Raw genomic sequence first — 72,089 nt, forward strand, 5'->3', positions numbered from 1 at the left:
AGATTCTACCTTTTCCAGTCTGAAATGCAACCCTGTTTGATTTTTTTTATTTGAACTATTGGCTTTGCCAAAAGAAAGAAAAGCAAAAAACATGTAATGGAGTGTGTGCATGAGTGCTGTGTGGGTCATAACACTGCAGGTGACTGCATCATTCTGCAGGTAATTAAATATGCACGCACAACCATCACCACAAATGCCCCTACTGAATGATGTGGGCAACATTTTTTTTTTAGTACCCAAAGTTGCCAGATGTCATTTAGAGTGCAGTAAATACAAAAAAATCACTTGTGCAAAAGTGCTTTTGGAGTTGAAGTGGCCAGGCAGTGAATGAGAGCTACCAGACCTTCTAAAAATTATTTTAAACTAGATATTTTAAAGACCGAAAGGGGTGAGGAGTGTGTAAGAGGAGCAATGGATGCTTTTTAGGCCATGGGGGAACAAATAAAAACAAACTAAAAACATTTGGGATGAGAGGAGAGAGCAATACTGAGAAGGTTTTGTTGAACGTGAAAAGCAGCACATGAGAGACAGAGCAAGTCGGAGAAGGAGTGACCAACACAAAGGACACAGGGCAGTTATGGGAGCAACACACAATAGAGAGCAAGAAAACACATGCACTCTCATTGAGTGCCTAAGTAAAAAGAAAATAGTTCCCTAAATGTGAGTGGTGGGAGGATACAAATCATGCAATCAAAAGGATGGACAAGCATAGAAAGAACATGAAGTAAGCAAATGTGAGTGGGAAGAAAACCAACCAATGGTAAGCAGTGCATGGGATTTTGGTATGGTCCCCAAGAGGTCTTAAAAAACAAACAACTAAAAGCTGTCTGTAGGCGAGGCCGAAAACAACACAAATAAAACCACAAAAGGACAGAGACAAACTGAAGAATCAACACATTCAACTGAAAAATTAGACGTGGTGTGTTGTGATATGTGATGTCACCAGTGATGTAATTTGTGATATCATCCATGATGACTTATGAGATCATGAGCAGGGTATGGCAAAGATATAAGTTAAAGATCAATACCTATGCCAGTGTAATTTAAATTGTTAGGTTCTGGGTAGAAATAGTGTGGTAGCAACTTGGTTTTTGTTTGGGTATGCAATCAGGCTGCTTCCAACACAACCTTAACTGAACCTTAAAAACTGTTATTTCAGTCAAAATGAAAGTTTTAAAACATACAACATGTTCCATGCCCACAGAACTAATTGTGCATGTCCTTTGGCTGTATATAGCAGGTCCTAGCTCAAACACGTAGGCTACAGTAACACTAGGGCCACTGGAACCATGCAGCAAGAGAGGACCAAATTATGTGACATGATTTACTAAATTGTGCAACAAGAAAATGCAAATTAAGCAGCATAATGTGCCACATTTTGCGATAGTATCAGTTCATTATTTTTTAATTTTTACACGTTACCACTGTCAGGACAAAGGTTACATTTTATTAGTACTAGTTTAACAGCCAAATACTGCAATATGCAACTGAAAGATGAACAGTCAACGTTTGATAAGTGCCTTCCGCTGCATAGCAACACGTCTCACCACATTTTTAGTAACTGGTGATCTGTTTGGGATGGAATTACTTTTTTTGTTAAAATCTGCAAATTATGTAGCAGATGATGGATTATGTGGCAAAAGCAGCAAATCCATAACACTGCAGATGCAGATTCACATAATTAGAGTGGCCCCGAGTAAAACCACGTGCCAAGTACTAACGCTCCGAACCCTACTGCGCACAGCTCTACAATTTGGTCAATATGCCGAGTGAGTGGCCTTCTGCCACTTCCTGTGGCCATTCCTCAAGACCCCCTAACCAGAACATGTGGCCTTGTGGTGTGCGCAGGACCCAGTGGGTGAAATTACATGGCCATGAACCATGCACTACAGCCAATACTTGTGCAACTAGAAACACTACACAGTGTTATTCTTATGCAGCGTCCACTCGGTACAGGTTATGAAACATGTGTCAGTGGACTGGGTATGGACTTTGCCCGTATACACCAGCCACTGAGCACAGAGTGCGGCCTTCGTCCACGCCCCCTGCTCAATCATTATTTCCTGACCTGACGGCATTGTACATGGTCTAGAGCAGTATGCTTTGGACATAAGGAACACTGGACAGCCTTCACCCAATGCATTTTCTTTGCACTGGGTAGAAGTCATGGTCTTGGGGCCAGTTCTTGCCCCAATGGTGCACTGTGCATGCCCTTAATAAGTAGTTTGAGTTCAAGAATTGCTGATATTTTAAGATGGATGTGAACATCTTAAAATGGTGCAATTCTCAAAGTATATTACAGTAGAAAACCCCCATACCAGCGGTGCCAGTTTGGCATGTTTTCTATTTATTCTTTTTTAACTCCTTGTTATGTTTGCAACTCTACAGTTTTTTATAGCTAATGACATTGGTGCCATTTGACAAATCTTTATCAAATTTGGTATATGATTGACCTCTATACCTCAAGTACTTTATTCAAATTTTGTGCAGATCATCAGGGGCAAATGTTATATGGGGTTATCACGCAGTAGTATTTCCAACAAAAAAGAAATTATGTGCACTACAGCAAAGAATGATGAATGGTATTATGCCAGTATTAGCATAAAGACAGGACTTGATTCACATTTAGTCATTCTTTTTTTGCGGGTTTGTGAAAATCCTTTCAACAGAAATCCATCCAACAGCTTTCAAGAAATGTGTGTTAGAAAAACATGCTAGGGAGCTTATGGATTCCAGGTGGATCTTGCTGGTTGTAACTGGGAAGTTTGTTGCAGTCACCATTAAGTAATGCAAAGGAACGATGAATACTCACGGATCCTGCACTGCAAAAAAAAGAAAATTATGGCGTTTTATGGGGCTGGAATCTCTGAACACAGGAAAATGTGATGGGTTTACAGAAGGGAAAACACAGCTCTTAAAATGTAATAGAAACATTTGTTTTGGGTTGTGGTACCCGTGGGTTGAACCTGGGAACCTCGCATTTTAATTGTTGTACTGATTGTCATTACACCATGTTGGACCAAATAATACTTGTGTATCCTGCATCACAGTAAAATAAATTGGAGGTACTACAAGGTGATTGTGGCAGTGTCCTCTGGCCTAGTGATGTCTGCTGCTCAGAGAATGGCAGAACTTGCTGTAAAAGTAAAAAATAGAAATTTGGAGTTGTGGGATCTTCAGCTCCAAATGGTGATTTGTGAATTCAAAAAATCTGTACTATGGCTTCAGGTCTGAAGAAGTATAGTGGATGGTATCTGGGATCTGCAGAGCTCATTCGAGATCTGTGGACACTGAGGGCAGTGAGACGATGCAAAGCCTAGCTGAAGGCCCATTTTGACCACAAACAGCGCCCCCCCCCCCCATAAAAAAAATACAGGCATCTTTCCATTAGAGTTCAGAAGTCGGTGTCTTATGGTTCACCTGGTGACCATAATAAGACACCTCTGATACCCGATTCGGGTCTAGTTCGCTAAAACTCTGTTATTAATAATAATAATAATAACTGTAGAGGATGTTTGCTTTTATCTGTTAACCATGAGGTTATTTAAAGTGTGATTTTTTTCGGTGTATTTTTAAGGTTGTATAATAATATGTTTTTGATCCTTAAATGTGAGTGTTGCCCTAAATGGGGCATTGGGGTTTTGGCCCATTCAAACCAGATCATGAAATGATTCTTGAACTGGGAGATCGGATTTCCCTGTCCCAATAGCAGAAGCACAGCATGGAATTATGTCTTCTAATATAATTAAGACTGTTTTCATGGGAATAAGGAACTTTTTGGGGGTCCATCCTAATCATCCCTGGGATCATGATAAATCCTGGACAAAATTGCATATTTTTTCCACGCATAATATTCATAATTTTAACAAACATTATGTGTGTTACATGAAGGATACTTGTACGGACCTATGTGTAGAAACTTTATATATGCCCTTTCAAACAATAGTCACACAGGATACCTGTTCAATGTAGTTTCCAAACAGGTACTACAGGCATGTGATAAACACTGCAAGCGCCATGCATGTGATTGCGGCACACACAGTTCCTATAAGAGATTTTCTGCTTAAGCTAGTCTCTCACCAGCGAAAATCACCTGAAATGCAAAAGCGAAGAAAAAAAAATCTGTTTTATAGAAGAAACAGAATAAGCAGGATTTGTACAAAATTCCACTCACATTAAAAGCAATGTATATGCCTAGTTGTGATATTCTCTCTTTTATTCACATGGCCACAACATGTTTTCAGAGTGAGATGGCATAGCTGGGTCTTGGACCTGGCAATACCTATAGCAGGAATTCTGATCTCTCTTCTCAGGCAGCAATGCCATTCAGTAGGGTCTCAAACTCAATGGTTTTTCAAACTGGTGTTCAAAACAGAAACCATGTAGCCCCCACCAATAATCACACCTGCCTGACACTAGCATATCACAAAGTAACTGGAGTGAATGCATGCAGTTTCTCTTGAGAGATCAAGACTCATCACAATAACCAACAATAGCCACCTGATTAACGACAAACCTTGGGTTCCAAAGTGGCGTGCTACTTGCTGTAAAGTGCTTCAACGCCTGGTCAATGGTAGTAAGCGCTATATAAATGCAATTACAATATTACAAAATGTACACCAGACCACAAAAGGATTTCAGTTTGTACCAATCCCTTCCCTTGGTACGTGTATGGCGTAAATCTGTAAAGCAGGTTATTGTTCTGCACTTGAGAAAAAAATCATATGCGAAGTTCTGGGAGCCCCACTACAACTCTGAACCCCCCCCCCCCTGCTACTTGATCTGTCTGTGTGCAAAGCAGCAACAACTTCAGACGTGGCCAGTAGTGTTTTGCAAAGTATCATTAAGATTGTTGAAACAAGGCTAAAGTCACAGACATTGTAAAGAATGGATTCTCCATATATGGAAGTTCAATTCAACCATAACTACTGAGGTGCTTTGGCCTGTTTGTTCATAATCATTAGGAGTCTGTTACGTTTCTATTACTTATGGAAAGTCTTACATAGATCTTGATTATTGGCCTACTACTCGGTAAGAGTTTGCCAATTTTTTCGACGCCTGCACCCCAGCATTAGTTTTCCATCCCAATGTCAGTCGTACTTGCCGCTCAAAATGAGGGTTCCATGTTCTCACAAGTTCACTTTAAAAAAAATTCCATAGATAGATAGATAGATAGATAGATAGATAGATAGATAGATAGATAGATAGATAGATAGATAGATAGATAGATAGATAGATAGATAGATAGATAGATAGATAGATAGATAGATAGATGGATGTGAGGAGGAGTAAGTGGGGCAGGCTAGATTAAATATGGAACAATTTGGGAAACCCCACCTTTCACCCACGCATAAGTACACCCAGATCTGTGGAAAGTACAGAGCACCAGGCCTTGCTCTTAGAAATACCTGCTGGCGCCGGTGCCTTCTTGTGCTGGGTTTAGCGCTCCTGGTGCTGAGAATCTGATTCCGTTGGTTGCTCGCTGGAAATGTTCTTTTTTCTTGGGAAGAATTAGTCTACAGGTAACGCTCGTTTGCACGGGTGTGCTGCTTTGACCTCAGAGGTCCCCCTCTTTCGGCCCTTGGGCCCTGGCTCAGCCTGCCCTGAGCCCGCCTTTGGGGAACTGCCGGGCAGTGTTGGAGGGGAGAGCTGGGGGGCAGCAGATGACTTGCTGCACTTGACTGCCACGACTTTCTTCAAAGCCGGTTTGTTTTTTGTTGTTTATCAAAGAAAAAAAACCTCCCCTTGTTTCCCAGTGTAATCCCTTTAAAATGTCTCGCACTTGTAATTGGCAAGTTAGCATCTCGCTGTCCCAATACACAAAAAAAGTGCATTTTAGGCGGGCTCCGTGCGGCGCGGGGTTTGTGTATCTCTGCTTCTTGTGTGCCTGTCTGACTATCTACCCAGCAGCTATCTACCTAGGAAAAGGCGCCGATAATGCTAATTGCTCGGCCCCTCGTTTGGCAGTTTCACCTTTACGAGAGGTCCTTCCGTGGCCGCCTGACGCTTGGCCCGGCTCCATAGACCACGGCTACGGTCATTCACTTGGAACGATGACCGGTGCCTGTTTCCAGGGATTCAGAAACCGGGTGAAAATGTACGGCTGAATAAACATCGGAGCAATCTTTAGGGAAACAAACTGTCTCAATGCTGCGAATATGGCTGCGTATGAGGCGACGTTGTGTGTGTTCCATTTCCAAGGACGCGAGATAGCTATCATATGAACAGAATTGTGGCTCTTAGGGATAAGCGTTTTATATAGAGCGCCTTATGCATCATCGCTCCTGCTTCCGAGCGCTCCAACGACAGATGACGCTGTTACCGTATATTCAGAGCAGAAAAACCTCAGTGAAAGCCCAGGAGGGGCATTGAGTGAGGGGTATTATCAGTGGCGGAGAGGGTGTACAAATATCTACATCTCTAGCTCAACTGGGCGGGGGTGGGTGGGGGCTAATAACACTAATTACTACAGTGTCAAAAGGCAAAGTACTTGACGTCATGTGCTGGATAAACAGCCACTCTCCGTACTATCACCCGCTTGGCGTTGCTTCCTGGCCGTGATTATGTAGTTAAAGGTGCAGTGTAGTCGCTGGCTGGAGTTGCGTCTCTGGTTTTTGAGTGCCTGCTCCTGTAATCTCAGATGACCCGCGCAGGTAGCCACCGATTTAACCCCTTAATGAGATTACTGCCTGGGGTAGCCTCAACATTTGCCAGCTAGGTGCCCCCCTCCATTACGGGTCTGTGTTTGGGGTCGCTGCTGCATTTTATATGCACGTGTGGCTGTAATGACCGGGTTTGCCTCCGTTTATCTGTCGATTATTATCAATCAGTCTCACTGGAGCTACGAGTGTGGGGGCTGTCGGTAATGAGCCCCCGCGTCCACCTCTCAGTGCCCCCAATAATGGACGTCTCATTACACATCTTGCGGAAAGGGGGCTGGCCGGTCGCGAACCCCCTCCCATATTTAACGCCGGACAGATGAGGAGGGGGGCTGACACTGGAGGGGAGGGGGAGAGCGCGGAGAGACAAGAGGAGGGGACGAGGAGGGCTGGCCGTCAGCACTGGCTCGCATCCACTTAGCGCTGAGAGAGGCAGAGAGCAGCCAGGGTAGGCCACCGGCAGGAGCACCCGCCAGCAGCACAGCAGCAACCCCCAGCAAGAGACCCTCCTGCGACGCAGCCAGAGCACCGCAGGGCCTGTCCCTGAGCCGACCAGCACCAGGGCGCCGCCTCCAGCCCCAGGGCCAGCACCTCCTGACAGACCTCTGTCCGGCCACCCCGGGCTTCTGAGCCCCAGATACTCTCGGAAAGGGGAGTTCTGGGCACCAGCGCAACCTGCGCCGCGCCTTCCTTTCCTGCTACAGAGGAGACAGCGCACCAGCTCCTCCGCGCAGCACTCCCTGGGTCACGGATTCTGGGGAAACGCAGAGGTTTATCTTGTACGGAACCATTCTAGACTGTCAGTCACAGAACCCAGTCCATGCGGGGAACCGCAAGTCTGCCAGGGTTAAAGAGTTTGTGAAAAAAAACATCTTTTTGACTAGAGCGAACTTTGCGTCCAAGTCATACCCACCTCAGAGTTTCTACCTCATCTCACCTTCAGGACAGGAGGCCCGGAGCAGCTTTCGGGGGTTAGCCCGCGGCTCTCAAAGTTGGCTACCCCCGGAGCGCATCAGGGCGAGCTGGGTCTGTGGGGCGTCCCTGCACTTCACAGTACCTGGTTTATTCAAGGCAGCTGTGCCCATAGAGGGCTTGGCCCACTAACCACATGGCACCGGTGGATGCGGTTTGCACCTAACTTGTGTTTCTGGATTCGATCTGTGGACGGCGCCGCGTTTCTTGGAGCGTTTCATCCAGGACTGCACACCTACAGGCATTAAAAAAGGACCTCGACTTTGCAAGAGTTTATTTAATAAAGGACAGCGTATCGGTAAAAGACTTGCCGTCTGCAAGCCTCAGCATCTCGGACGTTTGTGTTTTCACGAAGCGCTTTATCGGGGACACCCCAGAGAGTAAACCCCCACAAGAAGTGCACGTCCGCTGCCAGGCGCATCCGCCCAAGGGCTCCGGATGGCTCACACCACCACCTCCACGGTGGGTTGTCTGTAAGTACCTGGAGATTGCTTTAAACAGACTGCATTTTTCGCACAAATTCAGAATATTCCCCTTCCGACTTCCGTAAATTAATGGTTGTTTTTTGCTTTCATTGTAGGGTTCTGCACCTGTTTGCCCTGTGTTTGCAAGCTAAGGTACGTTACGTGTTTTTTAATCACCCTAATTGCATGAAATGACTAGATCTGAAAATGTTTTATTTCTAAGATACAGTGGTGATTCGCGGCCACGCATGCTTAAAGTGTTGTATCAGGGGGTTCAGTGCCGTCTAAGGGCTATACAATTAGGCTGTCAAACAAAAATAAAAATAGACTAAAGATCGCAATAAAAATAATAATGCATTCGGCACATTTCTAGGGACATTCGCACAAATTACCTGACTCGAAAGAAGGTATTCTTTTAAACCGCTTAAAGGATAAAAATAACTCCCCGTCATGCGGATGATGTTGCTTACTTGGAAAACTTATTTAAAACTTTTTACACGTGTCACTGACGGTTTCCCTTGGAAAATGCAGCTCCTGCTCCCGAAATAGAATTTTTCATTTAGAGAAGAAAAGCAATAGGTGGCCATATTGGGGTTTAGGGGACACTGTACTGCACACTGCTGAAAAGACAGACGTGATTTGGGTTGGTTTAATAATTCCCGGAATTGTATGATTCCGTGTCATTTAAAAAAGCGTTGATGTGCGGGGGTTGGAGGTGAGTCAATGCGCATTTGTATTTCCAAGCCCTCAGAGGTGTTCTTCTTTGATAATGTGGCTAACATTAAAATCAGAAAGGCTACCAGGTTATGTGGAACCAAGAGGCTCCTATAGTAATTCCGACTTCACCACTGGGACAAGCGGAACGTTCATTCCTTTTATCTGTCGGGGCTTTTAGCGCCTATAAACTAGGCACACCGCCATAAGGCGCTGTGTGGAAAGGATCAAATAGTTGCATTCGTTATCAAAGTAGCATTAATATGTTTTCTCACAGTGCGTCACTGTGATTGACACGTGGGCCTTAAAATATTGTCGTCTGCCCATCGCGAGGAAAGGGAAGAGGATGGCAGCCCCGGGGATTAACCTGTCAATAGTTGTGCGCTGAACTTGTCCCATCGTGCGCCTGTCCCTCGCCAGAGTCTGGGCGCCCGAGCTCCTGCCCACCCACTCTCCAGAGCCGAGGGCCGGGCAACCTGCCCCCACGCACCCACTCACCACCTAACATTTGTTCCAAATACATCTTTATAAATGTCATGGGTCGGTGATAAAGCGCCCGACTTTAAAGAGCGCCTCGGCAGAGGAGGGGTGCACGGGGCAGAATAACAAAAGCTGCCCTACTGCAAGGGCTGGGGGAGATTTATGGGTGCATATGCGTTAGTGCACAGTTTGTAGCATGTAGCTCTTGTGACGAGGCTTGGCAGGGAACACGGGCAGGGCCCATGTGCCGTCCCTGGGAGTGAGCATCCATAATCGAAAATAAATCGAGACAGCGGCGTTTACAGACATGCCTATGCATTATTAAGATATACATATATACACGTGGAAGTATGTATGCAAAACATGTATGCATGCATATATGTGTATACTATATATATATACACACATATATACATACATATATAATATATATATGTATATTACACAGAGACATGCAAGAGTAGACGTGCTAATACACCGTGCGTGCCTAAGTTTTGTAGTGCTTTATGTTCCCAGTGACCCCTTCAGGGCGCCCCATTGTGCAGCGTTGCACTTTAAAAACAAACAAGTGTGAAACCCCAAGAGCTGCCCTCGTTATTTGAGTGAAAAGAAGATACTTAGGTCAGAGGCTGGTTGGTCTGTAACGGGATTCCCAGCGGCGCCTGCCAGGGCACCCCCCGGTTCTTGAAGTCGGTTTGCCTCTGGGGGTAGAGAACGCAATACATTGCTGGTATAGCGAATAAAACGCATGTCCCACCTGCATGTGTAGGCCCGTGTCGCAAGCATAGAGGGGTGTGTGTAGATCTGTGCTGCATGCGTGGAACCGAAATGCCAGCCACGTTTATTAGCATTGCATTGTGGCTGGTCTTTGAATAATTCAATTAAATCCTCCCTGGGGAGAGAAAAATAACCTGTTTGTTGATTGTGATGTAGTAAAGTAGCAGCGTCACGTAGAGCTCGTCTTAAGTATAATTATAATAGCGTGTTGTATATTTTTAATTTCCTAAAGGTAACTGTTCAGTCCCCACCTAATTTTACACAGCATGTGAGGGAGCAGAGCCTGGTGACAGACCAGCTGAGCCGGCGGCTCATCCGCACCTACCAGCTCTACAGCCGGACCAGCGGGAAGCACGTGCAGGTGCTGGACAACAAGAAAATCAACGCCATGGCGGAAGACGGCGACTCGCACGGTAAGGACCCCGGGGCCGCCCCGGCCGCCTGCCGCTCTGCTGCCTTCTCCCCTCTCCCTTCCGGCGCGGGGGCTTTTACTCTTCCTTGCCCCGCTGCTTGCCTGTCTGATAATATGTTGTTTATTAAATTCCACCGTGGTTCCATTGGGGGCACGCTGGCTGAATCACACTGACGTCAGATGTTGGTTGGTGTGAGGAAATGTGGCTCTTCTCCATGCCAGTGGAATTCGAATTATTTCAGTGAGAGCATACTTTGATACTTACACCAAGAAATAGGAAACAGCGTTGAAGGTTGAACAGTGAGGAAGAGAGAAACTACTGTGAAACAGGGTTGTTCTTAAAATCTTATAGTTATCTAATTTTAATATTTATATATGTTCCCTTTTATGAATGCCTTCTTTTATGCTTTTAGACGCGAATAGATAGATAGATAGATAGATAGTTAGATAGATAGATAGATAGATAGATAGATAGATAGATAGATAGATAGATAGATAGATAGATAGATAGATAGATAGATAGATAGATAGATAGATAGATAGATAGATAGATAAGCACAGTTTAAGTTAGTTTAGCTGGATTGGCTCAGCGTTTCATCCTTTGTGGCTGCTAAAAGGAGGACATGTTTCGGTTTAGCAGTATAGACGCAGCTTCACACTTGTCGGGTGATGACGCGTGATAATAATGCATCAGACAGCACACGTGAAGTGTTAGGCGCATTTCAATACCCCATGGCAGTAACACATATTCCGAAAGATGACTGACAGAACGCATGAGTGCAGATGCACTGAATGAACTGGAAAGGGCGCCAGCCCGCACAGAGTGGCATGTTGTGTTTGTGCCCCTTGAGTCATGTATCATAAGTGCCAGGTGTTGCCAGACTGGCACGGACTGGAATGTGTCGGGGGAGACAAAGCAGAGGCTTGACTGAAAGGCAGTGCAGGGGGGTCCCCACTGTAACAGATGAGTGATGCATTCGAATGAGAACGAGGCATGTCACCCATCTGAATAGTCCGTGTCAAGAACCACCACAGCGGGATTTGTGCATAAACCCTTTTAGTTTCCTGGCTGGTGGCGTCGGCTGCTGCCGTGGGGTGACCTGGGACTCTGTGGGTATGTGGTACCGACCTCACGTGCCTTCCAGATGCCAGAGGATGCGGGCGCGTCTTACACAGTCACCGTGCACTGCTGTCCCATGGGAGTCCCGACTGCATCAAGGGGACAAGAGTGTGCAAAGGATAGCGTAGCGCTATGTGAGGGCATGGTGGTCATAAATCCGGCCACTGCATGCATTGACGCGGTGACTTTTAGACCATGAGCGCACTTACCTGAAAGGATCCAGGATTTGGACACATTTAAAAAAAAAAAAAAAAAGGTTCCGCTGTTACTGCTGTTAGTGCGGGAGATAGCAAGGTGGGGGTAGCAGTTTATTCTTGTATATGCAGAACGGCACCATACAAGAGAATGGGAGAGTTGTTTTATTCTTAAATTAAAGGTATATGTCACCGGAGACGCCCTCCTCCACGCGCGCGTCGGTACACATGCGCAGAAGCGCGCACGTGCCCACATGGAGGCCCACGAGCGCAGGCACCCACGCGCGCACACACATAGAGCTCAATGCAGTGTAGACCTTGCAAGGTCTACTATTCTATTTAAACATGAACCTTGCAAGAGCAGAATAGCGCATAAGACACTGCAATTAAGACTAACTCCTGCACACCGAGGACACATCTGGATAAAGTGAAGCACGCCGTGGAAAGGGGGGAAAGCGAACAAACAAATGGATGAAAGATGTAGGGGAAAGGCTCGGGTTTTCCTTGCTGCGAGGGCAAGTGGATGATATAAAACAGAAAAAGAACAAGCCGTTTTTCAGCTGCAATGCTCTGAAAGAGTTGTAGTCTGTAAATGTTGAGAAAGCCAGGTTCACGCGCGCTCTGTGTGAATCTCCAGAGAGCGCCCGTGTCTGGAAGAGCCATTACAACTCCTCTGACTTTCACCTTTTTTAACATTTCCTGAATAGTTTCTCCTCGTCTCAGTCCGGGTTTGGGATCAAATGCGTCTCGCTGCATTTTTGCTGCCTCTACGTAGCTACTTTCCATCAAAGTTCCAGCACGAGGCATAATTTTACAGGGATAAAGCTGTCATAGAAAGAGAAGAATAGAGCTGGACATGCTAAGCGCCCCCCCAAACAAGAATCTAGTAAACCTTAAGCGCTATTACACAGCCCTTAACAAGGCCGTAAATGCAGGGTTAGAAGGGAGCGCGCGCGGCATTCCTCACAGCCGCGCGCACTGGGGCCGGGTTCTACCACTTCATTCACTTTTGTGTTTTCGAAAGATAACCACCGTACTTGATTTAAGGCCAACTTACAACCAAACCTCCTCCACTGGCTAAATCTTGTTAAAAATAAACTGATCTAGGAACGGCGCTTCTGTGATGCGAGTGTGTGGTGGAAGGAGGGTGGGGGTGAAGGGTCAGAGAGCTGGGGGGGGGGGGGGTCGTTATTTAATTCATTTGTGAAAGAGACGAGGTAGCACTCGTGTCCAATATCAAGAAAAAGGGCTTCCACTTAATTTATTTTCGGAAACAATAAAGCCACTGCAGGTGCCTGGAGAGGTCAGTAGGTCTGCATTGGGGTGATACCTCTGTGACGTTGTTACCCCTTCAGAGCCACTGCAAGGCGCGAGATTGTCTTTTCGGGGGCACAGGCACGCGCCATCTTTCAAACCGCGCAGCATTTGTGGTAGAACTGCTAGGTAAAAAACCCTGCAGCAGCCAGGTTTCTGGACAAAACGGGGTTTAATGTGGGATTGAGCTTTGAACTTCACCTAGCAAACTGTAGAATTAGACCGAGGTAACAGAGTACCATGTATCAATTTAGAAATAAAAATGCACTAATTTATATTAGGAGTCCTTGGGGTGAGCTGATGTAAATTCGCATAGGCGCCTTGAAGATACTCCTCATCTTTCTAACAGTTATTTTTTTGACCTAACTATAATGTTTATAGTAAGAGAATAGAATGATTTTCTAAAGCTTCGGCTAGTGTTTAGGTGGTTGTACTCTTTGTTGCATAGCTTATGTCTCTGTAATACACGCTGACACATGCGATGTGTGAACAATATGTATTACATATACAACTAAAAGCATGCATACATCAATTCAAACAGTCAATCAATTCACTCTTTATTTGATCATTTAGAAATTATAAAAGAACAGTAATTCACAACATCAAATTACAATCAATCTATACACAACCAATTCATACTTATTTCAGTGTTAAAAAACTACACAAATAATATCGTTTCATAAAACCGTAATAACATTAAACCAATGAGAACACAAACGTTATAGGAAGTAAAACCTCAAAGTTAGGTCATAGCTACACTTTGTAAATAAAGTAAACCTCCGTAACTCAAAAAATAAAGGTATTTCGATGCTGTAAAGCAAATTCTAAAGAGACCTGCTCTCAGGCAGATCTCAGGGCAATTGAGCATTTGCATAAAAAATAACAATGGTCTGAATTTCTTAAATTGCGGAATTTAAAAATTTGCATGAGAAGGACTGATAGAATTTGCAAAAGAACCAAAAATGTGACAGGGTCTGTACAGATGATTCGATACATGGGCAAAGGGAAACAGATTTGGAACCTGAGGGAGCCCAATCTGAACCTAGACAGAAGGCGCTTTTTCATGAATGAGGTACCAGACCCAGGCAAGGCTCCAGACTTGCAGAAGTTTGGATCGCAACATATTCTTGTAAAGAAAATGTCATTGACTCCACCTTTCCCCTTTTAATAGCCCCTGCATCCAAAAAACTTGTTATGAGCCAGCCATTCTCCTTTTTCCTCAGCTCAGGTGGGTTATTGAAAATAGACTGTCTACCTAAGTGAGAGGAGGTGGCCCTAATATAGCGGAGCCAGAGGATCTTGTTCCTCAGCTCACAAGATAAACAATCTCCAGTTAAATCCTTGTTAAAAGATGCACTGTCGTTACACCAGATTGAAGACCAAAGAAACAATGGCACTAGTTTTGTACGATACTCTAACTAAGCCAAGCCCAACTCTTGATGTACAGCATAGTGCGAGCTGCACATAAGAATGCACAAAATGCACCAGTACACCCTATTGTCCTTCCCCTAGTGACTGCTAACATCACTATACCCCCAAATGCCTTCTCTATAGGTCAAAATTGGTATGCAATTCCTGTTATAGATTTCCGAAAAGTAACCAAGAGGCTTTCTACCTATATTTGAGGCCAGATTGAAAAGTGACCCTAAAGCTTGTACAAGAAACACATTTCCTTGGTAGGAAGACAGAACAGTCGCTCATTGTAAAAAGGTTTCCATACATCCAAAAGCGTGTGTGTTCATAGCTGTCTTGTTGTATATAGCTGCACGTAGGATTCTCTCACATGCATTTTAAGGCAGCATCAGAGGAGCCAATGTCTCAGGTGTTGTGAGGATTTCTACTGAATCATATAAATACCCTGCAAGTTAACACTCCCATTGTGCAGTAGTCAGACTGAATATACAGTTTCTTTGATCTTAAGCCCAGATGTATGCAGCCTGCATTTATCTCAACATGGCAACCATTGCCTCCAGTGGGAAGATTTTAAAGCTGGACAATGTGAGAGTCAGTTTTCACTGTCAAATATATGGGACTGATGGTGAGTCTCAATCAGGGAGATAGAGGCTTTGCACACTAGGCTTGGAGATTTCAGTTTGATTGGTTTTGTGCATTCAAACTGAAAATTGGTGTGTCTAGTTTCTTACAAAAGGCATTGAACACAGCAGACACTGCTTATACATTGTAAATAACACTTTAAACGTAATTCTGCTCTGCTCATTGTAAACATTTCGACCTAAAACACACACATCGCTTGGCTCAGTGTGTAAGTGTGAATTTCAATTCCTATGTATTTGCACAAGATGGCTGCCTCCATGTACCTCTTCTGCATGCACATTGACAAAGAGTAGGTGACAAGGGCGAGGGAAATATATCTAAATCTTACTTGCTGGAATAGTTACACAGGCAAAGGCAAACTAGTTTCAAGCCAGAGATCCTGGGCACCGTGTATTTTAATGGCTGCATCAACCTATAATTTGTAGCTTATTTAAAACTCAATCAATGTCTCCATGAAAAGCTGAGACTAAATCAATATGCCTTCTCATCTAACACAAAGGTGAAACACATTAAAGTGCCTTTGCCTTCTGAACGTCGCAAAGGCACTGCAGTGATGGAACATGCCAAGGATCACAGCTTCCTTCATTCCCTTGTCACATGCAGCATAAATTCCGCACATAAGCAACTCTGTGTCCTGTTCCTTGAGATACAGTGGAGGTTGAAGGGCGAGGGCAGGTGCTGATGGGAAAGGGTGAGTGGCAGCTTTTTCTTTGTCCCAGTTTAGTCAAAATATGTTCTTTATTAAGTCTTCCTGTGGATGCGAGCACCCAGGATTTGCAAGACTGTTATCCAAAGTGCCAAAGGCTATTGCTGATACAAGTCACGCATCAAGGAAATCTTAATTAGGCTTCTAGTTCATAATACAAAACCTTCAGCAAGTGCAGTGAGCACTTAAATATGATTCAAGAAAACTGGAAATACAAATTGGTGGTTGCTTATCTCTGGCCATAAAAAAGCATAGAGTTCACTGTACATTTTGTATATAGAAATTCATCCCAACAGACAACGTGTCTCAATAGTGCCCGCTTTTGACAGAATAGGAAATGAGTTCCAGAGACATAAAGTCATTTGATGAGGATCACAACATTTGATCATGTGTGTGTGTGTGTGGTTAGAACACAGGTCTCTTTGTTCGCCATCTAATAACATAATCAATAGCCCACAGATCCTCCTATATATGAGACATCTATTCAGTGCTTGCTTCCTGTTTCAACACAAATGAAGCACTAGGCCAATGTGCTGCACTGTATTTGAGTCAAATATTGCTCCAAGCTGGTGATGCCAACAGAGAGAACTAAATCATAAAAGATAACCTGCCACTAATTCAGAAGCATATTCAGCAAATTAAAGAGGGTTTTAGGCCATGATGGTAAATAAATTACAAATTGGGGAGTTCAGTATATTGTTTTGAGAAATGGTGGCCATTGGTTATGTATATTTTCAGTCCAGGAGCCTGAAAGGGTTTATTTGCTGATTCACAGATATATGATCATCTGTCGAATGGCCCATATGAAGATGTCATCCATGTGAATGTCATGCATATCTCAATGCCAACAGCAGCATACAACTTGTTGCCAGATGATCCATGGCCGCACTTTGTCTATGAAGGCACTTTAGCCCATCTGTTGAGTGCCTCTAGTGTGGAATTGAAGAACGAGTTGCATACCACATGTCATGAAAAACACCCACTCTGCTCAGCCAATTCTATTCGAGGATCTCTGTAGATTAATCCATTAGCAAAATCAGCAGCGCACAGCTTACTTCAGAAGTTTGCAACGTAAGGAAAACAGCAATAGGATTGGTGTCACTGAAGGTTTGCCATGCATTTCTAGTCTTATCTAAAGTATAAATGATGGAGTTGGTCTAAGTTAAAGTCACTGCCACTAACTAGTTTGTCCATAGATAGTCCTAGACATAAAGGCCACACAGATGAATTTGCATTAATTCATTAACTTTGCTTTCATCAAACAAATATTTGTAATCTGTACTAATATATTAAGAGGTTATGTGACAACTCTCCCCTTTTTCAACAGCCAAATTAATTGTGGAAACAGACACCTTTGGAAGCCGTGTTCGCATTAAAGGCGCGGAGACGGGCTATTACATCTGCATGAACAAAAAAGGAAAGCTGATCGGCAAGGTAAGGCAAATCATAGCTCTGAGCGACCATGTCATGTTCAGTTTTGTAGCTCAGGCACAAAAAAAATAGTCTTGACCTAAAAACAAACGGGAAGGGCAAAAGCTGCCATCTAAATTCTAATCAGGGGTGGGAGCTGTGTGCTGTTAAGGGGAGCATACCAAACACAACCGCAAGGCCATGTTAAAAAAAATGTCCTTGTTATCAAAAGGGACGTAAGTAGTGGGAAAGGAAAAAAGTAACAAAGAGAAGAGAACATAATCAAAAAGCTGAAAGGAGGAAGGGGGTGTTTCGAATTCCATATATCTTTTTAACAAATAGCCAAATTGCTTTGCTATTATGTTCAATTACATGGTACACGTATCTGGAATGTTAAGACACCGAGTTCAGCCTGCCTCATCAGTAAGCCCTGAAATTTCCACATTAGTCATGCTTACTCTCAAACACCCAGAGGTTTCTCCGAGGAGCCTTCTTTTTTGTAAACTTCACTTTCAAGCCATTATTACTTCTAAAGATGTGTGCTTCGGCGCGAACACTCATTCCTCGTGTTCATTGTGCTGGGTGGGGTGAGGGTCCCAGGGTGATGAAAGTGAATGCGCCCTGCCCGCACATACCTGCTATAGAATTCTTTTTTCACCTCTGAGATCTGCGGCCCCAGCCCCCTATCACAACGTGCACAGCTGAAGCTGTGCTGGCTGGCTGCTTCTCTCATTCCTATCCGACGTGTCACGTTTTTCCAATCCCACCTCCCAAAACCCTTTATTTTTTTCCTGCTCGGCTACCTTTGGGAATGGCTATAAATTGTTCACGTTGCACATTGCCCGTTGGGGTTTTGATGCAGACGAGAGGAAGCGAGGACAGCTGTAGCCAAACATGATTTCTCCCCCTCACCGTGCACAGTGCATGTTAGGGTTGTCAAAAGGCTTTGAAGCAAATGTACATGGTAGTCCTTCATAAAAGAAGCAATCTATGTTAGGCAATAACGCCAGCTGCTTTTGTTACAAATACTCAAGCTATCACAGTGTATACCGGACAACATATATGTGTATTCGAACTTTGATAAGATGTGAGACTATCTGAAAGAGCTTCAGTCACTTAGCCTGGAATGCCTATTTTTTCAAGTACACTGTGAACAAAATATATACATGATGGGAACTGCAATATAGTCCTTCGCACAGTTAACCTATGAGTATAATTATTTAAAGATTACCAGTAGCAATATTATGGTGGCAAGAGATAGCTAAAATGGTCAGCGGATTTGCAACCTCAAATCATTGGTCCAAATTTCATACTGGTATGTTTGGTCGATTGAAGTTGTCTATATACTGGGCTGTCATATAGTGTAGTGAAGGACCTGCTGAGAGTATAGATGGCTCCTGGAGGCGTGCTGTGTAATGTTTCCTCTTTTGACATATGACTCTCTTGTGCCTCGTGGTGTGCACTGGCTTTCATTGGGGTTCTCCATTTAAATCAAGATGGCCGCTATGGCTGGCAAAGCTCTCCATCGCTTAGGCCACGCTACCTGCTAACAGAGATGTCTGTTCCCTTTGCTTTTGCACATTCATCTCATTACTTTGAATCACTTCCGTCTCACCTCAGCTAGAATGTTTTGCTCTATATTGTGGATAGGGAGGGCTATATATGCTGTTGTTACAATCTCCGTTTCTAACTTACCATTGTTTTTATATTTTGTGTGACGCTTGCAGATTTTACTTGGCTTTCTCTTGAGCATTTCTGGTTTACCATGCCCCCTTTTTTGTACATCATTACATACAAGGCATTCTATTTATTTCACCACATTTTGTTAAACTTATACAGGAAAGGTAATAATAATTAGTATAGCAGAGAACCAATTGAGCATCTAATCGTACCACAAAAGTATAAAAAGAGAAACCATCTAACAAATACAAAATCACAGTAAACTCCCTAAAGTGGAAGTACTCTGGTTTAAATAAAATATAATTGACTGCTCACCAGTCTTTTTGGGTTACAGTACTATTTGTAATGATTAGAAACATATGTCACAGTGGTTTCAGTGAAGGCACACATTTATATTGACTTGAGTGGTTTTCTATTTTCATAAAACTGTGCCAAACATATATTGTGTGAATTGCTGTTTAAGTGGCAAATATTCTTAAGAGTAGGCACATGGTAAAACAAGTTAGTGGTCCCATATGATGAATAACAAGGGAGAGGCTCATTAATATGCAATTATCTTTGTAGAATTTTGAAACTTAGGGCTAAACCAAAAGACAAATAGCACTTTGCCTTTAAAAAAAAGTATACCACCTTTTAATACCTGTTCCATTTATGTGGTAGTTGAAAAAAATAATATTCACTTAATTGGGGAGAACCTGAAGAGTGACTGTGAATAAAATAGATGATCCTCAGAGCTCATGTAACTCATATGCTTAATACAGAAAAAGAGGTAAACCCCATAAACTCATTCAACGCAAATCAAAAAAAGGAGATGTTCGCAACTTGTAAAGGAAGCTGATTTGAATGTAAAGATATCCACATTTGGCACAGGTTGCAGAGATAGATTTGATGGCGTGATGAGATAAATGTTACAGCAAAGAAAAGATGGACGGAATGCTGACAATGCACACATTCTCCCCCAGTCAAAAGATCTGAGTTAAATCCATCGTTCTTTTGCCCACTACGCCACCCCAGTTTGGACCCAGCCATATGCAAATCAGTCTTGACCCTGTGCCCCATGGGAACAGTCCAGACCAAACTGCCAGGCCAGGTCCTCCCTGGACCGGAAACAAGCATCCTGGGACCGGTTTCAGGGTATGTCACCCTTCTTCAGCCAGGCTAGCTTGAATCCAGTGGCGCAGTGAGCAAGGGGCCCACGTCTGGGCATACCCATCCCACTTAGGGCGAAAAGTATTACAGCAAACAAATGATGGACGGAATGCTGACAATGCAAACATTCTTCCCCTGTCAAAAGATCTGGGTTAAATCCATCGTTCTTTGTTCAGAGGCATGGTAACAACACTGAGGTCCTGTCACTTAGTTTGTGCAAATGAATATTTACACAGTTGGGTAAAGCACATCAACTACACAACTTGCGTATACATTTTGCTTCCCTTGTAGTACACTTTTGACGATGATGCTTTCGTGGCTGATATGCTATCCACTTGGATGTGCACTGGCCAAGTCAATTGTGATGGCTCATGCTGACAGGGAGGTGCTCATCTGAACTTATTTTCAGTGGCGTGGGACCTTTCATTGGCTCTTCTGGCAGGCCAGGGACTCTCTACATGAGATGCAAAGAACCTTACGCCACCCTTCCAACCTCTCTTGCCTTCCACCAAAGACCTCACAGCTAATGTGTATCTTTTGGGTGGTCTTAAAATGTTCCCATTTTATAGTGGCCATGACACATGGAACAGGGTATGGGATTCCCAGAAGACTACTAACTGCCACTGCAGTGGTGGGACTTTGTGCCCCATTCTAATGAGCATTGCTGTAGAATATGTTCCAAAACAAAAAGCACTATACTACAGAAAGTGTTCTGGAGGAAGAATTCCTAGAAATGAGTGCATTTAACCAGGTTAAGTCAAGAAGTGCACAACCTTTCGAAATGGGAACCAACATGTAAATCTTCAGTTATTTAAAAGAGCATTGCTTGTTTTACATCCACTGATGATGTGACATGTAAGACCCAACAATAGCCCATCAGTGGCATTTATGATGCTATTGGATATAATGTTACTTTTTGTTCATTGCATTCTGACTCCCCCATCGTCACCGAATAATTCAGTAGCATAAACTCCCAAAGTGAGAAAACTCAAAAGAGTGCCCTGCAACTGCATAATGTCTCAAACTTTCCCTCCTTCATGTATATGATTGACAGATTTACTGTGTTTTTATGTACATTACTTAGTACTTCTGTCTGCCTCCTTTGGTAGGGGCCCAATGGAAGGCTTCTCAGCAGTAGGTTATGGCAGTAATATGATGATAGATGCAGCCTCTTCATTTAGAGACAGAGCAGGCTGCCAATATTTTACTGGCACCGGTGGACACTCTGCTAGATGATTTAAACCTCCCAAGTTAAGGGGGTGTTTGCCAAGTGTAGTACTCGGATGGCGTCATGGCCTTGCTTTGGAATGGCGGACTGCTGAACCAAAGATCTTTCCTCCCACGTTCCTTTTACTCCCATTAAGTAGCAGAACCACTTTTGGTTAGTAATCTTATGCTTCGTTAAACTTAATGTAAGATATCAAATCCGGGCTTTCCCGCATCATCAGGGACCACAAGAATGATGCTCTAATGGTTTAGAACTTTTTATGGAAAGCACAACTCTAAGTTTTACCTTCTAGTATTCGTAAGCTGTATTCTCTGCCACTGTGAAGCTGGCTAGTCTATCCTACCACTATATGAAGCAACAGGACCCTGTTTCATGGAAAACATTCAATCAACAATACTACCCCCTCATAAGACGCGTTTCTTGACTTCTGTGCACATACCCACCAAACGCCCATTTTTTTAAAATTGGGAGGTGAACTACAAAGAATTTATAACTGTCGCTATGTCACATGATAACATATACACCGTTAGAAAAACTAGACATTAGTGAACTAATGAAACTATTAGTAAACCATCAGTGAACAAGATATTCAGCACATCTCTATTACTTAAACTCAACAATTTGACATGACCAATTGAAGGAAACCTTTGCACCGAACTAAAAGAGAATCCAGATCAAGAAAGAGCTGAGATGCTGCGCTAGTGGTAGACTATGCTATATCAATGTAGATTACTTAGCATAATAAACATCCTTAAAGGCATTACAAAATCATCAATATGGAACAAAGTTAAGGGGAAAACCTGCTTATTCAGGGAAAAGCGAAAGCTATAAAAAGCTTCTTCTTTGTCCCTAGGAGAAAGTATTCCTATGTCCATTGTGCTGAGATGGAAGTGGTGGCTAAGATGTTAAGAGAGAGTCATGTTTATATGAAGAATTGGGTGATCCAGAGATTCCAGTGATGCACACACCATAGTGGTCGTTCTGGTCACTTAACATTCTAGCACCAACTTGCTGCTATATAGGTATTTCAGATTCATTTGGAAACATCCACCAGGCTAAAATAAAAACTAAAAACCAGCAGCGCTTACTGTGTGCTTTCAATACTAAAACAAATGCGAGATCTCTGTTTTAACGATGAAATAAACTATTTAGAGGCCTACAGAGATATATGCTTTGAAAGCACAGCCCCTACTAGAACAAGAACATTCTTGAAATGCAATTCAGCTACTGAAAAATTGTGTGCGGGTAAGGAAAAAAAGTTGTATAGCCGCACATATATGAATGCAATTACAATTAAATATGCTTAGGTTTTGTTGAGTATTCGTATCAAAGTCCCTAGTCTCTGAGTTGCAACTAAACACTTGCATCACCGTGTAATAATAGCTGAGAGGTTGCTGATTCAAACATCAGCGATACCTGTGTCACATGACTGTGTTCATTTAAGCCAAGCATAAGGTGGAATTCAACTATCCTATTGATATGATTTTCACTCTTTTAGAAATAAGCACAAATACAAATATTGTACTCACGGAAGGTAGAGTACACCAGGGGTCTATTGTCAAGGAAGACTCAGTTGGTAGGGCTTTCTAGGTAATACACTTTTACTGATTTCCTTTAGGGGAAGTGGGGGCTGTGAAGGTACAAATATTAGTAAAACACCTTCCCTTCGTTATTTAAAGGGCCTGGCAGGTTGCCAATGCCTCTGTATGGCTGTCTGTGGTCCTTTTGAAAACAATTCCTTTGCGGATGTCTACTTTGAAAATTGTTGGAGGCAAATTGTTTCACAAAAATGTAAAAGCCACTTATCTAATAAGTCCTACATTACATCACAATTTTTACTTGTAAGCTGCGCTTTGTTTTAAATACTTTTAATACTCTAGCTGATGCATAATACCATTTTTAGTTGTCTGTTTATTCATCATTACACATTTATTTGTTTGGATTCTTGGTGATGGATGTGACCAGTCTGCAGAAACACCCAGATTCTCATATTTTTCACATTTTGCTGGCTGGTTTAACTCATCTTTGTTGCCATTACTAATTGGGTTTCGAATATTTCAGTTCAACGGAGACATGGTAATATTAATAACGAATTTACTATGTATCAAAATGAGACAGCCAGGCCCCTACAACTGGTGTCAAGTAATACAAATCAGGGATGTGCAAGAAGTGAGATCAGTCATCATTCGAACCCTAGGGAGCACATGGGATGCACCATCATAAACTTTTAATTCAATGACATGGCAGGAAGTATCATCTTATGATCTGTGGTGCCAGTAAGATGACAGACGCTATGTAATTGACAATGATAAAAAATCATTCAATTAACACTCCTAAGATTAGCTTAATAACGTCCATATCTAGGTGAAAATAACACAAACAAATCACAGCTACTAGAAGCAACAAACTCCTGGTGCCCAATTTACTTTATTGGATCAGTAGTAAGACTCCCTAAAGTAAGATGTTTGGATGTATGTTTTAATATTTTCAGATTTTCACATGGGTATATTGATCTCTCATGTTTTGCTGAATATTGGTCTTTGATCACTAAACAAGTTTTATTTTCTCATTAACAGAGCAATGGTAGAGGCAAAGACTGTGTTTTCTCAGAGATAGTGCTGGAGAACAACTACACCGCATTACAAAACGCCAAGTATGAAGGGTGGTACATGGCCTTCACCAGGAAAGGCCGCCCGAGGAAAGGCTCCAAAACCAGACAACACCAGCGGGAAGTCCATTTCATGAAGCGGTTGCCGAAGGGCCACCAGACAGCAGAGCCTCATAGACGCTTCGAGTTCGTTAACTACCCTTTCAACAGGAGGAGCAAAAGAACTCGACATTCAATCCCACGATGAGAACCAAAATACTCCTCAACATCAACCTCCTTTTCTACTCCAGTGGAGTTTTAGAAGAACAATTTATATAAAAAAGAAAAAGAAAAAAAGAAGAAAACATTCACTAGTTGTTTATAATTTTTTTCTACAAAAAAGATGCTTTATTTTTGTATTCCAATGTGACTTTTTTTTATACAAAACAAGGATAAAATGTACAAAAACTTTGTAGCTATGCTTTTGCCAACGGCGGAACATAGACATCATTTTTTGAACGGTAGCAAAGAATATAAAGAAATCCTCGGACCAAAAGTGCTACTTAAGAAACCACTTAACCAAAAAGCAAACAAAATAAAGAATTAAGAGGTACTTCAAAACTGGGAAACGATGTGATCTTTGGTTCTTTTCCTTCTGTAAATAAGTCTGTTACTGACTTAAAGGATGTTACAAGTTTGCTTGAGTGTTGATCCATTTTGAAAAGCTGCTTTTTTCATCATCTTCACAGTTTCCAACTTGGAAATATGGTGTTTGCCTGTTTTACAGGCACTTATGCGAAGTATGAGAGTGCAGAATGTCTGACCTTAGTTCCCAAAGATTGTTTTTGGGAATGAAGGGGAGCATGAAAAGCTACGACTTCCAACTGAAAACCCAATGTGCCCCTAGCCTGTACTAGGATTTTGTTTTTGTAAAAGATAGTTTAAAAAAGTAATAATATTGTTATTATTAAAACACTGTATAAAAGCCAGGTGTCTGGCATGGCTTTTTACTCAACTTTTCTGAGGATATCTGTACAAATTAATATTAATGACTGAAATATTTATTTAATTTGTGTATTAAAATTTGTATTAGTATAAATACCATTTCTCTGTGTCTCATTTGTAAGATGATTTGTGGTTAAAGAAACAACAGTATTCTCGAGACAATGTTAATAGACTAAGCCAATGATATGAATAAGCAAAACTCAGCACAGAGACAATCAAAGTTTAGGCTGAAATACAGTTTTCTGTTCTAATGATATGACTGGAAATGCTAATTGAAAATTAATTTCCCCTTATGAGAAAATGACCTTGGAAATTGAATTGTGTATCAAGACATTAATAATATGTTTCTTTTCTGTTGGCTGTCTTGGGAATGTTGAATCACAGTAAGCAGCATTTACTTTCTGGTCCATACTATTTAAACATGCCCCCCTTTAGTTCCCGCTTGTCCATTGTAACAGGATTATGAATTCACTAAGACTTCCAGACATAGTTTAGGAAGAGGTTCCTGAATTATGCTACTTTCGAGCACTTTTCTCATTGGTTCTATTTCAGCCTTTCACAAGATTACTTTGTGTTTCAAATGCATCCTTGGAGTCGCTTTTGAGTCTGCCCTACAACGAAAGCCCTAAATTGATGCCATCACAAAAATGTGAGCAAGCCCAGATTCATTATTTAAGTTAAATGTGTTGTGCACAATGTATAAATAAGAGCTGTATTTCCAGGTAAATCTGATGATTGTAATACCTTCAAAATTGCCTTCTCTGAAAAACAAAGTAAATTACAATCAATCGTAGGTCTCAGAAGCCATTGGGCATTCTAATCCACTCAGTGAGCGCATCACTAACTCACCGAGCAACAATCTCAAAGCATTTTGAATATCTCACACCAACCACCTCTTCAAAGGATTCTTGGTTTTTACAGCACAGTGTGAGCATAGGCCGGCACTCCCCAACATGTATAATGACAAACAGCAGATACAAAAACCTAGTGTCAGGAGGGTGAGATCAAAACGCTTTTTAAACAGGTGCAACACTTCTCCACTACCATCCTCTCCTTCACACCGACCCCCAATTACATGGATTCCTCAGCACATTTTGGGCAGGTACAAAACCATTACTGGGTGCAAATCGGTGGATAGGAAGGGAATGCATCATTGAAAGCTCCTTACCCATATACTCAAGATGAGAGTGGTGAACGAAGTGACCAACGACGTCCAAAACAAGCCAGTGTAGGATCTACCTTGAGACCATAGCCATTGAAAGTGTTTTTTTTACAAAAAAATCCGCTGACCCCAGTCTTCCTTAAATTGCCCGTAGCCGAACCTGGTAAAGTCATGAATTGAGGTGGTGAAATGGGAAAAATAGCTCGGGTTTGTACCTTACATAGAAACACTTTGTGGCTAGTGTGCACATTTGTGAGCGGCGAGATCAAAAAGTAATCGGATGTACTCTTTCTTATAAGCAGATTCCCGTCTCAAGAATAAACGCAAAATATGCATTTTTTTCATGTGTCATAAATCTACATGCACGTGTGTTTGCTATGCAATATCTGTGCACATTGCACAAGGAAATTAATGTAAATACCAAAAACTTGTTGAAAATTGTGACTGGCCAATCTTTTCTTTCGGAACTAGACCTTTAATATTAACAAAGGTTGTACTTACCAGTAAATGCACCTTAGGTCCTGTTAGAAACATATTCCAAAACATTTCCCTTTAATTCAGGTAATACTCCCGACGGCCACTTAACCAGTTGCAAAATACATCATGGAGGTTTAGCTGTAAAAACAGAACGTTCTGCTTGACTGATGGTGATCTCGTAAATTGTAATAGGATGGCGATGCTAGAAAAGCACGACAGACCATATGCAATATGAGGCATCATACATAACATGAACCCTCATCTGTCTTCCTCTTCGCTGTCCTTACTTATGAGGTAAGTTCTCAAACAAGATACAGGCAACTTACTCATTGCCCCACTTAAAAAATACACTGCCCCAAATCCAGCTCAGTAAAAAGACCAAGTTCTTCTTTTTCCATTTCCAATAAGAACCCACAAGGATCCCCAGACATTCTGCTTTGTCTTCTTGGCTTGACACATGTCTTACATTCCCGTTTTCCAGTGTGAGTGTAAGGAATTAATTTCGGCGCCCTTTTTGTGCAATGAAATGATGTTAAACAGGTATGCGTTTATTTTTCGAGTTCTTCCATGAGTCCTGATGTAAATGGATGTGGAGTTGGCAAGCATTTTCTTTGTGCGTCTGGAGTTTCCTCACAGATGTACAAAACAGGTCTAGGGAGTAGTACACAGTCGTTTACCCCGGGATCAGGCGGCAGGCTTTGCCACAGCAAAACACCTCTGTCGAGGCCCCCCCCCCCATAGTTCTACCGGATTGCGAGCATGTGGGCAGGGGTAACTTGACAGAGATGGTGTCAGGCCAGCCACTCATTAGGAACACCTAGCAGTAGCATGGGCAAACGATGAAAGTCATTGCATGTTTGTATTCCAACATGGACTTGTTGTCTCCCTCCGAGGGTATTAACGAACTACCGAGATCCCGAGCTATTTTAAAGCACAGCAGCCCCTCTCAGACAACGCTGAGGCAGCAATATCGCATATGCATCTTACATGGAAGGATATTGCTTAGGTGGTCAGGCGGTAAGTCGTTGTGGCGGTAGCCATGAAGCAGGGATATTGCTGGTTTTTCCTTAACCTCGGAAAACAACAAAATGCAAAAGCCAGTGGTCTCGCTTGAGATGGCTGAAGTAGACAGCCTCAGTTTTGTAGACACAGAAAGAGGCAACTCAGTGCTAGAAGAGCAGGTGCTTCGGCAGCGTGCCTGGCTGTGGAACCATAGTGGGACCGAGGAAGTAGTCTGTACTTCACATTCAAATCGGTCATAGCACAATCATGAAACTATATGTCAAGGATGGACATCCTGAAGCCAGACCAACTAATTATGTCAGGCGGAGTCAGTATTATGTGAAGAATGTCCAGAATACGTTGGGCACCATTATGCCTTGGAAAGTCATAATTATGCAAAGAATTTCAACAATATGCCATGTATGGGCATCTTTAAGCCAGTGTCACTATTATCCCACAGACAGACACCGTGCCAACTACTGTTCACAGGGATGAACCTTATGCAGGACCACCAATATGCCAGGGTACCCCAAACACACACAGATATTTCAGACTTGCTCACACGAACCTATCGTAAAACAGACATACTTGTATATACTAAATGATACACACATAAACAGTCTCTTTGTCCCCTCCCCTCAATTTACCTTCAAACACATTGCATAAAGTACTGCCCAGCTCCAAGTTCAGGCCCTGGAGCATCAGGAAAAGTGCAACAAGAGTGCGGGTTTAACCACTTCTGCTTGTTGTGTAATGGTACCTGCCTCCTCTTCTCAGGAATCATACTGACATGCAGTCTTAGCCAATAAGCAGAGAAGGAAGGGACTGGATGAGGATTTTTGCCACCATGCATACGCTGCCCTTCGTGGAGGTAAATCGGCTTGCTCTATTTTAAATATACTCAGCATGTGGTTGGAGGGTTACTGCTCACACTCCCTCAAGCCATGTGGAGTGCACATGCAAGAGACAACAATTACTAGACATAGAGTATTATCACAGTTGGATTACTTGTAAAAAGGTACCTATGCATCCTTTGAACATGAGTGATATTTTCAACGTTTCCAAATTATTCAGATTTGTTATATGTTGCTTTTTAAAATCTATTCTGAGACAGAAAATTGAGCCCTAATGAGCGAAGTTATTTTACCGATATTTGGCTTTTTAGCATGCAGCGGTACTTCAATATGGTGAATGTGTTGTGCCATCTCTCTTAGGGACTAGTTTTTGATCCAAAAGAGTTTATGGCGCCAGTTTCTCAAACTCTTAAACATTATCAATTAGAGGTTGAAGGAGTCCGGGGTGGGGGAGTAGAAGGTTTGAACTGACATTTTCGATGGTGCTGTCCTGTGCAGCACAATTTACTGTTTGTTATTTTTGGGTTTTCTTTGCTCTTTTTGAATTCAGATTAATAGCAGCAGTATAACTCGTATGTAAAACCTTGCATCTGCAACTTACTGTGCCCGCATAAATATGAAATTGAATGGGTGTTATGCATATGAAACCTTTGGTGGTACACAGAAACCCTTTGGTTGTACATAGGATCCCTCTGGTTGTATACAAAAACCGTTTGGTTGTACACATGAACCCTTTGGTTGTACACAGGAATGGCGGAGAGCAGCCATTTTTGCATGCGAAATCAATGAAGTCACTAAAGTCAATTCATTTAGGCAAAAAATTATAGCAAGACTACTGCATAAATGGCGAATAGAATGGAGTTGCAAGACACGTCAATAATTCACTGGGCAGGGTGTTACTGTCATACCCAACTGTTGAAAAACTTGTGATCTGGCCCGTACAAAGACTTCGGTCAAAGTTGTAAGGAATCCTGAGAGGGGTGAATGCAACCCTTCGCTTTGAATTGGGGGATATGTTGAAACATATATAAACAGAAGGCATAATGGAGTCCTAAATCAGCAGCCCTTTAAATCAGAACCTCAGCTGTCCTGAGTGCCAAGAGCTGAATGCACATATCGACAGTCCTTAAAATGTGCCTGCTCCTGCCATTGTTTCCTAAGGAGCTCGGGGCTGCAGGGGCCATTGCTCTTATCATCTCACTCCTCGACTGCTGTAATGCCCTGTATCTAAACATGAAGCAACTTTCTCTAAACAAGCTCCAAGTCATCCAGAATGCGGCTGCAGGTTTAGTCCCAGGAATACCTAAACACACTTCGGTCAGAGAAGGTGTGAGATCACTTCACTGGTTGCTGATAAAGAAACTGGCGTCCTTTAAAGTACTATGCTTGACACATAGAGCTCTATAATAGAGGGGCTCAAGTTATCTTAAGACAACCATGAAGGGGTATGATCCCAGGAGAGTGCTGAGATCTGATGGACTCTACAAGGTAGAGGTTCCAAGATGCAAGAAGATCAGGTGGGGGGAACACACCTTCATGACAGCAACTGACAGGCTATGGAACTCCCTGCCTGAGCGTATTAGGAGTCAGATCTCCTATTTAAAGTTCCGCAGGTGAATCAAAACTTGGCTATTTGCAGATTAGGCTGGTAAGAGATTTTCTCTAGGGCTGGTAATCTGTTACAAGCCCCTAATTTTTCTGTCTGTTTCTTCCTCCGGTTTAGCACTTTGATGCCTTCTGGTCTAATGCACTTTAGGAATGCAGTAAATACCAAGTGAGTTCAATAAAACCGTAACAGCTGTGTTCCCTCTGTTTCAATCTCATGAAGGCACACAAAAGGATGTGTGAAAAATCAGACAATATAATTTTTTCCGGTTGGGTTTATTATCAATGCCAGCGACTGAGATTATGACACCATCACACCCACCATCAATATTTATGGAAGACCTGATACTGCACTTGGAGTAGAATAATGCGACAGGTGTTTTAAGAAGATCTGGGGATATTGAACAGAAGGTCCTTCCAATGAGGGAAGTTATCCTGGAAGAGACTAAGCAAATGAAGCAGAATCAGGCAAACATTACAGTCCAAGTCAAGGAGCGACTGGACAAGGGGATGATAAAATGACTCAGATATAGGATAAGGTAGAGGAAATGAAGCAACATATACTAGAATCTGAAGATAAACTAGACTACCAGATCAAATTGAACAATTTGAGCAGGAAATGGATCATCTCTGAAATAAGCAAGAGGATATGGAAAATCACTCTAGACTCTCTAATTTTAGGATTACAGGTGTTCCAGGTGTTCCAGAGCATAAAGAGGATACTACCAGTACTATTACTCATGCTGAGGAATTAATAGGAACACGTTATCCCAAATTATTTCCAAGATTTCACTATAATATGGGCACACAGAGTTCCATCTAATACTGTAACTCATGCTAAATATTCAAGAACAATGCTGAATAATTCTTCTACGTGTAATCAGAGGGGAGGACAGAAGAGTTAAATATTTATAGAGGTCCTGTTCCTATGCTCCTCTATGTACACATCTGAAACACGGAAGAAGATCAGTTCCTCTGTCGTGGCAAAACGTGTAAGATATCACTGTATACCTACAGTATTTATCGCTGGGAGATCTGTATTTCAGATCGTAATGCCCTCACACACCTGTTAGGGTGTCATGCTTCATCATAGGGCGCTCCTCGTCAGACCGGCGGTGCAATGTCTGACGGGCCTGGTGGCTTCTTTAGCGGAGTTCTTTTGATCTGAGATCGCCGTATGTGAAGGGTGTATGTGGGCAACAGGTGCTTGGTGTGTATTTGAGTGATTAGGTGATTTTAAAATAGGCTCCAGACCTATGAATGTTTTAATTCGAAAGGTAGGGCTGGGACTAAGTAAAAACAGTGGTGCTACCAACAGGTCTTAAGGTACCCAGGTAGCTAATAGGTGTATATGGTCGACATGTTTCGTGTCATAGAGGCTCCAATATCGAGCAACACTTCTTCAGGACCAAGGAAATCTAAAGGTGATGATCCCCGTGGGGGAACACCATTGAATGTCAACCCAGATTATGGGGATGTTAATAGATGAGTGTCAGGTCCCGAGTCGGGAACCTGTCCTGTCTCTCCACCTGTGTAGAGGGAGACAAAAGCAAGAGAGGACATAAAGATCGACATAGTTCCAGCCCTACCTTTCGAATTAAAACATTCATAGGTCTGGAGCCTATTTTAAAATCACCTAATCACTCAAATACACAGAAGCCACCAGGCAACATTGCAGCGCTGGTCTGACGAGGAGCGCCCTATGATGAAGCATGACACCCTAACAGGTGTGAGAGGGCATTGCGATCTGAAATACAGATCTCCCAGTGATAAATACTGTAGGCATACAGTGATGTCTTACACGTTTTGCCACGACAGAGGAACTGATCTCCTTCGGTGTTTCAGAATAATTCTTTTAACCATGAGGTCAAGGAGCTGATACTTAGTAAAGCAATTTGAGAAAAGGTATTTGCAGTACATGAAGAGTTTTCATTTTATATCTTTTTATATATTAGTAATGGTGTGCATCAAGGTTCAGCACTCTCATCCTGTAGAAAAAATACCCATAGTCGGGAGGGGGGTGGTCCACATCTTGAGGTTTGGACCTACTTAACCTCCGTATTGGCATACTTGTAGCAGAAGATTGAGTGTACCTACCCTTTAATAAGAGAAGCTCAAAGTCCTTGTTGTCTCTTTGAAGTTTCTGGTTTTATTTTGTCACTTTATCTCCATCGTACACTTTTTCATCAGGTAAATATACATGTACACTGTTGGTGTGCTGTGGGCAGCCGACAAATGTTTCGCCCCCGGTGTGCTGGACCTCTAACGAACTGCACACAGGGAATCACCCTGTAACTGAATTGTACCAAGAACTAAAAGAACGATAAGGACTTTCAATGTGAAGGAAAAATAATTTCTGAAACCTAACGAGCATTGAGAAAGCCCCAGGCTATCAAACTGTTTAGGGGGCAAAACATGTGACGTTTGCAGTTTGATAGAGCGCAAACGTAGCTCAAAGGAATTCAGTGCTTAATTTGAGTCAGTGTTTACAGATAGGTACCACCCCCTCGCAAATGTTTGGGCACTGGCAACACAGTGACAAAGAGAGAAAGAGGGAATGAAAAGGAACCTGCAAGAGTGAGATTAAAGGGTAGGAATTATCTGATGGTAGATGAAAGAGGCATGAGGTGGAATCAAGACTGCACACCTTTTGTATTTGCCACCCCAACATTCTACAGCACCAAACACAGGTTTCCGAGCAAAGGTTTGGGCCTGGGCGCTTATTCTTTCACAAAGTAAGCACTGAGGAAATTGAATCACTTTATATGAGCACCAGATTATTTTACAGAAGGTCGAATTCATTTTTTAGGCACAACGAAATTAAGGGGCTGATTAGGATGGCGGTCAGACCCTTTCGAAAATGGGACCACCCGACAGGCTGACGGTGGTCCTGCCAGAGGCATTGGGATGCGATCACTACCATGGTGGTCGCAATGCCTATGCTTTGCATTGTAGCAGGTGCTGCTGGCTACAGCACATGCTGTAGTGCAAAAAGTGGACACAGTTTACCCCTGCACTGTGAGGCAGGCACCATGTGGTGCCTGCAACATGGTGCAGGGATATGTAGGTGGGCACCATAGGTGCCCCCAAAAACCCACAGCTGAGGGCCAGGAAGAAAGGGGGGACCAGTACAGGCCCCCAAAGTCCCTTTCCACCTGCCTTTTTATTGCTGGCTAACCGCCATGAAAAGGTGTGTGCAAAGGGACATTCTAAACCCTATGGCGGTGCCTGGCAGGCACCGTCACCATTGTAGGGAATACAACCCCCTCTGCCGCACCAGCGGGCTCAAGGAGCCCATCTGATGTGAGGTGGCCAGTCTTTCTGACCGCCGACCATCCGCCTGCCCGTCATTGTAATATGGTGGGCGAAGAAGATGGTTACGATGGCTGAGGGACCGCCAGTGACGGGCTGTCAGTGGCAGTCCCACCTTCATTGTAATCAGTCCCTAAGTGATTTACCAAGAATCACAGGATGTTTACCTTAATCCTGGGACTTGAACATGGTTCCCAGTTCCAAAGTCGGCAGCTTAGACACTTCGGGGCCCATTACGATGCTGTTAGGAAGGGCTCCAGTTGGGATTTGGCACTGTTGAATCCAATTCAGAACCCTTGTATCCGACCGAATCTGGCACCCTTCTGTACGACCGAGTATGATGCAAGGAAGCTGTCAGGGCTGTCCAAATCAGTTCAGAATGGGTTGCAAGCAGCCCGGGTCATTCGGATATGACTCGTACAGCTCAATGGAGATTGTTTTTGAACAAGCGAGTACGATGACGAATTCGGACAGCCGTTCCGAATCGGTTTGCCCGAGACAAAACGGCTTTGAGAAACGGTCTTTGCGGGCCCATTGTGGGCCTCCCTTCACTCGGAGGCAACCGATGTGGCCCGCTGGGGTACCCAAGGGATTCCTCTTCCCAACCATGCACTATGTGGCAGGCACCATGGAGTGCCCGCCATAGAGTGCCAGGTTTTCCCCAACCACCCCTTTTTTCAATGGGAGCCTGTGTTCACGTTCGGTACACAGGCTCCCACTGAAGTAAATGGGAATCCGAACGAACCGAGTCCGTAAGCATACAGACACATCGTAATCGGTTGGTAGGACTCTTCAAATACAAATCATCAGGAAAGCATTCCTAACCCGAGTTGTTGGGAATGCTTTCCTAACGACATGGTAATCGGCCTCTTAGGTTGCATCTACTCGCAGTCAGTTGTAGTACAAATACATTTAGATGGGTAGCAACATTTCAACCAGCAGCTCCTATGATGAGTCCTGTCGAGAATTTTAAAGCACAACTTGGTGGGCCTAAGATATTATCGCCCAATCACAATCCTGATTATATCCTTCCTGACACCTGTATAAATGTGCCTGTATTGGGATGCTATTATATAAAAGGAGGTAAAGCCTTTACCCCAAGTCCATAATACTTTCTCCTATGAAAACTGGGTCAGTTTTTCCACCTCATCATAATTCAACACATTCAAAATTGAACGATAATGCCCTTCTCTCCTCTTATGAATGCTCTTTTTTCTCACTGATGATCTCAATACACAACAGCCTGTTGTCTATTATTATTGTTTCACCAAAACATTGATCTGGTCGACATCATTGTGCTCATATACTTTCATCGATCCTTATGCATTGAATGCTAGAACAACTTTTTCAGAGTATCAGTGAGTTGGTACTTAAACTGACAAACTGATCCGTTTGTGAAAAATGGCTTTTGAAGAAAATCATCAGGATAACCATTGAAATCAAAAACGGAAATATCAGTATTGGTTAAAACCTTAATTAGGTCAGAGACACTTAATAATCGATTCCTTGTACTTGAAAATGAAACTAATGGGAAACTTCCAAAAAGAATAAGAAAATCAATCAAGAGTTGAGACGTGAGTAAGATTGACCCCTTAGCACATAAATGCAGTGAGTAATGTTGAAAACGACCTGATCTAGGTAGAAGATTCTTGGACGTGTAAAAATAACAGGAAACATAAGGTTCGGTGTATCACTGGACAAGGGATAAGAAAGGGTCCCATTTGAACCACGATTCAAATTTCGAATAAGAATTCTATAAGAACTGTTAATATGACTGTTTAACCTTCTGCTCCTGAATTGACACCACACAATCTGGAGGAATAAAGGGGCATATCAACAAGAGACATAACGCCACTTTCCCGGCACATAGCGCCGGAAAAGCGGCGATTATTTTAACTAATTATCATCAAAGCGCCGCTAACATGCATTAGTGCATGTTAGCAGCCGTTACATTAACGCCACGGCCCGCATCGCTAATGAGTTGCGAAGTAGGCGTTGCTTCCCAGAAACAACAGGGAAAAACTCGCTAACCAGACATCGCAGTATTTGCAAGCCGGCCCCGGACAAGCAAAGCGATAATAAAAGCCACGCTAACCGTGGTTAACGCTGGTTTCTAACGTCTCCTTTTTTTCCGACTTAGCTATCTGTATAATGGGAGGTGGATCGCAAGGTTAAGTCCACATCTCCTTATTATCTACATTTTCATTAGCGCAGTTCCCTTATCGTGGGATTTCGCATGCTAATGCTCATTCTCACCTTCTATCACTGGATTTCACATCACATCGCCTGTTAGCAAAGCGTTGCTAATACGCCGCTAACACGGCGATGTGATCCAGCGATAGACGGCGATAATGACAAATGCGCTAAACGCATTTAGCGATACTTATCGCGTGTTGTTGTTGATATGCCCCCAAATCTTGTTTTTCTAGGGCTCAATGCGGATATAGTATCGTTACGATGGGGAAAGCTGGCTATGCAACTGTTGAATCTTAATGATCCATTTGCATTGGCATCTTTTGATCTATTTCTTCCTCAGTACAACCCATTTTAAACAACTTTTTGTGAGACTCTTTAAAAGAGTAAATTTACTTTATGTATTAAACTCAGGTGACATTGCTTTGGTTCTTTATATGAGGCACAGAAATGGCTTCTGCAATTTATCCAAGTCTCTAATCACAGTCAACTCCAAGCACATTTGTACCACCGTACATCAAAGTGAGCCTGGAATTCCTTCAGTGGATATTGACGAAATAACCTCTTGTATCTCTACCTCTATTAGGAGAGTTCTTATCCAGCCCGAGATTCAGATTAGCCCAATAGAAAATACTGCAATAATGACAAATCCAAGGGTTTCGGATTAACAAAAGAAGTCATGTTTGCAGCTACAGCCTTTAAATGTCTGAAGTATGGGGATCATTAGAACAGCATCTCACACCCTGGATATAATTAGTTAGTCAGACATTTACAGGAGCAAGAATCATCCAACTGGAGGTTGTTCATTGCAGCTCACCTCTCTTAATCCCCATGATATAAAGTGCCAAATATCTTCTACGGATAATATTCAGTTTATCAACTAGAAGATAGCAGGGTTCTTCTGCAACAGGTGAGGCATCAGGACCAGACAGGGTGGCAGCAGAAATGTTTAAACATAACCTGTAAATCTGGGCCCCGTTGCTTACAAATGTTTTTAGGTGTATGATAGTGGGGGGGGGGGAGGTGGTTGAGTCAGGCACAGTCCCGATATATATAAAGGGAGACAAAAACGTCCCTTCTAATTACCGTCTGATTACACTGCTTGACTCGTCTGGTAAAATGATTGGTAGGATCATTTTGGGGAAGTTGGAAGCCTGAGTGAGTGAAAATTCTTTTTTTTACTAATGGCAATATGGGTTCTGCCCAGGTTTGGGCACTACCAAGCAAGCTTTAAATCTTTCCCTAATTCTGGGCAAATGTGTCAAGGCCAGGAGAGGGGCCACACATACAGCTTTTATGGACCTGTCCTGTGCCTTTGACTTAGTGGATAAAAATAAGTTGTGGGACATCATGGGACACGCAGGAGTGGATGCATTTTTGAGTGTGCTAAAAAGTCTCCATCGAGGAGGGGGGCGGAGCTTAGCGCGCAGCGAAGATGGCTGCTTGAGCCCGGAGCTCCGGCGAGCGACAACACAATCCTATAATTATCCGGCCCCATGCACCTCGACACTGAAGCTTATTTGTGATGCTGAACGCTGGGCTCAGTGTGTAACCTCCTGACGCGATTCCAATGCAGAGGTGAGCCAAGGGTGCGAGGCGGAGACCGGCGACGGTGGAGGCGGAGTTGGGCCGCCGATCCCCAGCCTTGAGTGTGAGCAAAGACGGCCCTGCGTCGCTGTGCGTGCGGGCTGGGAGGCCGTGAGGAGGCGGTCCGTTCCTGTCGGCCTTTAATACTGTGGCCTGCACCGGAGCGAGACACTCGGAGGAGGGGGCTGAAGAGTAACCCAAAATCGGAGGCACTGGAGGAGGAGCGGGCCGCGGCGCTGGGCTCCCACAGCCTATGCAGTGACCCGGGCCGGGAGTGGCCTGGTTGAGGCTCCCGCGATAAAATATCGACGAGCTGAGGCGATCGGAGCTCCCTAGTCGGAGACACACAGCTGTACACAGTTTGGGGGTGATACGAGGAGGTGCCTGAGAGGCGAGTGGCAGCGCACCCACAGCAGGAGGCTCTTGATTGCTGGCCACGCGGCTCTGCGGCGATGAGAACGTCTGGCACTGCGAGCAGAGGCAATAGCGGGCGAACTAGCTGGTGGATGGTGCTGGCCAGAAGGGGGCGCTGCACGGAGACTGACCTGGGTACAGGAGAGGAGGCCTGAGGCCGCTTGAGGGGGACACAGCTGCACAACTGGTCGCGGTGCAGCGAGGAGTGCGGGTGGAATCCCAGAAGGTGAACAGCGGCTAGAGCCCGGGAGTGGCGAGCAGAGTGTACACCCTGATGCGGTGACTCACACCTTCGGGTGGAAGGACACGCGGAGTAGGTGTGATTCAGAGGGGCAACCTCCCACCGTACGCATCGTAACTCACTACCAATTTGGACCTTCGACTGGAGTAGAGGTGGCAGGAAAGAGTGGAGAGCCGCAGGGTGGCACGGCGGGCCTGACCTGGGACGCTGGGCCCCTACGGTCACGGTGGGGACTACTAACAGCGCAGCGGTTGTGGAGATCTGCACCAGGCCTCGGGTGACGAACACGGCCGGAGTGAGTGCTGGTGGACTCATATATGCGAGGTGGTACCCGGGCTGGCACTCCTGGCTGAATTTTGGGGAGCGAAGTGCGTGGCCACACGGCGGTTAGACCCAAGATGGGTAAGACCGACAAGTCCCAGTCGAAACTAACATTTGAACAGAGGCGCCCCAGAACCCAGGCCCCGGCAGAGGAGCTGGCTGGAGGCGCTTCAGCGCCCCCGGCGGAAGAACAGGATATTCGGGGTCTACTGCTGTCCATGGAGAGAGGATTGCAGAATGGTATCACCTCCCTCAGGGCCATAATAGACGCCCTCTCGTACAGGATGGATCGGATGGGAGAGCGCATTGATAAACATGTGGAGAGACTGGATCAATCAGACCGACGCCTTTCGGAAGTGGAAGAAGCTCAGACTTCGTTGGACGTAGACCAAAAAGCACTCGGGCGCCTTATGCAGGTACTATAGGACAAAACAGAGGACCTGGAGGCGCGTACCCGTCGGTGCAATTTGCGCATAACAGGCCTGCCGGAGACGACGTCAACGGGCACAATGGAGTGTTTCGTAAAATCACTGCTGGTGGAACTGCTGGGTAAAGATGTGTTTTCGGGGATGTTTGTAGTGGAGAGAGCGCACAGATCCCTGGGTCCTAGGCCCCCTCCGGGAGCGCCGCCTCGACCGATTATAGCGAAACTACTGAACTATCGGGACAGAGATGCGGCCCTACGAGTGGCTCGAGAGAAGAAGACTTTGGTATATGAGGGGTCGACCATCTCGCTCTACCCGGATTTCACTGCCAGAGTTCAGGAGGCTAGGCGTCAGTTTGCTCCAGCTAAAAAACAGCTGCGGGAGTTGGGCCTGGACTATGCGATGCTGCACCCCGCCAAGCTGCAGGTCAATAGACAAGGTAAATCGCACATCTTTACTGACCCTAAGGCACTACAGAAGGCATTGAAAGACTGGAATAAGGAGCAAAGGCGAAGCCCAGAGAAGCAGCTGCCGGGGGGAGTACCAGAAAGTGGGATGGACGAACAGAACTGACCCTGGATGGCAGGCAAGAAAGGGACTCAATCTATGGTTACAGAACAGTTTTGAGCGGGCGGTGTAGGGAGGGAGGGAATGGCTATGGTGGGTCTAACCGGTAGGAATGGCCTGCCGCATACTCATGGACACGGTGGCTAAGTGCCCGCAAAATGTACATGCATGGGTTCGGTGAGGCGAGCCCGGGCACAGAGATTAAGTCCCGACGGGTAGGTTATCCTGTTATGTATACTGAATTGGACACGTGGTCCTATCTGACTGACCGGGATTCGGGGATGGATGGAGGGGTACAGCCAGATGAGGCCAAGTTATGGGGAGGGGTCAAATATCTGCTTGCCGCGCCTGAGGGTCGCCAATAGGTACTAGGTGTTAACTCGCAATAATCTAAGAGCTGAGCGACCTCCGCCCGCGAGTGAGTTCCACAACTTTTCTTTTGGGGGGGTCAAGTCGTTGGGGGTAGGGTGGCGGGAGGTGTAGGTAGTCCCTATATGGGATGCTGCAGGGCCAAGTTGGGGGAGGTCTGCTGTGGGAGGGGGGGGGGAGGTGGGTTTTATTTTACAAGCTATGAGGTTCTGCTGTCAGTGTGTTTTGAGTAGCTCACTTCGGCGCACTTGCTTTATGCGGCACATAGTACCATACGATTTGCGTTTCAGAGAGAATGGCAATGCCTAGCCACATAGATACATCCGGACTGCTTGGCTCCATTAGAGTGCTGACCTGGAACGTTAGGGGCCTGAATGACCATCGGAAGCTACGCAAAGTCCTGCACTACCTGAAAAGGCACGGTATAGATGTGGCTTTCCTACAGGAAACGCATCTCCCTACCCATAGTGCCATGCTATGCACTAGAGGGTTGTTGGGCACTGCGCATGCGGCTGGTTTCACCACACACTCTAGGGGGGTGTTGACTTCGGTTAACCCTCGGGCGGACTACAGACTGCATCTGCTGGCTGCGGATGGCGCAGGCAGGTTCGTACTCTCGTGCCTCCAAGGCAGAGGTCTGGACTTATTGTTGGTTAATACCTATGGCCCGAATTACGACTGTCCGGAATTTTACACAGCGCTGGCATGGACGGTAGGGGACTGCGGGGTGCAGCACGTGTTGTGGGGAGGAGACTTTAATGTGGTCCTGAACCCAGAACTAGACAGGTCTGGAGGTCCGGCTAATGCGCTGTCGGCTGCTGCCAAGGTTATAGGACGGGAAATGCTATGTTTGGGCCTGGCAGATGTGTGGAGGACTCTCAACCCAGAGCAGGGGGGTTTCACGCACTACTCGGCTTATCACAACTTACACACGCGAATAGATTATTGGTTGGCGTCCACCTCACTCCTGCCGCAGGTACGGGCATGCCAGGTGTTACCGCGCACGCTCTCGGATCACTCCCCGGTGCTGCTGCTTTTGGCGGCGCCCAGAAAGACCGTTCCACCCTTTTTGTGGCGGTTTCCCCCATACTCGCTGCTGGACCCCCTTTTTAAGGAAGAATTAGCTGAGGCTATCACGATGTTCTTTGACACCAATTTGGGCTCTGTTGACAACTTCCAGACGATCTGGGAAACATTCAAGGTTTACATTAGAGGGGTGGCGATGGCCAAACACTCGGAGTGTCGCGGGATATCCGCCAGAGACTTTCGACATTGGAACGCAGATTAGGGGAACTGGAGTCTAAACAGTTCACAGAGGGGGTGGCAGGCATAGCGGAGGAGATGAAGGTTCTCCTGGCGGAATACCATGAGGCGGCGGATGCGGAGGTGCTGCACTTGGGGAAGTACACCACGGCCAGAGCATATGGGGAGGGCAACAGGCCCGGGTCTGTACTAGCTAATGTACTAAAAGCCCGCAGGAGTAGAACTGCAATTACCAAGATTAGGTCGGAGGAAGGCGTGCTTTTAACGGAAGAGGCTGATATTGCGGCGCGCTTCCAGTCGTATTACACTAATCTTTATGCTTCTCAACAGACTGACATGGAAGAGAGCATCCGGGACTATTTGGATTATATTAAGCTGCCTTTCCTCACAAACGAGCATAGGGAGTTTTTAGCCCTTCCAATAGAGAAAGACGAGATTCTGGAGGCACTGGCGGGCATGAAGGCAAACAGCGCCCCAGGGGCGGACGGTCTTACCGTGGCCTTTTACAGAGCATTTATTGATCAGCTACTCCCACACATGTCGACTCTGTTTGACGATATGTGTGTTAAGGGACACATGCCGCAATTTATGAGAGAGGCGATACTAGTGGCGATTCCCAAACCGGGTAATCCGCCGGAGGAATGCAGTTCTTACAGGCCGCTGTAATTGCTAAATGTTGATACCAAGCTATATGCAAAAGTTTTAGCCACTCGATTGGCTCTGCTCACATTGGAGCTGGTTGCCCCGGAACAGGTGGGGTTCGTGCCGGGCAGGAACCTCACGTATAATCTGAGGACGGTGTTCGGGACCATGCAACATGTGCGCCGGGACACGCGGGCTCTGGCAGTTTTCCTTGACATGGAAAAGGCGTTTGATTCAGAAGAATGGCCGTTCATGCGACAGGTCCTGGCGAGAATGGGGCTAGGCCCGGTCTTCTTACAATTGATCGGGGTGCTATATAGGGGACCAACTGCGAGGATACGACTGGGCAACCGGGTTACGGAGGCTATACCCATTTCGAGGGGGACGCGACAGGGTTGCCCCTTGTCGCCTATATTATATGCCCTGGTGGCGAACTGGGTTCTTAGACTCATTGAACTCGACCCGGCATGCATGGAATAACATACTACAACAAAAGGCAGGGGCGCTATTATACTCGCCAGCAATGCCGCTTGATTGGGCGGTCTGGCTGTCCCCCTGCAGGGAAGAGGGGGTGGTGCGGTCCATTAGGGCGTTGGGTATACACTTGATGGGTGATCTGTTTGCAGACGGCGTCGCTAAGACATGGGATGAGGTTGCGGCCGCGGCAGACAACGCCACACAATTGCAGCGGTTCCAATTCCACAGGGTGAGGCATGCATGGCGGCAACTCCTAGGGGAAGATATGGCTGAGCCTCCGGAGGTCCCGGAGTTGTCCTTTATTATTAAGCACAAAAGTCCCCATAAGCTAATTTCTAAGTTATACCATACTGCGATGTCGCAGAGATCGCTGGAGTACACTAAGGCTAGGTTAGCCTGGCAGAGAGACCTCGAAACCACAATAGATGATGCTATGTGGGCATACTGCTGTTCTGGGATCCGACGCATATCTCTGCATGGTAGGCACAGGTTGATCCATTTCAAGTTCATAAATAGAGTATATTACACTCCGGAGAGGCTGCATCGGTATGGCCTACGGGAAGGGTCTGCATGTGACAGATGCAGCCACCCTGAGGCGGACTTTATGCATCTGGCGTGGCGCTGCCCTGGTGTACGCAACTTTTGGGAAGCGGTCTATGGGCAGATAAATGAAGTGGCAGAAATAGATTTAGTTCCGGACCCAGCGGTGGCCCTGCTGGGACACTCCAGGGTTCTACCCAGGGCGGCGCGGTGGCTGGTTGACATGGGTATGCTCATGGCAAAGCGTAGAGTAGCGCTTTAATGGATGCGGGGCCCCTTGCCTACGGTGGCGCAGTGGACGCGAGATGTGCTTTACTGCTGTACACAGACGGAGAGGTTCAGTGAGCTTCTCCCACCGCGCAGCAGACCAAAACAGTTTTGGGGGCTCTATGTTGATTATCTCGGGTGGGGAGGAGAGGATACGAAGAGGGGGGTGGGGGCGGCCGACGGGGGAGCCCCGGGGCGTGGTGCAACTGAAGAGAGCGAAGGCGGGGTGGACACATAATTCACTCCCTGGTGTGCTTTGGTCTGGGGCCAACGGCAAATATCTGAGACGCCTCATGATTGTGTGGTGCGGATAGGCGCTGGGCGCAATAACGGGCACTGGGCAGGTTACTGACAGGACACCTCAACTGTTGGGAGTGGGGGGGTTGGGTGGGGACTAAGTTAGGTTTGGGGGTTGTGTCTCCTTTTTTTATTAATTCCCCCCTTTTGTTTGTTTTCTTACTCTTTATGGTTGAAGGGGGGGAAGGAGAAAAGATGAAAACTCTGCCCCTGCAAGGGGGGAAAGTCTAATGGTAATGACATACAGGTCTGTAAACAAGGATGGTCTTGGGTGCCGCAACGTCTGACCACAGTGATGACCAGCCCCCGGGATGTGGTATAAGCTGAGATGATATGTGATTATTTGCAAAATTGGCAGCCGGACTCAGGGTTGTAGGCGCACAGCTATGTATGTCAACACTATTTCAAGAAAAAAAAAAAAAAATTTTTTTTTAAAAAGTCTCCATCGAGATACAAATATGAGAGTCAGTTATTCACAGACAGGCAAACAGACTCCGCCCATTCAAGTTACGCATGGAGTGAGACAAGGTTGCATCTTGGTGCCTTTTTAATAAATTTTTTACATTAATGACTTTGATTCCTTTTCAACTAACTGTACTTCTCGCACCCCAAAAATGTGTTTGCATTTAGTTCCTATGATACTATGTTACTATACACGGACGATGTTGTTCTCTTGGCCTGCACTGCTAATGGTTTGCAAGGACTTTTAGATGGGTTTTTATAGTTTTATGCAGGGGGTAACCCTTAAGGTAAATATCTATATTTTAACAATGGGGCCAAAACACCAGTTCAAAGAAGCTTTTTAGTGGAGATACACCGATAATGAAAACAATGAATTTTAGTTACTTGGGCCTTTTATTTAGCGCCAACCTGAGATGGGACCGTTTAGTTACTCAAAAGTCCCACTCGATGGAGGCAGTTTGTGAATCTCTATTTAGATTTGCAAAACATTTGGCACATACACCCACCAAAGAACTGACGATGCTGTATAGAAGTAAATGTCTGTTGGTGGGCACATATGGTGCTGGAGTACGGGGCATACATCAGTAAAGATTCTTCAGGCAGCAGAAAATACATTTTTAATCAGGCACTTAGGACACCCCATATTCACAAAGTTTTATCACCCATATTGAAATAGGTCTAGATTTCTTAAAATACACAATGGGCTTAGCACCCAATTTACTGTGGGTCAAAATTTGGTCCACCTCAGAATTAAGTTTTACTTGGGGAATAGTGGAGGATTGCCTAAAACAGACAAACATGCTAGCTATACCATGGATTAAGTATATAAAAAATACTCTTCAAGACCTAGGATTATCTAGTGTCTTTGGGAATACTAGCGAGATTAGCTCACAAACTAAGGCCTTGGTAAAGGACACATATTATGCCCATGGAGATAAGATGAGACTTGAGAAAAGTTCTAGACATGGCTACTGTCCATTCATATATTCCATTGTCAGCCTGCAAAGGTATGGAGCTCTATTTATCATGGATAAAGACACCACAGCATTAATTCTATTTAACTTGCCTTCGATTAAACAGGATTCATTTTTGTGCGGCTTTTCCCCTCACTGGGACTTGGTTTGCTTCATTATCCTGTTGTCTGTGCGACACAGCAGCTAGTCAAGCACCTTATGCTATTTTGTACTTTATACTCTGTTTTTAGAACCCGGTTTTTATGTCCAATTATATCTGGGAAACATTTTAAAACACACAAAGAAGGTTTACTGGTTCTACAATGTTTGGAGTCCCCAACAATCTGTTATGCAGTGTTGAATTTTATTACCCAGGCGATGAGTTTAAGGAAAAAATATGCCACATGACACTGCTATGATGATATGGAAGGGCAGTGATGATGTACATATTAATAATTGAAACTTGTGACACTGATTGGTGCCATCTGTGTGTATTTGTTTTTAATATATGTTTTTCTAGTCATGTAGCTGACCGAAGAAAGATTATTTGAATTTGACAAATACAAGTGCTTCGGATTATCAAAATAAGTTATGTTTTCAGCTACAGCCTTTAAAAGTCTGAAGAATGGGGATCATTAGAACAGCATCTCACAGCTGTGGAAATAATTAGGTAGTCAGACATTTACGGGAGCAAGAATCATCCAAATGGAGGTTGGTCAGTGCAGCTCACCTCTCTCAATCCCCATGAAATAAAATGCCAAATATGTTTTAGAGATAGGATCCAGTTTATCAGCTAGAAGACAGCAGAGCTTTTCTGAAGGATTAAATGGTAGTTTCTAACCTGACATCTCTATCAACAAGCTCTTGTAACTTTATTATAAGTCAAACTTAAATAAAATTCAAATTTAAAATCAGGATCTGATACTCTTAAATATAACCCACTTTAAAAGTAAATCAGGCATCTGAATTTATTTGATAAAACTCTTTGTTCAGCATCATTATTTGCACAAACTATGAAATTTATTCCGCAGACTCTGTTTGCTAACAAAGTTTCTCAATCTCTTATCATGGGAGAATTTAATACACCTATCACTCTCTCAGCAACAAGGCAAAAGGCTTGTTCCATCTGTGCACCCAGGATCTGGAATAGCATCCTCATGTCCATCGTGACCGCCCCAGTGCTGCTCCAATTTAGAAATGAGTTGAAGATGCACCTCTACAAAGACCAATCCATTACAATGCATTAACAGTCCACAAACGAGCTACCTTTCCGATCGCTCATTGAATTTATGCTTTTTTTCTAACCTGTACGGTGCTCGTCTGCTTTTGGCTAGGGTGGTGCTATAGAAATACATGCATTTTAGGCCATCATAAAATCTTTACTCTTTTGACCTAGTCACCCATAAAAGAACACAATAAATATTACATAATAACACAAATATATCGCTCATGTACATAAGATACATAATTAAAAGTCCAGTTTGCGATAAAACAGATAGAAACACTACCTTCATTAGAACAATAATCAGTTGGGTCCCAATCACCTGGAGGTCAAGGCGGCTCATAAAAATGTAACCACAACAAATAAAACATGGCCATTAAAAAGCATCTGCAAATACACATGGGTCGGGTGTACTTGAATAAAATGCCGGGACTTCAACAATGGGACTAAGAACCTTTGACCCAGTCCTGAGGCGGAAGCCGGGAGCTGGAGGTACTCTATTGTTTTAAAACTGCTCATTTTCCTTCATTTGTTGCTCTGTGTGGTGTCACTAAATCCTATGTGTTTTTAAAATAACAAGGCACTAATTAGCGCTCACACTCACCGTGCGCACAGCTGATTACTAGCTGGTCGCGCCCCTCTCTGCTCTCTGCTAGCAGCCGCCATCACCAGCGGCGTGCGCGCTGACTCCGCCCCCTTTTTAGGCCACGCCCCCTGATCGGCGTACTTAAACCGCTGACTACAAGCGGCAGCCAGTAAACCTTTGACCCAGTCCTGAGGCGGAAGCCGGGAGCTGGAGGTACTCTATTGTTTTAAAACTGCTCATTTTCCTTCATTTGTTGCTCTGTGTGGTGTCACTAAATCCTATGTGTTTTTAAAATAACAAGGCACTAATTAGCGCTCACACTCACCGTGCGCACAGCTGATTACTAGCTGGTCGCGCCCCTCTCTGCTCTCTGCTAGCAGCCGCCATCACCAGCGGCGTGCGCGCTGACTCCGCCCCCTTTTTAGGCCACGCCCCCTGATCGGCGTACTTAAACCGCTGACTACAAGCGGCAGCCAGTAAACCTTTGACCCAGTCCTGAGGCGGAAGCCGGGAGCTGGAGGTACTCTATTGTTTTAAAACTGCTCATTTTCCTTCATTTGTTGCTCTGTGTGGTGTCACTAAATCCTATGTGTTTTTAAAATAACAAGGCACTAATTAGCGCTCACACTCACCGTGCGCACAGCTGATTACTAGCTGGTCGCGCCCCTCTCTGCTCTCTGCTAGCAGCCGCCATCACCAGCGGCGTGCGCGCTGACTCCGCCCCCTTTTTAGGCCACGTCCCTTTCCTCTCTCTACAAATGTGCATGCATAGAACGCGCAGCGGACGAGCGCAGCGGGAGCGCCGTCTGCGCGCCGAAGGCGCACCTAAGGCAAGCCCGTCTGCGCCCGTCCGCGCCAAGACCGCGCCAGGCGCAGGAACCCCTGCCCAAATTCCTCCAACCATCAGGTACGCTCCCAACGTCCTCCTCAAACTCCAAGGTAGATCTGACTGCCCCTGCAAGCTTGATCTTGCTAATGTATTCGGCTCCACCAGCTGTAACAATTGTCGTTGGACTCTCAACTTCGCCTCCAAACAGCCAACCTCCCCCAACAGTCCGCACTTTACAGGCGGTCTGGTAAATGCTAGGTCATTGTGTAAACATAGTCAGGATATCCACGACCTCATCATTGACCATGACCTAGATTGTCTCTTTATCACCGAGACCTGGCTTACTGAAGACAGTAACCCAGACATAGCCATCGCCCTCCCCCCTGGCTACTCCTTTCACAGACAGGACAGACAGAAAGGTAGAGGAGGAGGTGTTGCATTCATCCTGAGGAACTCCTTTAGCTGCCACACCTTCTGCCTCGACCCTCTCACGGATACAGAGGGGCTAGGTTTCTCCATTAAACTTAGTCAAACCCTTTCTTTCTCCGGGGGTTTGATTTACCGCCCACCCGGCAATGCCACGAAGTTCCTTGACTCCCTTCACGAAGCCCTCGGACACTTCTTACTCCGCTACCCCCATTTCACCCTCTTGGGCGACTTTAATCTACATCTCGAAAAATCTTTCGACCCCCTTACCAGTAATTTTCTGCAGACACTAGACATCTTTAAGCTGCAACAAACCGTCAAATTGCCTACTCATTCTCTTGGTCACACTTTGGATGGTGTCTGTTCCAATTTCCCGTCTATCACCACCTTGTCCCCCACCCCCCAAATTTGGACTGACCACTGTTTGATCCCCTTTCACATTTCAAGCGTTCCTCCGCCTACCTGCATTAAACGCACTCGCCAACCCATTCACTCTATTAATTGGAAAACTGTCGAGAAAAGTTTCAGTTCCCATCCCTTCTCTCCTACCACTACCCCTTCTTCCTCTGGTAACATCGATACTGATGCAGTATGTCTCAACAACTGGCTCTCTCACGAAATCTCAAAACGATGCCCTCCGAATAACAAAGGCAATACCCTAAAGAAATCGAAAATTAAAGCCCCCTGGTACACGCCTGATCTAACAGCCGCTCACCTACTCTGCAGGAAAGCTGAACGCAAATGGCGTAGATCCTACGACACTGATGATCGTAACTACTACATCCTGCAGAGGAAAAATTATCTTTCAACAATCAAATCAGCAAAAAGAACATACTATGTAAACGCCATTAAAGAGGCCAGTCAAAAACAAAAAACCCTCTTTTCCATAGTAAAATCTTTCACCAAACCTAAAGCTCTTCAACCAGAAATCCCCCCTTCCCAAGAGCTGTGTGACAAGATTTCTGACTACTTTGATGAAAAAATCTCCTCAAACCATAAAAACTTCCCCCCTCCCCCCCCTGTGCACTCAATCTTGGATCTAAACCAACCTCGCCCAATCGCTAACAGTCTCTACCACTTTACCCCGGTGACCTTGACTCAGACCAGAGAAGCGATCCTTTCATGCAAATCTGGCTCCCCCTCTGACCCTTGTCCCCCCAAGATCCTCCATATCATCATTGATGAAGTCAATCCTATCATTAATGAAATAGTCAACCTCTCCCTCAAAACTGGTTCTGTTCCCCTCTCCTGGAAAAAAGGGGTGGTTAAACCTCTCATGAAAAAGGCAAACAAACCCCCCTCCGACCTAACTAACCTCCGTCCCATCACCTTATTACCTGCACTAGGCAAAATAACTGAACAGTTAGTCCACAAGGAGCTCAAGTCCTTTCTTGACACTCACAACCTCCTTCACCCCCAACAATCCGGTTTCCGGTCTAAACATTCTACCGAAACCGCCTTGATCGAGCTGACCGATACCATTAAAACCCTCCAAGATCAAAGGAAGAAGGCCATCCTGATCCTTCTTGACCTCACGGCAGCATTCGATACCATTTCTCACTCCATTCTGCTTAACAGACTCAAGGACATCGGCGTTACAAACTCGGCCCTAGCCTGGATTAGTTCTTTCCTCTGCGACAGGTCTCAAACTGTCACACTGGGTCCCTTCCATTCAAAAGAAAAAATGGTCACTTGTGGAGTTCCTCAGGGCTCCATTCTGAGTCCCCTCCTTTTTAATATATATCTCATCCCTCTGCTTACCCTCATAGAATCGTTCGGCATAACCGTCACGTCTTATGCCGACGATACCCAGCTTGTCATCCCTATCGACGACAATTCAAACACGGCCGAACTCAATCTTAAGCACTGTCTCACAGCGGTCTTTCAATGGATGGACACCAACCACCTCCGCTGCAACTCGAATAAAACCGAGATCCTGCCCATTGGTAAGAACGCTTCTTTTTGCCCCGCCCTGTGGTGGCCTGATAATTCCGCTGCCCCACCTCAGACAGTTTCATCAGCCAGAAACCTCGGAGTTATTTTTGATTCCGATCTCTCTTTCGATACCCACGCCACGACCGTAGCAGGTAAGTGCTTCGGCATCATAAAGTCCCTGAGAAAGTTCTTTGACTTCCTCCCACTCGACTCCAGAAAGACCATCGCGGTAGCCCTCATACTCTCTCGAGTGGACTACTGTAATGGCCTCCTGGCAGGGACCAAAAAGTCCACCCGATTGAAACTTCAAGGCGTCCTACACACTGCTGCGCGCCTTGTCCTTAAACTCCCACGCAAATCCTCAATCTCCTCTGCTCTTAAATCCTTACATTGGCTCCCTTTGCATAAGAGAATACTCTTTAAAATTCTCATTGTAGCTTTCCGAGCCTTCAACAAATCCGGTCCAGCATATTTGTCAAGCCGCTTCCCCCACTACACACCGGGCCGCTCTCTCAGATCCTCGCAAGAAAACCTCATGACCCCCTCCAAATTCAATCTGAAGTCTAAAGGCGGTAAAACACTTAGTTCCCTGGCTATCAGAGCCTGGAACAGCATGCCAAGGCATCTCAGATTTCAGACGCTTGAAAAGCCGTTTAGGAAACATCTCAAAACGTGGATTTTTAATCTCTCTGATGACTGGACCAAAGCAGCCATCTAGCCCCCCACTACCTTCTTTGTGATTTGGTCATTGGTCTGTCAGCGCCATGATGCTCCTTCCGGAGCGAACGTTTGCGCTCTATAAATACCTATCCAAATTCCAAATTCCAAATTCCAACTACTTTCTGGGTCTAGTAAAATACTTGTAAAACATAACAAATAACGGGAAGTCCTGCGGAGTCCTATTGTCGCAGCCGCAGGGTAAACCACATCCAGGTTAGGCTCAACCACTAGGTGAAGCCAAGAGGTGGTGTAACTGAAGAGAGCGAAGGCGGGGTGGACACATAATTCACTCCCTGGTGTGCTTTGGTCTGGGGCCAACGGCAAATATCTGAGACGCCTCATGATTGTGTGGTGCGGATAGGCGCTGGGCGCAATAACGGGCACTGGGCAGGTTACTGACAGGACACCTCAACTGTTGGGAGTGGGGGGGTTGGGTGGGGACTAAGTTAGGTTTGGGGGTTGTGTCTCCTTTTTTTATTAATTCCCCCCTTTTGTTTGTTTTCTTACTCTTTATGGTTGAAGGGGGGGAAGGAGAAAAGATGAAAACTCTGCCCCTGCAAGGGGGGAAAGTCTAATGGTAATGACATACAGGTCTGTAAACAAGGATGGTCTTGGGTGCCGCAACGTCTGACCACAGTGATGACCAGCCCCCGGGATGTGGTATAAGCTGAGATGATATGTGATTATTTGCAAAATTGGCAGCCGGACTCAGGGTTGTAGGCGCACAGCTATGTATGTCAACACTATTTCAAGAAAAAAAAAAAATAATTTTTTTTTAAAAAGTCTCCATCGAGATACAAATATGAGAGTCAGTTATTCACAGACAGGCAAACAGACTCCGCCCATTCAAGTTACGCATGGAGTGAGACAAGGTTGCATCTTGGTGCCTTTTTAATAAATTTTTTACATTAATGACTTTGATTCCTTTTCAACTAACTGTACTTCTCGCACCCCAAAAATGTGTTTGCATTTAGTTCCTATGATACTATGTTACTATACACGGACGATGTTGTTCTCTTGGCCTGCACTGCTAATGGTTTGCAAGGACTTTTAGATGGGTTTTTATAGTTTTATGCAGGGGGTAACCCTTAAGGTAAATATCTATATTTTAACAATGGGGCCAAAACACCAGTTCAAAGAAGCTTTTTAGTGGAGATACACCGATAATGAAAACAATGAATTTTAGTTACTTGGGCCTTTTATTTAGCGCCAACCTGAGATGGGACCGTTTAGTTACTCAAAAGTCCCACTCGATGGAGGCAGTTTGTGAATCTCTATTTAGATTTGCAAAACATTTGGCACATACACCCACCAAAGAACTGACGATGCTGTATAGAAGTAAATGTCTGTTGGTGGGCACATATGGTGCTGGAGTACGGGGCATACATCAGTAAAGATTCTTCAGGCAGCAGAAAATACATTTTTAATCAGGCACTTAGGACACCCCATATTCACAAAGTTTTATCACCCATATTGAAATAGGTCTAGATTTCTTAAAATACACAATGGGCTTAGCACCCAATTTACTGTGGGTCAAAATTTGGTCCACCTCAGAATTAAGTTTTACTTGGGGAATAGTGGAGGATTGCCTAAAACAGACAAACATGCTAGCTATACCATGGATTAAGTATATAAAAAATACTCTTCAAGACCTAGGATTATCTAGTGTCTTTGGGAATACTAGCGAGATTAGCTCACAAACTAAGGCCTTGGTAAAGGACACATATTATGCCCATGGAGATAAGATGAGACTTGAGAAAAGTTCTAGACATGGCTACTGTCCATTCATATATTCCATTGTCAGCCTGCAAAGGTATGGAGCTCTATTTATCATGGATAAAGACACCACAGCATTAATTCTATTTAACTTGCCATCACCAGCGGCGTGCGCGCTGACTCCGCCCCCTTTTTAGGCCACGCCCCCTGATCGGCGTACTTAAACCGCTGACTACAAGCGGCAGCCAGTAAACCTTTGACCCAGTCCTGAGGCGGAAGCCGGGAGCTGGAGGTACTCTATTGTTTTAAAACTGCTCATTTTCCTTCATTTGTTGCTCTGTGTGGTGTCACTAAATCCTATGTGTTTTTAAAATAACAAGGCACTAATTAGCGCTCACACTCACCGTGCGCACAGCTGATTACTAGCTGGTCGCGCCCCTCTCTGCTCTCTGCTAGCAGCCGCCATCACCAGCGGCGTGCGCGCTGACTCCGCCCCCTTTTTAGGCCACGTCCCTTTCCTCTCTCTACAAATGTGCATGCATAGAACGCGCAGCGGACGAGCGCAGCGGGAGCGCCGTCTGCGCGCCGAAGGCGCACCTAAGGCAAGCCCGTCTGCGCCCGTCCGCGCCAAGACCGCGCCAGGCGCAGGAACCCCTGCCCAAATTCCTCCAACCATCAGGTACGCTCCCAACGTCCTCCTCAAACTCCAAGGTAGATCTGACTGCCCCTGCAAGCTTGATCTTGCTAATGTATTCGGCTCCACCAGCTGTAACAATTGTCGTTGGACTCTCAACTTCGCCTCCAAACAGCCAACCTCCCCCAACAGTCCGCACTTTACAGGCGGTCTGGTAAATGCTAGGTCATTGTGTAAACATAGTCAGGATATCCACGACCTCATCATTGACCATGACCTAGATTGTCTCTTTATCACCGAGACCTGGCTTACTGAAGACAGTAACCCAGACATAGCCATCGCCCTCCCCCCTGGCTACTCCTTTCACAGACAGGACAGACAGAAAGGTAGAGGAGGAGGTGTTGCATTCATCCTGAGGAACTCCTTTAGCTGCCACACCTTCTGCCTCGACCCTCTCACGGATACAGAGGGGCTAGGTTTCTCCATTAAACTTAGTCAAACCCTTTCTTTCTCCGGGGGTTTGATTTACCGCCCACCCGGCAATGCCACGAAGTTCCTTGACTCCCTTCACGAAGCCCTCGGACACTTCTTACTCCGCTACCCCCATTTCACCCTCTTGGGCGACTTTAATCTACATCTCGAAAAATCTTTCGACCCCCTTACCAGTAATTTTCTGCAGACACTAGACATCTTTAAGCTGCAACAAACCGTCAAATTGCCTACTCATTCTCTTGGTCACACTTTGGATGGTGTCTGTTCCAATTTCCCGTCTATCACCACCTTGTCCCCCACCCCCCAAATTTGGACTGACCACTGTTTGATCCCCTTTCACATTTCAAGCGTTCCTCCGCCTACCTGCATTAAACGCACTCGCCAACCCATTCACTCTATTAATTGGAAAACTGTCGAGAAAAGTTTCAGTTCCCATCCCTTCTCTCCTACCACTACCCCTTCTTCCTCTGGTAACATCGATACTGATGCAGTATGTCTCAACAACTGGCTCTCTCACGAAATCTCAAAACGATGCCCTCCGAATAACAAAGGCAATACCCTAAAGAAATCGAAAATTAAAGCCCCCTGGTACACGCCTGATCTAACAGCCGCTCACCTACTCTGCAGGAAAGCTGAACGCAAATGGCGTAGATCCTACGACACTGATGATCGTAACTACTACATCCTGCAGAGGAAAAATTATCTTTCAACAATCAAATCAGCAAAAAGAACATACTATGTAAACGCCATTAAAGAGGCCAGTCAAAAACAAAAAACCCTCTTTTCCATAGTAAAATCTTTCACCAAACCTAAAGCTCTTCAACCAGAAATCCCCCCTTCCCAAGAGCTGTGTGACAAGATTTCTGACTACTTTGATGAAAAAATCTCCTCAAACCATAAAAACTTCCCCCCTCCCCCCCCTGTGCACTCAATCTTGGATCTAAACCAACCTCGCCCAATCGCTAACAGTCTCTACCTCTTTACCCCGGTGACCTTGACTCAGACCAGAGAAGCGATCCTTTCATGCAAATCTGGCTCCCCCTCTGACCCTTGTCCCCCCAAGATCCTCCATATCATCATTGATGAAGTCAATCCTATCATTAATGAAATAGTCAACCTCTCCCTCAAAACTGGTTCTGTTCCCCTCTCCTGGAAAAAAGGGGTGGTTAAACCTCTCATGAAAAAGGCAAACAAACCCCCCTCCGACCTAACTAACCTCCGTCCCATCACCTTATTACCTGCACTAGGCAAAATAACTGAACAGTTAGTCCACAAGGAGCTCAAGTCCTTTCTTGACACTCACAACCTCCTTCACCCCCAACAATCCGGTTTCCGGTCTAAACATTCTACCGAAACCGCCTTGATCGAGCTGACCGATACCATTAAAACCCTCCAAGATCAAAGGAAGAAGGCCATCCTGATCCTTCTTGACCTCACGGCAGCATTCGATACCATTTCTCACTCCATTCTGCTTAACAGACTCAAGGACATCGGCGTTACAAACTCGGCCCTAGCCTGGATTAGTTCTTTCCTCTGCGACAGGTCTCAAACTGTCACACTGGGTCCCTTCCATTCAAAAGAAAAAATGGTCACTTGTGGAGTTCCTCAGGGCTCCATTCTGAGTCCCCTCCTTTTTAATATATATCTCATCCCTCTGCTTACCCTCATAGAATCGTTCGGCATAACCGTCACGTCTTATGCCGACGATACCCAGCTTGTCATCCCTATCGACGACAATTCAAACACGGCCGAACTCAATCTTAAGCACTGTCTCACAGCGGTCTTTCAATGGATGGACACCAACCACCTCCGCTGCAACTCGAATAAAACCGAGATCCTGCCCATTGGTAAGAACGCTTCTTTTTGCCCCGCCCTGTGGTGGCCTGATAATTCCGCTGCCCCACCTCAGACAGTTTCATCAGCCAGAAACCTCGGAGTTATTTTTGATTCCGATCTCTCTTTCGATACCCACGCCACGACCGTAGCAGGTAAGTGCTTCGGCATCATAAAGTCCCTGAGAAAGTTCTTTGACTTCCTCCCACTCGACTCCAGAAAGACCATCGCGGTAGCCCTCATACTCTCTCGAGTGGACTACTGTAATGGCCTCCTGGCAGGGACCAAAAAGTCCACCCGATTGAAACTTCAAGGCGTCCTACACACTGCTGCGCGCCTTGTCCTTAAACTCCCACGCAAATCCTCAATCTCCTCTGCTCTTAAATCCTTACATTGGCTCCCTTTGCATAAGAGAATACTCTTTAAAATTCTCATTGTAGCTTTCCGAGCCTTCAACAAATCCGGTCCAGCATATTTGTCAAGCCGCTTCCCCCACTACACACCGGGCCGCTCTCTCAGATCCTCGCAAGAAAACCTCATGACCCCCTCCAAATTCAATCTGAAGTCTAAAGGCGGTAAAACACTTAGTTCCCTGGCTATCAGAGCCTGGAACAGCATGCCAAGGCATCTCAGATTTCAGACGCTTGAAAAGCCGTTTAGGAAACATCTCAAAACGTGGATTTTTAATCTCTCTGATGACTGGACCAAAGCAGCCATCTAGCCCCCCACTACCTTCTTTGTGATTTGGTCATTGGTCTGTCAGCGCCATGATGCTCCTTCCGGAGCGAACGTTTGCGCTCTATAAATACCTATCCAAATTCCAAATTCCAAATTCCAACTACTTTCTGGGTCTAGTAAAATACTTGTAAAACATAACAAATAACGGGAAGTCCTGCGGAGTCCTATTGTCGCAGCCGCAGGGTAAACCACATCCAGGTTAGGCTCAACCACTAGGTGAAGCCAAGAGGTGGTGTAATTGGTTAAAGTGGAACCTGGCCAGTAAAAACCTATCTTGTCTGTTGGATACTTGGACTAGGTAGTGCTCCATGCCCTGAACAATCCTTAGAAGCATGTGTCCCCTCACGGTGGGTTCCATCAATTCAGCCTCTTCTCGAATTGCCAGGGCCAGATTTTACCCCTTTTATATCCTCTCGCCCTATGGAGGAAACAGCTGCATGGGCTATCCAGGGAATTGTATGTGTGGCATCAAGGGACAAACAATCAGAGAGACTCAGCAGAGGACCATGGGTGACTGTGTTTGCTAAATAGCTAATTCCAGTTCTCAATGAACTGAGAAAGCCGGAGTGCATGGTGGAATTTGAACAAGTCATCTAAGAAATTGGTTTTCTGGTGCCTGGATTATACCAGTCTTCAGATAACCACAGATCTTGCTGCCATAGCAGGTCTGAAACACACATATAGGGGCCGATTCGGATCTCGTTCGGAAGGGCTCCGAACCCGATCTGGCCGTAAAAAGTACAAGCCATCAGCCGCGGTCGGTAGTAGGAGTTCCTGCAGGGCGGTGACGTGGGGAGGGGGAGGGGCAGGGTGGGGGGTAGTAAACTATGGATTACGGAGGTTTACAGGTAAGTAAACATCTAAATTAATAAAACGAATTTTGTTGCGTGCACTGCATCCCCAAATGCGATGAAGTGCACGCAAAGAAATTCGTTTTATTAATTTATATGTTTACTTACCTGTAAACCTCAGCAATCCATAGTTTACTACCCCCCACCCTGCCCCTCCCCCTCCCCACGTCACCGCCCTGCAGGAACTCCTACTACCGACCGCGGCTGCAAGCCATATGCGTGTTCTCTGCCCGACTCGTACAACTGTACGAGCGAGCAAGTACGATGCGAGAAACGCAAAATCGCCGACCAAATCGTTTCTGTGTCAGAACCGCTCCATACGCCTCGTCAATAAGCAAACCGTGCCGTGCAATGGAGGCGGATTCCGACCGAGCCAGTACGATGCACGCATCAGACAGCCGGATCGAGCCGAAGTTTCCAGCTCTCAAAACGTCCGGGAAGCTGCCTTTGGGGATTCGCGTTGGACCCCCGTCACCCGCAGCCTTATGACTCAGACACAGGGGAAGACCCAAGGGTCTCCCCAACACAGGCATGTATGATGCGGATGGCACAGATGCATGCCCACTGTAGGGGGCGCCCTTGTGCAAGACGTACCCATTCAGTCAATGGGAGCCCATGTACGCGTCGTACGACCGGCTCCCATTGACTTCTCTGGGAGTCCAACCGAACCGAGTCTGGCAGAATGCCGCCGCATCGCACTTGCTCGGTCGGACTGCAGGAGTCCGGCTCGGTCGGAAAACACTGCAGCCCTATGGTCATACGGACCGTGTTATTGGCATATAGCAATACTGGGAGCAGCCTCGCACCTACCCTTGGGCAGTCTGCATTAACCGAAAGGAGGGCTTGCTCGAGCCCAATAACATATAGGGTAAACAAGAACGGATCAAGAATGCAACCCTGATGGACACCCCTGCTAGTTTGAAAAGACTGGGTGCAGGCAGCACCTTTCTAAATACGCATGGAGGCTGAGGTATTTAAAAGCAGGTCCACCAAGAGGGCCACTATATTCGAATCCACCCCTAACTAAAGAAGAACGTTTTGCGCGGTTAATCCTGTCAAACGCGGATGTGAAGTCCATGAATGTCAAGTGGAGGCATTTTGTCCGGGGTGCAGTAAACGTATTAATAATAAGGTGAATATTTAGGCATTGGTCAGATGTAGACCTCCCTGGCCTGAAGCCATATTGGACATCAGACAGGATGTTATTATTATCCGACCATGTCATCAACCTGTTGAATAAGACCCTCCCAATGATCTTCCCTACTGCATCAATCAATGAAATGGGGTGATAGCAGACAGGGTTATCGTCATCCCCCTTCTTGAACACAGGCGCAATCACCGCCATCGACCATGAGGGCAGCACCCCTCTCTGCGTCGTAGTATTGAGGACCTGGGTCATGAGCGGGCCCCAGATCTCAAAATCAGCCCAGAACAGGTCTGGAGGGATCCCATCGGGACCAGGAGCCTTATTGCGTGTTAATGCTCAAAGGCCCTTGGTTACTTTCTCCAAGGTGAAGACCAGCGAAACCCTCCACATTTCCAGATCTACCCTGACTTTCCGGCTCCTCTCCAAAATTGTACACCCCTTCAAAGAGATCTACCCACTGTTGCGCAGAGATATGGGTGCATATTGCTGGGCCTTCCTCGTTCGCAAAACAAATGGCCTGTTTACTACCCTCCAGAAAAGAGAGCTATCATAACACTCACTCGTCTGGGTTAATTCCTCTCAGGCTAGTTCAGTTGTTATGTGTTTTAGTATATATTTTAAATGTATATGGTGTATTTTTTTTGTATGAATATTGTTTATGTTTTTAATATAGTTAAATTTTTAGTAGTTATTCAATTTGATTTAATTAATTTCTGTGATCTCTAGTACTGTAGTGTGATGTGGGTTTATAGGGGTGCAGGGTGGGAAGTAATTTAATTATAATACATTAATGATTATTTTTAAATCAATATTATTTATTTAATTGATAATTAATTATGTTAATTGTGCAATTAATGTTTTTAATAACATTTTTAGGTGAGGGTTGTGGGGTTTATAGGGGTACAGGATGGAAAGTAATTTTATATTCATTAATTAATAATTAGTTGTTAATTAATATTATTTATTTAATTGATAATTAATTATGTTTAATGTGTAATTTTCTCTTTTTAGGTGAAGTTTGGGGTGTTTATAGGTGTAGGGTAGGGAGTAAATTAATTCAACTGAATTATTAATTAGTTGTTAATTAATATTAATTATTTAATTGATAATTAGTTATGTTAATTGTGTATTTCTTTTTAACTTGAGGTGTGGGTTGTGGCGTCTATAGGGGTACAGGGTGGGAAGTAAATTCATTCTAAGTAATTAATATTTATATTTCATTTAATACTAACAATTATTTAATTGATAATTAATTTTGTTAATTGTGCAATTTTTTAAAATTTAAATTTAGGTGTGAGTTGTGGGTTTTGTAGGGGTATATGGTGGGAGGAAAATGTATTTCAATTACGTAATAATTACTTTTGTAATAGATATTAATTATTAAACTGATAATCAATTTTCTCAATTGTGTCAAATTTTTTGCAAATATTTAGGAGTGTGTTGTGTTTTTGTGGGGGTATATTGTGGAAAGTAAATTATGTATATTCAATTAATAAATATTTTGTATTAATGATGCTTAGTTTGTTGATAAATATTTATGTTGATAGTGTAAATAATTGCTTTTTTAAAGTTAAATTTTAGGTGTAGGTTGTGAGTTTTTTAAGGGTATATGGTTGTAAGTAATTAAATCAAAATTATTTAAGAAATATTTTTTTGTTAAAAATAAATATTTATTTACATGAAAAATATATTTTTATTTTAACCCAGCTCTGAAGATTCCGACCTATCACGCAGCCCCTGCATTGGACTCAGAGCGCAGCCATGATGAACACTTTAGCTAGAAGAACGGGTATTCTTGAACATTGAGGGGCCCACTACATAGCCCTATAACACATCCTATCAGTCCACGAACTCCCATACACAAACGTTTTAGTTTGGCATTGTGTTAATTGTCAGGGGCGACAGATGCTTCCGTTCCTGAAGTATAGGGTGGGGGGGGGGGTGGGGGTAGGGAAGGGAGGGAGTGGGGACCATTGTCCCGGTTTTTTAGTTTTGAACCCTGTTTATCACACCAGCACTCTTCTTCAGCAGTATGACACCTGCACGCAAAGCCCATGCTGCACAGACGCACTTGTAGCCTATAACTTGTGCTTGAGACACCACGCTTGACTTTCAATTTGCCTCTAACGGGCCCTCGCTTACAGTACCAACCACCATAACAGACACACGTAAGGGCAGGGACCTGCTCCGCATATTGTCATGGAATGTCAATGGTCTATTAGACAAGGTTAAAAGGACCGTAGTCCTGCGATAAGCACAGCGCCAAGTAGCCGACATACTATGACTCCAGGAAACCCACCTTGTTGGTAACAACTGTACTTTCCTGGCATGATATGGCTATGATAGAGCTTGGCACTCGGTTTGCCCGGGGGTCAAGGGGTGTGGCAATCCTCATGCACCATAGTCTTCCCTTTATGCTTACCAAAGCCACTCATGATCTGCTGTAATGCTTCGTAGCCCTGACGGGAACCATTGGAGGAAATTACCTCAATTTGGTCTCTATATATGCCCTGCCATCTTTGCTGGCGGCCACTCTTAAATGCACCACAGATCTCGTCGCCTCTTTATCCCCAGAGACGACGATAATCGGAGGTGTCTTCAATACCGCAAACACCCCATCCACCGAAAGATTCACCCATGCTAAGTGCCTAACGAACTGGATAAATACCCTGGGAGTCTGTGACGCCTGGAGAATCTGGCACCCCCAGAACGAACAATTCATGCACACATCTGCTGCACATCACACCTATGCATGTCTGGATACATTTTCATGCCTACCCTTGACTGTCAAAACATAAGAGACATTACCATCCTCCCGAGAGGTATATCTGACCACTCACCCTTGTTGTTGGTAGTAGGGGACCCTCCAAAACACACAAGATGATGGACGGAATGTTGCACATTGGCAAAACATTCACCCCCAGTCACAGATCTGGGTTTAATCCATTGTTATTTTGCTCACCACGCCACCCCAGTTCTGACATGGCCATATGCAAATCAGTCTTGACCCTGTGCCTCATGGGAACAGTCCAGCCCGAACTGCCAAACCATGTCTTCCCTGGACCGGAATCAAGCATCCTAGGACCGGTTTCGGGGTTTCACCCCTCTTCAACCAGGATAGATTGACTCCATTGGCGTAGTGAGCACGGGACCCACGTATGGGCATACCCTTCCCACATAGGGCGAACAGCAAAACACACAAGATGATGGACAGAATGTTGCACATTGGCAAAACATTCACCCCCAGTCACAGATCTGGGTTTAATCCATCGTTATTTTGCTCACCATGCCACCCCAGTTCTGACATGGCCATATGCAAATCAGTCTTGACCCTGTGCCTCATGGGGACAGTCCAGCCCGAACTGCCAAACCATGTCTTCCCTGGACCGGAATCAAGCATCCTAGGACCGGTTTCGGGGTTTCAACCCTCTTGAGACATGCTGCGCCCGATATGGAGGATGAATGCAAGGTTCCTCCAAGACAAGGTCTTCAAAAAAGCTGTAGGTAAAGAGCTCAAACATGTCAGATACTACGCCGTCCCCTACCTTGTCTTGCTTGCGCTGGCGTAGTAAGGTTTCGCAGGGACACAAGGGACCAACTTCCCAAATCACTAAATAGTAACTTGTGATTAAACTCTCTACCAAGTTAAAATTAGAAATAAGGGAGGAGGGCCGGATACTGGACGTGGTTTAATTCTTGCTGTCGACCTGCGAGGCAACAAGTGAAGGTGTTGATCAGGATAACTTTTTTGTTAGAGTATTTACAGACTTTCTTGCACGATTAACCCCTTCGCTGCTAGGCCTTTTCCCCTCCTGTGCTAAGCCCTTTTTGGGCTATTTGAGGTAGTGCGCGCTTAGGCCCCTGTAACTTTTTGACCACATTAGGTATCCACGCCAAATTTGCGTCCTTTTCTTCCAACATCTTGGGGATTCTAAAGGTACCCAGGGTTTGTGGATTCTCCTAGAGGGTTCCCAGAAATTAGTCAAAATACAGCAATTTTTTTTTTTTTTTGTGAAAAATGTGAAAAATGGGCTGCAAATGAAAGCTTCTGGGTTTTTCTCTGCAAATGGTATCAAAAAAGGGTTTGTGGGGCTGAAATCACAATTTCTCCAGCTTTTAGGGAATGACAGACTTTTGTTAGAAAACCAACATTTTTTACACAGTTTTGGCATTTTTCTGGGACATACCCTATTTTTGCTATTTTTTGTGCTTTCAACCTCCTTCCAGTTAACGGTAGAAAAGGGTAACAAAACAATAATGGATCCTGGAAAGCTATACATTTTTGAAAAGTAGACAAAATTCTGAATTCAGCAAGGGGTCATTTGCGTAGATCCATCAAGGTTTCTTTATAGAAATTTACAGGCAAATATATGAGAAATTAAAAATTTGTTGAAAAAAGCAGCCTCTTGAGTCAACGTTTTTACCTGTAACTTCTTCGAATTATGACATCTCTTTGAAAGCAATGTACCGTTACATCCGGTAGACCTTCCTGGTTGTGTGGACATATAGGACTTGTAGGTTCATCAAGAGCCCAACGAACCCAGAGTAGAAAAATGAGCAGCATTTTGTAATGTTTTTTTTTTTTGGTCCGGGTATATAGCAATTATTGTGGGAAAATGTATACTTGGAAAAATCGGTATGAAAGTCACCTATGTATTTCTGAAATGGGAACAAATTACAGAGTTCAGAAACAGTGCATATTTGCACATTTTCGAAATTGGGAATACTCATATTTGCATGACAATTATTGGTCATTTTTCAAAATGACTTTTTTTTTACACAATGTCTTTCATTTGGAAGGGAGAAATGCATCAAAAATCAACAGGTAATAACAGTAGCTTTACAAATTTGAACTACCCTAAGTCTCCCGAGAAAAATGGTACCTCACTTGTGTGGGTAGGCATAGTGCCCACGACAGGAAGTGGCTCAAAACCTAAGGTGAACACACCACATTTTCACACTGAAAATTTACACTTTTTTTGCAAAGAGTCTAGCTGTAGTTTTTGAACCCTAGCCCTGCCGGCACCTAGGGAAACCTAGCAAACCTATACATTTTTGAAAACTAGACACCCAGGGGAATCCAGGATGGGGTGACTTGACTGCCTCCCACCATGGTCTGTTACCCAGAATCCCTTGCAAACGTAAAAAATTGAAAAAAAAACCACATTTTCCCCACATTTCTGTGATGCAAAGTTCTGGAATCTGCGTGGATCCACAAATTTCCACCCACCCCGCGTTCCCCAAAGTCCTACGAGAAAAATGGTACCTCACTTGTGCGGGTCGGCCTAGTGCCCGCGACAGGAAACGGCGCAAAACGCAACGTGGTTTTGGAGTGAAAAATGACCCTTTTTTTGGCAAAGTGACTAGCTGTAGATTTTGTACCCTAGCCCTGCCGGCACCTAGGGAAACCTAGCAAACCTATACATTTCTGAAAACTAGACACCCAGGGGAATCCAGGATGGGGTGACTTGACTGCCTCCCACCATGGTCTGTTACCCAGAATCCCTTGCAAACGTAAAAAATTGAAAAAAAAACCACATTTTCCCCACATTTCTGTGATGCAAAGTTCTGGAATCTGCGTGGATCCACAAATTTCCACCCACCCCGCGTTCCCCAAAGTCCTACGAGAAAAATGGTACCTCACTTGTGCGGGTCGGCCTAGTGCCCGCGACAGGAAACGGCGCAAAACGCAACGTGGTTTTGGAGTGAAAAATGACCCTTTTTTTGGCAAAGTGACTAGCTGTAGATTTTGTACCCTAGCCCTGCCGGCACCTAGGGAAACCTAGCAAACCTATACATTTCTGAAAACTAGACACCCAGGGGAATCCAGGATGGGGTGACTTGACTGCCTCCCACCATGGTCTGTTACCCAGAATCCCTTGCAAACGTAAAAAATTGAAAAAAAAACCACATTTTCCCCACATTTCTGTGATGCAAAGTTCTGGAATCTGCGTGGATCCACAAATTTCCACCCACCCCGCGTTCCCCAAAGTCCTACGAGAAAAATGGTACCTCACTTGTGCGGGTCGGCCTAGTGCCCGCGACAGGAAACGGCGCAAAACGCAACGTGGTTTTGGAGTGAAAAATGACCCTTTTTTTGGCAAAGTGACTAGCTGTAGATTTTGTACCCTAGCCCTGCCGGCACCTAGGGAAACCTAGCAAACCTATACATTTCTGAAAACTAGACACCCAGGGGAATCCAGGATGGGGTGACTTGACTGCCTCCCACCATGGTCTGTTACCCAGAATCCCTTGCAAACGTAAAAAATTGACAAAAAAAACACATTTTCCCCACATTTCTGTGATGGAAAGTTCTGGAATCTGCGTGGATCCACAAATTTCCACCCACCCCGCGTTCCCCAAAGTCCTACGAGAAAAATGGTACCTCACTTGTGCGGGTCGGCCTAGTGCCCGCGACAGGAAACGGCGCAAAACGCAACATGGTTTTGGAGTGAAAAATGACCCTTTTTTTGGCAAAGTGACTAGCTGTAGATTTTGTACCCTAGCCCTGCCGGCACCTAGGGAAACCTAGCAAACCTATACATTTCTGAAAACTAGACACCCAGGGGAATCCAGGATGGGGTGACTTGACTGCCTCCCACCATGGTCTGTTACCCAGAATCCCTTGCAAACGTAAAAAATTGACAAAAAAAACACATTTTCCCCACATTTCTGTGATGGAAAGTTCTGGAATCTGTGTGGATCCACAAATTTCCACCCACCCCGCGTTCCCCAAAGTCCTACGAGAAAAATGGTACCTCACTTGTGCGGGTCGGCCTAGTGCCCGCGACAGGAAACGGCGCAAAACGCAACATGGTTTTGGAGTGAAAAATGACCCTTTTTTTGGCAAAGTGACTAGCTGTAGATTTTGTACCCTAGCCCTGCCGGCACCTAGGGAAACCTAGCAAACCTATACATTTCTGAAAACTAGACACCCAGGGGAATCCAGGATGGGGTGACTTGACTGCCTCCCACCATGGTCTGTTACCCAGAATCCCTTGCAAACGTAAAAAATTGACAAAAAAAACACATTTTCCCCACATTTCTGTGATGGAAAGTTCTGGAATCTGCGTGGATCCACAAATTTCCACCCACCCCGCGTTCCCCAAAGTCCTACGAGAAAAATGGTACCTCACTTGTGCGGGTCGGCCTAGTGCCCGCGACAGGAAACGGCGCAAAACGCAACGTGGTTTTGGAGTGAAAAATGACCCTTTTTTTGGCAAAGTGACTAGCTGTAGATTTTGTACCCTAGCCCTGCCGGCACCTAGGGAAACCTAGCAAACCTATACATTTCTGAAAACTAGACACCCAGGGGAATCCAGGATGGGGTGACTTGACTGCCTCCCACCATGGTCTGTTACCCAGAATCCCTTGCAAACGTAAAAAATTGACAAAAAAAACACATTTTCCCCACATTTCTGTGATGGAAAGTTCTGGAATCTGCGTGGATCCACAAATTTCCACCCACCCCGCGTTCCCCAAAGTCCTACGAGAAAAATGGTACCTCACTTGTGCGGGTCGGCCTAGTGCCCGCGACAGGAAACGGCGCAAAACGCAACATGGTTTTGGAGTGAAAAATGACCCTTTTTTTGGCAAAGTGACTAGCTGTAGATTTTGTACCCTAGCCCTGCCGGCACCTAGGGAAACCTAGCAAACCTATACATTTCTGAAAACTAGACACCCAGGGGAATCCAGGATGGGGTGACTTGACTGCCTCCCACCATGGTCTGTTACCCAGAATCCCTTGCAAACATAAAAAATTGACAAAAAAAACACATTTTCCCCACATTTCTGTGATGGAAAGTTCTGGAATCTGCGTGGATCCACAAATTTCCACCCACCCCGCGTTCCCCAAAGTCCTACGAGAAAAATGGTACCTCACTTGTGCGGGTCGGCCTAGTGCCCGCGACAGGAAACGGCGCAAAACGCAACATGGTTTTGGAGTGAAAAATGACCCTTTTTTTGGCAAAGTGACTAGCTGTAGATTTTGTACCCTAGCCCTGCCGGCACCTAGGGAAACCTAGCAAACCTATACATTTCTGAAAACTAGACACCCAGGGGAATCCAGGATGGGGTGACTTGACTGCCTCCCACCATGGTCTGTTACCCAGAATCCCTTGCAAACGTAAAAAATTGACAAAAAAAACACATTTTCCCCACATTTCTGTGATGGAAAGTTCTGGAATCTGCGTGGATCCACAAATTTCCACCCACCCCGCGTTCCCCAAAGTCCTACGAGAAAAATGGTACCTCACTTGTGCGGGTCGGCCTAGTGCCCGCGACAGGAAACGGCGCAAAACGCAACGTGGTTTTGGAGTGAAAAATGACCCTTTTTTTGGCAAAGTGACTAGCTGTAGATTTTGTACCCTAGCCCTGCCGGCACCTAGGGAAACCTAGCAAACCTATACATTTCTGAAAACTAGACACCCAGGGGAATCCAGGATGGGGTGACTTGACTGCCTCCCACCATGGTCTGTTACCCAGAATCCCTTGCAAACGTAAAAAATTGACAAAAAAAACACATTTTCCCCACATTTCTGTGATGGAAAGTTCTGGAATCTGCGTGGATCCACAAATTTCCACCCACCCCGCGTTCCCCAAAGTCCTACGAGAAAAATGGTACCTCACTTGTGCGGGTCGGCCTAGTGCCCGCGACAGGAAACGGCGCAAAACGCAACGTGGTTTTGGAGTGAAAAATGACCCTTTTTTTGGCAAAGTGACTAGCTGTAGATTTTGTACCCTAGCCCTGCCGGCACCTAGGGAAACCTAGCAAACCTATACATTTCTGAAAACTAGACACCCAGGGGAATCCAGGATGGGGTGACTTGACTGCCTCCCACCATGGTCTGTTACCCAGAATCCCTTGCAAACGTAAAAAATTGACAAAAAAAACACATTTTCCCCACATTTCTGTGATGGAAAGTTCTGGAATCTGCGTGGATCCACAAATTTCCACCCACCCCGCGTTCCCCAAAGTCCTACGAGAAAAATGGTACCTCACTTGTGCGGGTCGGCCTAGTGCCCGCGACAGGAAACGGCGCAAAACGCAACGTGGTTTTGGAGTGAAAAATGACCCTTTTTTTGGCAAAGTGACTAGCTGTAGATTTTGTACCCTAGCCCTGCCGGCACCTAGGGAAACCTAGCAAACCTATACATTTCTGAAAACTAGACACCCAGGGGAATCCAGGATGGGGTGACTTGACTGCCTCCCACCATGGTCTGTTACCCAGAATCCCTTGCAAACGTAAAAAATTGACAAAAAAAACACATTTTCCCCACATTTCTGTGATGGAAAGTTCTGGAATCTGCGTGGATCCACAAATTTCCACCCACCCCGCGTTCCCCAAAGTCCTACGAGAAAAATGGTACCTCACTTGTGCGGGTCGGCCTAGTGCCCGCGACAGGAAACGGCGCAAAACGCAACGTGGTTTTGGAGTGAAAAATGACCCTTTTTTTTGGCAAAGTGACTAGCTGTAGATTTTGTACCCTAGCCCTGCCGGCACCTAGGGAAACCTAGCAAACCTATACATTTCTGAAAACTAGACACCCAGGGGAATCCAGGATGGGGTGACTTGACTGCCTCCCACCATGGTCTGTTACCCAGAATCCCTTGCAAACGTAAAAAATTGACAAAAAAAACACATTTTCCCCACATTTCTGTGATGGAAAGTTCTGGAATCTGCGTGGATCCACAAATTTCCACCCACCCCGCGTTCCCCAAAGTCCTACGAGAAAAATGGTACCTCACTTGTGCGGGTCGGCCTAGTGCCCGCGACAGGAAACGGCGCAAAACGCAACGTGGTTTTGGAGTGAAAAATGACCCTTTTTTTGGCAAAGTGACTAGCTGTAGATTTTGTACCCTAGCCCTGCCGGCACCTAGGGAAACCTACCAAACCTATACATTTCTGAAAACTAGACACCCGGCGGTTTCCAGGGAGGTATGGCTTGCGTGGATCCCCCAACGTTTCCTTACCCAGAATCCCCTGCAAACCTCAATTTTTGCTCAAAAAATCACTTTTTTAACACATTTTGGGGTGGGAAAGTAGTGGCATCACCGGGCTCACACAAATTTACCACCACCCAGCGTTCCCCCAGGTCTCCCGGTAAAAATGGTGCCTCACTTGTGTGGGAGGCCCAAGTACCCGCGGCAGGCAAGGGCCCCAAAGGTAGTGAGGCCACCTCAAGATGGCCTATCGCCAAACCACCTGGTTTTGCAAGGGGGGTCACTTTGGTTTTTGGCCCGGTGCGCGGCGGCCATCTAGGGAAACCTACCAAACCCAGGCATTTTTGAAAACTAGACACCCGGCGGCTTCCAGGGAGGTATGGCTTGCGTGGATCCCCCAACGTTTCCTTACCCAGAATCCCCTGCAAACCTCAATTTTTGCTCAAAAAATCACTTTTTTCACACATTTTGGGGTGGGAAAGTAGTGGCATCACCGGGCTCACACAAATTTACCACCACCCAGCGTTCCCCCAGGTCTCCCGGTAAAAATGGTGCCTCACTTGTGTGGGAGGCCCAAGTACCCGCGGCAGGCAAGGGCCCCAAACGTAGTGAGGCCACCTCAAGATGGCCTATCGCCAAACCACCTGGTTTTGCAAGGGGGGTCACTTTGGTTTTTGGCCCGGTGCGCGGCGGCCATCTAGGGAAACCTACCAAACCCAGGCATTTTTGAAAACTAGACACCCGGCGGCTTCCAGGGAGGTATGGCTTGCGTGGATCCCCCAACGTTTCCTTACCCAGAATCCCCTGCAAACCTCAATTTTTGCTCAAAAAATCACTTTTTTCACACATTTTGGGGTGGGAAAGTAGTGGCATCACCGGGCTCACACAAATTTACCACCACCCAGCGTTCCCCCAGGTCTCCCGGTAAAAATGGTGCCTCACTTGTGTGGGAGGCCCAAGTACCCGCGGCAGGCAAGGGCCCCAAACGTAGTGAGGCCACCTCAAGATGGCCTAACGCCAAACCACCTGGTTTTGCAAGGGGGGTCACTTTGGTTTTTGGCCCGGTGCGCGGCGGCCATCTAGGGAAACCTACCAAACCCAGGCATTTTTGAAAACTAGACACCCGGCGGCTTCCAGGGAGGTATGGCTTGCGTGGATCCCCCAACGTTTCCTTACCCAGAATCCCCTGCAAACCTCAATTTTTGCTCAAAAAATCACTTTTTTCACACATTTTGGGGTGGGAAAGTAGTGGCATCACCGGGCTCACACAAATTTACCACCACCCAGCGTTCCCCCAGGTCTCCCGGTAAAAATGGTGCCTCACTTGTGTGGGAGGCCCAAGTACCCGCGGCAGGCAAGGGCCCCAAACGTAGTGAGGCGACCTCAAGATGGCCTATCGCCAAACCACCTGGTTTTGCAAGGGGGGTCACTTTGGTTTTTGGCCCGGTGCGCGGCGGCCATCTAGGGAAACCTACCAAACCCAGGCATTTTTGAAAACTAGACACCCGGCGGCTTCCAGGGAGGTATGGCTTGCGTGGATCCCCCAACGTTTCCTTACCCAGAATCCCCTGCAAACCTCAATTTTTGCTCAAAAAATCACTTTTTTCACACATTTTGGGGTGGGAAAGTAGTGGCATCACCGGGCTCACACAAATTTACCACCACCCAGCGTTCCCCCAGGTCTCCCGGTAAAAATGGTGCCTCACTTGTGTGGGAGGCCCAAGTACCCGCGGCAGGCAAGGGCCCCAAACGTAGTGAGGCCACCTCAAGATGGCCTATCGCCAAACCACCTGGTTTTGCAAGGGGGGTCACTTTGGTTTTTGGCCCGGTGCGCGGCGGCCATCTAGGGAAACCTACCAAACCCAGGCATTTTTGAAAACTAGACACCCGGCGGCTTCCAGGGAGGTATGGCTTGCGTGGATCCCCCAACGTTTCCTTACCCAGAATCCCCTGCAAACCTCAATTTTTGCTCAAAAAATCACTTTTTTCACACATTTTGGGGTGGGAAAGTAGTGGCATCACCGGGCTCACACAAATTTACCACCACCCAGCGTTCCCCCAGGTCTCCCGGTAAAAATGGTGCCTCACTTGTGTGGGAGGCCCAAGTACCCGCGGCAGGCAAGGGCCCCAAACGTAGTGAGGCCACCTCAAGATGGCCTATCGCCAAACCACCTGGTTTTGCAAGGGGGGTCACTTTGGTTTTTGGCCCGGTGCGCGGCGGCCATCTAGGGAAACCTACCAAACCCAGGCATTTTTGAAAACTAGACACCCGGCGGCTTCCAGGGAGGTATGGCTTGCGTGGATCCCCCAACGTTTCCTTACCCAGAATCCCCTGCAAACCTCAATTTTTGCTCAAAAAATCACATTTTTAACACATTTGGGGGTGGGAAAGTAGTGGCATCACCGGGCTCACACAAATTTACCACCACCCAGCGTTCCCCCAGGTCTCCCGGTAAAAATGGTGCCTCACTTGTGTGGGAGGCCCAAGTACCCGCGGCAGGCAAGGGCCCCAAACGTAGTGAGGCCACCTCAAGATGGCCTATCGCCAAACCACCTGGTTTTGCAAGGGGGGTCACTTTGGTTTTTGGCCCGGTGCGCGGCGGCCATCTAGGGAAACCTACCAAACCCAGGCATTTTTGAAAACTAGACACCCGGCGGCTTCCAGGGAGGTATGGCTTGCGTGGATCCCCCAACGTTTCCTTACCCAGAATCCCCTGCAAACCTCAATTTTTGCTCAAAAAATCACTTTTTTCACACATTTTGGGGTGGGAAAGTAGTGGCATCACCGGGCTCACACAAATTTACCACCACCCAGCGTTCCCCCAGGTCTCCCGGTAAAAATGGTGCCTCACTTGTGTGGGAGGCCCAAGTACCCGCGGCAGGCAAGGGCCCCAAACGTAGTGAGGCCACCTCAAGATGGCCTATCGCCAAACCACCTGGTTTTGCAAGGGGGGTCACTTTGGTTTTTGGCCCGGTGCGCGGCGGCCATCTAGGGAAACCTACCAAACCCAGGCATTTTTGAAAACTAGACACCCGGCGGCTTCCAGGGAGGTATGGCTTGCGTGGATCCCCCAACGTTTCCTTACCCAGAATCCCCTGCAAACCTCAATTTTTGCTCAAAAAATCACATTTTTAACACATTTGGGGGTGGGAAAGTAGTGGCATCACCGGGCTCACACAAATTTACCACCACCCAGCGTTCCCCCAGGTCTCCCGGTAAAAATGGTGCCTCACATGTGTGGGAGGCCCAAGTACCCGCGGCAGGCAAGGGCCCCAAACGTAGTGAGGCCACCTCAAGATGGCCTATCGCCAAACCACCTGGTTTTGCAAGGGGGGTCACTTTGGTTTTTGGCCCGGTGCGCGGCGGCCATCTAGGGAAACCTACCAAACCCAGGCATTTTTGAAAACTAGACACCCGGCGGCTTCCAGGGAGGTATGGCTTGCGTGGATCCCCCAACGTTTCCTTACCCAGAATCCCCTGCAAACCTCAATTTTTGCTCAAAAAATCACATTTTTAACACATTTGGGGGTGGGAAAGTAGTGGCATCACCGGGCTCACACAAATTTACCACCACCCAGCGTTCCCCCAGGTCTCCCGGTAAAAATGGTGCCTCACTTGTGTGGGAGGCCCAAGTACCCGCGGCAGGCAAGGGCCCCAAACGTAGTGAGGCAACATCAACATTGCCTATCCCAAAGGTCGCCTCACTACGTTTGGGGCCCTTGCCTGCCGCGGGTACTTGGGCCTCCCACACAAGTGAGGCACCATTTTTACCGGGAGACCTGGGGGAACGCTGGGTGGTGGTAAATTTGTGTGAGCCCGGTGATGCCACTACTTTCCCACCCCAAAATGTGTGAAAAAAGTGATTTTTTGAGCAAAAATTGAGGTTTGCAGGGGATTCTGGGTAAGGAAACGTTGGGGGATCCACGCAAGCCATACCTCCCTGGAAGCCGCCGGGTGTCTAGTTTTCAAAAATGCCTGGGTTTGGTAGGTTTCCCTAGATGGCCGCCGCGCACCGGGCCAAAAACCAAAGTGACCCCCCTTGCAAAACCAGGTGGTTTGGCGATAGGCCATCTTGAGGTGGCCTCACTACGTTTGGGGCCCTTGCCTGCCGCGGGTACTTGGGCCTCCCACACAAGTGAGGCACCATTTTTACCGGGAGACCTGGGGGAACGCTGGGTGGTGGTAAATTTGTGTGAGCCCGGTGATGCCACTACTTTCCCACCCCAAAATGTGTGAAAAAAGTGATTTTTTGAGCAAAAATTGAGGTTTGCAGGGGATTCTGGGTAAGGAAACGTTGGGGGATCCACGCAAGCCATACCTCCCTGGAAGCCGCCGGGTGTCTAGTTTTCAAAAATGCCTGGGTTTGGTAGGTTTCCCTAGATGGCCGCCGCGCACCGGGCCAAAAACCAAAGTGACCCCCCTTGCAAAACCAGGTGGTTTGGCGATAGGCCATCTTGAGGTGGCCTCACTACCTTTGGGGCCCTTGCCTGCCGCGGGTACTTGGGCCTCCCACACAAGTGAGGCACCATTTTTACCGGGAGACCTGGGGGAACGCTGGGTGGTGGTAAATTTGTGTGAGCCCGGTGATGCCACTACTTTCCCACCCCAAAATGTGTGAAAAAAGTGATTTTTTGAGCAAAAATTGAGGTTTGCAGGGGAT

General features: G+C 45.7%; 1 protein-coding gene across 2 annotated transcripts; it reads left to right on the plus strand.

Annotated features, from left to right (window-relative positions):
- Positions 1-7,034: 7,034 nt before the first annotated feature.
- Positions 7,035-24,327, plus strand: FGF8 (fibroblast growth factor 8). 2 transcript variants are annotated; one of them, XM_085606454.1, is made up of 5 exons: positions 7,035-8,104; positions 8,212-8,248; positions 10,299-10,479; positions 17,195-17,301; positions 23,911-24,327. In XM_085606454.1, the coding sequence occupies exons 1-5, from the start codon at positions 8,070-8,072 to the stop codon at positions 24,187-24,189; spliced, it is 639 nt and encodes a 212-aa protein (XP_085462580.1). In that variant the 5' UTR covers positions 7,035-8,069; the 3' UTR covers positions 24,190-24,327. The 2 variants fall into 2 exon arrangements, with proteins under 2 accessions (XP_085462580.1, XP_085462582.1); XM_085606456.1 differs by having other exon boundaries at positions 7,065-8,104; positions 10,332-10,479.
- Positions 24,328-72,089: the final 47,762 nt, after the last annotated feature.

Source organism: Triturus cristatus, chromosome 1_2 (assembly GCF_964204655.1).
Source record: "Triturus cristatus chromosome 1_2, aTriCri1.1, whole genome shotgun sequence".
Taxonomy (NCBI): Eukaryota; Metazoa; Chordata; class Amphibia; order Caudata; family Salamandridae; genus Triturus; species Triturus cristatus.

Excerpts from the sequence above, each read along its gene's own strand:
- FGF8 (XM_085606454.1), top strand. The coding sequence starts at position 8,070 with ATGGCTCACACCACCACCTCCACGGTGGGTTGTCT. Across the intron at positions 8,105-8,211 it reads ACCTCCACGGTGGGTTGTCT|GGTTCTGCACCTGTTTGCCC; the intron begins GTAAGTACCTGG and ends CTTTCATTGTAG. Across the intron at positions 17,302-23,910 it reads AAGGAAAGCTGATCGGCAAG|AGCAATGGTAGAGGCAAAGA; the intron begins GTAAGGCAAATC and ends TCTCATTAACAG.